Source organism: Blennius ocellaris (genome assembly GCF_963422515.1).
Source record: "Blennius ocellaris genome assembly, chromosome: 11".
Taxonomy (NCBI): Eukaryota; Metazoa; Chordata; class Actinopteri; order Blenniiformes; family Blenniidae; genus Blennius; species Blennius ocellaris.
Genome location: NC_137660.1, coordinates 16,864,797 through 16,936,396, shown reverse-complemented (window position 1 = coordinate 16,936,396; position 71,600 = coordinate 16,864,797). Strand labels below are relative to the sequence as shown.

Here is a 71,600-nt window from a genome sequence, read left to right as displayed (position 1 = left end):
TCACAGACACATGAGACACAAACAAATACAAACAATCTGGCAATCTTCCACAACGTAATTGCCCAGCTATGTGCTTCTGCATCATGCAAACAAACAGGATGGTTTGTGTGTGTGTGTGTGTGTGTGTGTGTGTGTGTGTGTGTGTGTGTGTGTGTGTGTGTGTGTGTGTGTGTGTGTGTGTGTGTGTGTGTGTGTGTGTGTGTGTGTGTGTGTGTGTGTGTGTGTGTGTGTGTGTGTGTGTGTGTGTGTGTGTGTGTGTGGTTTAATACAAAAGCTAGAAAAGGTTTCTGGTAGAGTAAACTATGCAGCCAAGGAGGAATTCCATCATGTTATTTACTTCCTGAATTCTACCAGCATTGCACTATGTTGCTTCATTTGAGGAGCCACAGAATAAACGAAAGGCAAGATTCAAGCACAAAGTGCAATGGAGGTTAGCTTTCAAGATCGCCTTTTTCTAGACAGTTTGACAACTCAGAGCAGCAACACAAAGATGCAAATAGCTTTTTGAAGCGCTTGAATTCTATGTTGTTCCCTCCGTGTGGCCTCTTACTGAACATGCTGGCTCATTTATTGCACAACTGCGGCTTGCTGGGACATTGCATGTCAAAAAAAGTTTTTTTCAAAGAGGCCTTTAGGCTGTAAGTTAAACCAGCCAAAGTAAATTGACATAATTAAACAGAGAAATGAGAGACAAAAGAGAAAGCATTGGAGAGGATCTGTGTCTATAGATGTGTGCATGTCATGCGCAGGCTGGGTCGAGCCCTTGTACTGAGCCACAGGATGACGACATGCTCTCTGAGCACTGGAGTTATTAATCATTAACTTTTTCATAAAGCTCGGCACTGTTACACACATAAAAATGCATAAATGTGCATTCAAGCCACCAGTGTACATAAACCTATTTAACAAAAAGTCACAAACTGTGGTTCATATTCTTAATTATCCCTTAACATCCCACAAACAATTGTTTTTTTGTTTTATATATATATATATATATATATATATATATATATACATTTTCAACAGACCTTGAACAGACCACTTAATGTTGCCTCATGAATCTATTTATGAGACCACTAAACCACCAGCCCGATGAGTTTCACTGTCACAGGCGCAACTTCTGCTTTAGATGAGCAGAATGCTGCATATTATGCATACCCAAATTATCATTTAGTATTTATCACTTAAGTGTCAGCTGTCAAGGTTGCAGGTGTTTTTGATTATGTGCCCTCAGTTTGTGCATATGCACATTTGTGAGTTCATGTTTGGCCAAAACACATCATTATGCACCACCTGTTTGGGCAAAGGGGGGGCAGCGAATGTGTGGCCTGTCACTCATCACGGAGGAGACGAGGAAAGATCGAAAATGAAGTGAAAATGCCTCAACAATCAATCATTTTGTGATAAACACTTGAAGAATCACTCGGTGTATGAATGCTTTCACAGAATAGCTTCCATTCACCCCATTACACGAGGACAATATGCTATCCCGCCTTTCTTCCCCTTTCCTCCTCAAGGACAAAATCATATTTATCCTTAAAGTGTGGTTTTGAAAAGCAGAGTGCCCACTCTGTATTGCCTCAATGCATTTATAACTCCATTTCCAATTCCTAAAGCAAAACATCACCATCAATCAACCGCACACACGTCTGTCCCCACTGTCTTACAAAGGTATCACGAGCAGCTTCTGCCTGTTGGTGTGGGATGAAATCTTTTTGTTCCATACAAGACAAAGATTTATAACAATACTCTGCCCGTCACCACCTACTCCTCCTCCCTGTCCACATACTTTATACACCATCACCATCTGTGTCAGTTTGAAACAAAGAGACCTGACTCTCCATTGATCTGCTGTGGTCAGGTCTTAAAATTGTGTCCAGCCTGATGGCCTCAGTGAGGGTGTCTGTGTGTGAACATGTTTGTGTTCGAGGGCTGTCATGTGTGTCAGTGCTGCGGCAACGCCAGTCATCCAGAGCATCATAGGGAAAGAGCAAGAGCTGTATCTCTGCTGCCCCACACAGGACACAGTTTGCAACTGCAGGTGGTCTCATGTCGTCCATCACGTCTAACACATGTAGGATGAATCTTACACGAGCAGATCTCCGGTGTCCTTCCCCGTCCCTAAGGAAGGCTGCTAACAGTGCGATGACTCCAGCTGTGTCTTCACTTACACGGACCACGCATGAACACTCAGAAGCACCCATCCGGGCAAACACACACACACACACACACTCGCACACACACAAGGATAAAGAGGCACGCATCCTCCAGACTCCCTGTAGTGAAGGTGGAGAATGAGTGGATCACTGACATTTTCTCTCCAGGCAGTCCCAGTCAGGTCGCTGCTGTGATGCATACATTGAGAGGGAGAAAAGGGTAAGTAAAAAAGATAGAGTGTAGTCGAAAAGGTGTACAGAATTGAATAATTATGCAAATGAAACACCGGTGTTTGGTTAACATCAATGAAAATATTTCATACTCTTGGATAAACAATCACAACAAACTATGGAGCACAACGCTGTAAAGTCATTGGTGCATTTTAAAAGGTGAGTTTCAGTACACATAAGAAGCCGACGCCTGAAGGAGTGCTGCAGTAAAAGGCACCCGACCGTCAAGTTTAAAATTCTGCTGGTAAGCTGACAGAAGAGATTGAGCTTTGCAGACTGGGGTAAATACATTCAGTGGCAAGAATTATTTGGGGATTCTGAATCAATTTTGGATCAATTCTGCAACTGCATGAGGTGTTTTCTTCTCCACTGCAGCGATAATGTGTTGTGAACAGACTACTGACTGAGCCTCTTGCTGGCCCCTTCTACGATGTGGTGCTGTTAAGACTGTGGGCGAGGTAGTGTTTAGAGTCAGTCAACATACTAAACTGTTCGAGGAGTGATATTCTCCGCTGAGCGCCTGATGTGTTTCTAGGCCGTTGGTCATTTCTTTCACAACAATCTTTTTAGGCTGTCACAGGGGGAGCAAGCAAATATTATCAAGTACATAAACAAGAGCTCAGCTCTTTGTGTAAGCCTCAATAAACTGACATCTATCATCGCACCCAGAAACTAAATGACGTTGAAATGTCTCAGTGAACAAGATCTATTATCCAAGGAAGCTTGAAACGTAATGTTTTCTTATATATATCTGCTAAAACAAAGCAGCTACATGTAACTCAGGCATTATTGACCACAGTGCTTAGAATAATGTGTGATGATTATTGGAAAGTCACTGCTTTTGGCATAAACAGTTATGAAGTCAGTGGCCCAGTTACAAAGACTGAAGTTTCTCTTTCTTACTTTTGTCAAACATTAGTGGAGCTGCTGTCTCCTTCCTGCCTCCTGTGTTGGTTGTTTCTGGCTTTTAGCTTCTTTCTCTGCAGTAGCCGAGATATGGATTTTGGTAGTTTATCTTGACTATATTGATGCCACTGGAAAAACTGAAATAGGTGTCCATGACTGCTGAGAACTGAATTCTCCTTGTGCATGCCTGTGTGCCTGCATGTTGGAAATACTGGACTTTATTCATAACCAAGTAACTCAGTATAGCAAATTAATGTCATTCACACACTGCGGACAACTCAACAAATGTGTCACTGCTACAGTGCAGTAACTCAGCACATTATTGAAAAATGAACACACAGTTACTTTCCAAAGTAGTTACTTCGTCCAGTATGTATGATACTTTCCGAAAAAGCAACTAATACCTGTAATTAATGCTACTTTTCAGGGACTTCCAAAACAACCATTGACTAATTTTTTTCACATTTGCTTATTATTCTGCAGTGGCATGTAAACAGTGCTTGTATAATTTAACCCATTTGGCAAAAATTGCCATGTGAGTTGGTACATTCTGGTAAAAATGCATGTCATAAGCTAACAAAGGCAGCTGCAAAATAACTGCATGAAAAGTGTTTCCCGATGTTTTGCCCAAAAGAGATAAGAAGAACAACAAACAGGAATACATTTTTTTCACCAGAGAACAGCAAAGACAACAGAATGCACTGAAATAAGGACAATAATATATTAATTTCACAGAAACGTTGTGAGCTTCGAGAAAGAAAAAAAGAGAAGTGTGTGTAGCCGGCCCTGATGCTAATTAGAAAGAAGAGAAATTAACATTCATGGTTATTTTTGTGATATGCAGTACACTTATTAGCACATCAAATGGTTACATAACATAATGTTAGGCAGGAAGCAGATAAGATAAAAAAACATTTCTTTGACTAACGTTTTTTTCTTTGACAAACAGACAAAATAATGAATTAAAATAACAAATGGCATTGCAATAATTATACAATTGCCTTCGGAATTAAGACAGCAGGATCCAGGGATGATTTTTTTTTTTTTACTAATCATTCAGGTCACAGCTCTGATCAGATCTGTCCAGTAGTGGTCCCCAGCAGTGTTGGGATTGATGTGTTAAAGAGTAACACATCACTCCAACACCATTACATTTGGCAGTAACACGCCAGTAACTAATGACTATTGTGAAACTAATGATGCGGTTACAATTACTGAAGATTCCATGAGGTCATTACTTTTAGTTTTCCAAAGATGAAAACATTTGTGCTCTGCCTATTCAAGCCAAAGCTTGTTTTTTTTCCAGTCGATGTATGCCCTACATTTTAGCTTATCTTTTTAAGAGCTGCCTGCATGTTGGTGGTTTATCTCAGCTATTTTGTTGCTGCTTCTTCTCAGTTCATAAATCCCAGTTCTTTAAATGCACAGCTATATATGGAGGGTTTTGCATCGCTGCTGTGAATTGTGTCCCCATTGCTTGAACGCGTGCAGTGGATTGCTTACAGCTAAAAATACCACACTTTATTAGTAACTGATTAATTCAAAAACAGACCAAAATAACATGCATACACAGCCATTTTACTCTAAATTAACTGATGTGACTTCAGCTGAACCCAATAAGTGAATCAGTGATGGGACTGGCCCACACAGTGCTGACTAATGTGGCACAGCAACATTACAATATTACCACTATTAAGATATGTTAATTGAAAAAAGGGCAATAAAAACTTCTGCAGAAGTGGAAATGAAAAAGTGACTCTGTCTCTGAGTGACTCCATCACTTTTTAAAGAATTAATTGCCAACCCTCATTATGTACTAATTTTGCAGTGACTTACTCAAACTGGTTTCCATTTTGTTCCATCTGTTCCCCAGTGACCTGCCAAAACATAGCCCACTGGAAATATGACAAGAGGAATTCCTACTGAGTATTGCTGAAGTCGCTTGTTTCACTGTGACAGCTCCAAATATTGATTTAAACCTTAAATGTCTACTGAAACAACCGCGCACATACGGACTCTCAGTACACAATATTATTGTTGTGTTAAATTCAAAGACAGCAATTTTTTTAATTAACCCAGCCGGCACCATATTTTCTATTTATTTTTTTCTATGACATTGTAAACAGTAGCAGACCTCACTTAGCTTATGTGAGTTATATCCATTATGTTGAGAGAATGTTTGATAGATTATTTTTGTTGATGTTACTTTACTTTCTTTAAGTGTGTAATATATACCAACAATGATCTGTGCGCAGATCACCTCTCATTTTAAAAAGATGCACTTAACTTTATCTTTTATTAGCTTCACATTTTAACCAGTTGAAGGATCGTGAGTAAAACACTTTGACACCCAATGAAGATCAGACCAGAGTGACGGACATGTAACGTGACGGGAAGGGTTTCAATAGCATATCACAAATGTATCCATGTCACCATTTTAGCGTATATGCACTAAAATATATACTTACTGAGCTGCATTTTATCACTTTTCAAAGCACCAAACATTTGCGCTGTAAACTCAGACAGACAGGATATTAAATGTGAAAAAAGTGGGATTATTTGCAAGTATTAGACACAAACTGTTAGTGTCTGATTTTTTTTAATTAAATCCAATGAGAACCCTAATTATTTCATACCTGGTGGCAAAAGGACAGAGAAGCATACACAAATTCAAGATCAAAAAAAGAAAAGACCAAAAATCCAATCAAGTGGTGTTCATTTGGGGAAAGAAAAAGACCATTGTTGTGATGGATGAATCTCAAAGCATGAAGACTTCAGCATCATGAACTTAAGTGATTGGATTTATTGCAAATAATATCATTATTGCAAAAATATGATCACTTCTCTGTTCACCTTGTATCATGCAGCCCTGGTTTAAGCATAACAATGCAGAGGGGTGAAAAGCCAATTTATATAACATAACACGGAATTAGAGGAAAACTTAATTAAATTATATGACACATATTCACTGCTTCAGCAGTCTCAAAGTGGTTTTACACCATTGATCACATTCACCCATTTACACACTCGCACACCAGCGGTGACAGTTGCCACATATTGTGAGCAACTTGAGGTACAGTGTTTTGCTCAAACACACATTGATAAACCAAGGTATGGAATTAAACTACCAACCTTTGAACAGGAAAGCGAATAAAGAGGAGAAATCATGATTTAGTGGGACCAGCAGTGTATGTGAAGATGAAGACATTTTGTGAAGAAACTTCACTGGGTGGTTTTCTAAAACACCAACCACATTCATCAAAACTGGATTTCTATTCTATATGCCATATATGGAACTTTGCAGACAAGTGTGATTTACATGATGTGCTATTATCTCTACTACTGTTACGTGTCCTAAAGCAGGGATGAAATAAGTACAAATATTTGATTTAATCACATAGGAGTGGGTTCTAGGGACCAATACTGCTGACAGCCACATAAAGCTCTCCTTCTATTAATATGAGCAGGCATAATCTCGATAGATTTAGAGCAAAACAAACAAACTGTGTTGATAGAATATCAATCTGTTTTTTTTCTTCTCCAGCAGCCGTCCTTTGGGTATTACAGCCGCGTTTGCTGTTTTGTTTTGTTTGTTCACTTTTGCTTTTTAGGCCAGTGTTTCATCATTCATCACGCTACTTAGCAGAGCAGAAAATCATCCCATCCACAGTTTGACAAAGAGTGTCACTCTCTTTCTCCTAAATGATGTAACTTTGTCAATATTTTCCAAACAATGGTGCGATCAATACTCATACAAGCCATGGTATATGATATTGTTCTAATATTGCTGAGAAGTGAATTATGCTCCCTCTGTGGACCTTCTCTTCCTCTAAAGCTCTAACAGGAATCTGGTAATGCAACTGCAACTGAGACACCGAAGACAAAACCTGACGGTAGCTTCAGCTCATGTTTGCAATCCTATTCCCAGAATCAAATGATTACTGGAGCAATCTTGGTAGATGTTCACATTTCGCACCAGTCAATAGCTGCTCTGTTAATTTACTCACCAAACATTCAGTTCATTTGACTTCTCTCAAGGCAATAATGAACCTTGGTGCAATTCTGCTTCAAAGTAAATGACAGCAAAATATCAAGCAAAGCTCCGAAAGGATTGAGTCCTCCAGATCTTTTACAAAGCCTGACATTTAAGAGTATAAATGTAAATGCATGGACCAGTTCACAGATGCTTTCTGTACAGGTCCACATTAAGTCTTAATGTGGCGATATCTGTACGAGTTTTAACTGCAGACACTGGCACAGTTTGAGGTTAAGAAATATTCACTTCACCTGAAGCTCTGGGTTAGTGATTTTGTGTTGTGGTGGGTTAGTTGTTGAGCACTAGTCGAGTCTTTGAGGATGAAGTGGAACCTCAATTGTTCATCAGTCATTGTCAGAACAATTCTGACTACTGTAACCCAGAGAGAAGCAAAAAATAGTATTCTATAAGAGCTCTCTATATGACTTCAATGATGTTTAATATGAGTTTTACACCACAAATCAATCCAGTTTCAATGCACAATGTTTATTTATATCAAACACACAGGCCCTGAGCAAAACACAGCCTGTGTCCCTACAGCATAATGACCTGATTCAGGCCCCGTTTACACGACGACGATTACGAGCGTATCCACAAAACTTTCTTCACTTTTGGAGGGTCCGTTTACACGACACCAGTGTGCGGATCCACTGTATCGGCAAAGGTTTTACCCCGCTCCCAAGGTAGAAAGATTCTTTCACGGTCACTTTTGCCTCCTGCAGACTGCCGTAGCCTGTTATTGGGCATGCGCATCTCTCCTCCTTGCTCCTCATCCACTTGTTTCTTCAGGTTTTTGTTCTCTCTGCACACGTCTGTGGTTTCATTACAAAATCAAGCAACACCGCCCTCCCGTGGCCCGGCATACTAACTACATTGTTGTCTGTGTGTCCACTGCTGCACCGTAAACACACTCCTTTTTTTTAATGGATGAGGTGTTGTTAAGTGAAATGTCGTGTAAACTGGGCCCTCTCATGTGCATCTGTGCATCCATTCGTGTACACAAATACCCTCAAGCACACTGAAAATAAAATATGCACATGCTTAGATAACAGATTACCTAATCCACTCACGGCAAATCCAAACAGGCAAAGCCAGGTTTATTTAGCACAAAGTCACAAACGCCAGGGCTGCCACCATAAAGTCAGTTAAGTGTGTGGTTTGCCTGTTGGTGTCGAATCCAGCAAGGAATTATATTATATGCTCCATTGTGCATTTCCTGATCAAGTCTCTCTAAAATTCCAGCAAAATCTGCTGAGCAACAGCAGATTTGAAGCGTGAAAATATGTCTCTCTGAACATATGATGACTTCTCACACATCACTTTGCGGGTGCCAAATGTTGACATAGTCGGTAACAAATGGCATCGTGACCAGATGTGTATGGCAGGTAGAGAAGAAGAAGAGTCCGAATGGCTGGCTGCGACTCTGACCTGGAAACCTCATTCCCTCTGAAGCTGATGATGGATGAGGTCTTGATTCAGTAGCACCAAATACCTACTGTCTTCTGTCTAAATCAGACAGTTGAATGTACTCACTGAAATATTTTACCATACAGAAAACAACGAACGTTTTACAAGTTTTGTTTTTTTCGTCTCTTCTCTTTGTTTTTCTCTAATCTACATGTGAAAAGGAAGTTTTAAATTTGATTATTGTAAATATCGGTTATCTAATAAAAATGCAAATATGTGTCAAAGGCTTGTTCTTCACAGTAACATTCAGATACTACAATACGTTTGTATTCATGGCAGGTAGGTTCATGTGTAGCCTGTGCTCTGATTTCCAGATTGATGCAATCAAAGTGACATGAGGGAAATGCCTGTGACAGCTTCAGATGAAATGTCAACGATTAACCAAAGTGATTAATCCATCAACTGCTGGACCGACAGTGGAATGAAGACGTTTCCATCTTTTTAAAATATGGTAGTTTTTTTTTTTGTGGGGCCAAAGAAGCAGAATATTTCAATTTGTCAAACAAATACCTTTTCCATTCATGTTTTTTTTTAATTTCATATTAACTTTTGTTAAATAAGGTTAATAAAATAAAACTTTATGCAAATCTGTAAGTGTAACAGTCAAGGGAAGTTAGATAAACTATGAAAGACTTAATGTGAATTGTGATTTTTATGTCTATGGATGCCCAACAGCAATAAACATTAATATATGATGCGTAAAACATCATGAAGACTGATATTCAACCAAAAAGCTACTCCTGGTATGACACAAAACATGCAGGATAACACCGTTTAGAGACAGACAGTTAACAATCCCATTGTGCTGAGAAACACAATGTGGTTCAAGTTCTGAGGGGGAGTGGAGGAACATACTCCGAAAAGTAAAGTTAAAAGAATCTGATGGTGGTGAACAAAAAAATATGTATAAGGATTCAGTTTCTGGGATCATAGGTACAAAATACCATTGCTTTCCAAACTGTTAGATAATTTCAACCTGTTTCTGTGTGATTGGCTGGCCAATATGCTAACAGGACTATCTATACCCCCACCATGAGTGTAGAGCTCAAAATCCACACAATCTAGTGCTTCTCTCAGCATTTATAGGCTCATAACTTGATTGACACAGAAGCCTTTTTGTTGTTTACATTACTGACAACAAATAACTAGAAAAACTAAACATTCGTCTCGGTGGGTGTCTCAGTTATTTTTTTTTATTTGGCTTAACTACAAGGAGTTGTCACTATAAGATACACTGATGTCGCCATCTGGGAGCGTATAAAGGAACTAAAGTACTTACCGATGCACAAATATGATACATGAAAAAGGGCACTGCAAAAGACTGCTCAGGGTTATAAAGATAAATTAGAATGGATGAATTATAAATTAAAGTCAAATGGATTATTATGTCCATGCTGGCCATATGCAGGCTGATGTACTGTAAAATGTTTAAGGGGCCGCAGTGAAGCTTTACGAACATGAGTTATGCCATCTTCACGTCAATGACCAAATGATGCATGAGTGGACATTATTTCCTTAGGTTTCATTGACATTACTGCCTGAGCTGGTATCACTTAATCTTTAGGTACAGCATGTCTGGTGAATTGGTGGATTCGTTACCACCTTCCAAGATCCCTTCTATGATATGCAGCTTGAGTTTGGTGGTGCTCCCCAGCGAATCGGCTGCATTGCAACCTGGAATCCTACTGGGAGTGACACAGTGAGGAAAACATGCACCATCAAATGCAATGTCAGGGCATGTCAGCAATGTGTCCTAAACTGAACATACGCCAGAACATGCAGGTCTGGGTTTCAAGCCAGTTAAGTCTGAATGGGAGCTGGTGGTGTGTGTGTGTGTGTGTGTGTGTGTGTGTGTGTGTGTGTGTGTGTGTGTGTGTGTGTGTGTGTGTGTGTGTGTGTGTGTGTGTGTGTGTGTGTGTGTGTGTGTGTGTGTGTGTGTGTACACAATGCGGACTCAGCAGATTCTTGCCTTCACAGACTATTGGCTTGTACAACAGCATTACTCTCCTCTTTAATATCTTCAGTTAATGTGAGTCTCTGGCTAATTGAAAATGAACTAGTCTATGTCTCCCTGCAGTGCCTTTATAAAGCTGTTAAAGACGCGCGCGCGCGCGCGCACACACACACACACACACACACACACACACACACACACACACACACACACACACACACACACACACACACCCTTTGGCTGCAGAGCACGCATCAGAAATCTCAAATTGTGTGAGAAGAGTACGTTGTTGTCTCAAATAAATCAATAAATTCTTTAGCGCAGAGGCACTCCACCAGGTGAAGCTATGCTACTATTATTCCTTGCCAAAAAAGGAGCACCTGATAAATCAGGAATATGTGGAGATAAAACCACACATAAAGCCAGCGCAGAGCCAGCGTCTCCAGTGGCAGTGATTTACAGCAGGCTGAACTAAACTGCTTACCGTCAGGAGCTGTAATGGATGCCAGCGTCTGCTCTTAATTTCTGCGGCTGGGGATGGATATTGCTGCTATTATTTTCTCCAAAGGTGATTTCACTGATTTTTCCCAAGGCACCCTACTGCGTTGTACTTGAACCATATGGGTGCAAAATGGTGCAATTACAAATACACAGGAAGCCACTGAAACTGATCACTGAGAGAGGCAATTTGGGTTTCAGTAAGCAGTGTAATATCTGAAAGCTCTATTGTTTTCGTGCTTTGAAACGTATGATGAGTCCCCAGAGTGACGGTGAGAAGATGAGCTTGAAAATTTAGACCAGAAAGAATAAAAATGTTAATAAAAGAAGTTGTAATTAGTGTTGGGATCAAACAGGGTGCATTCCTTTGAGAGAGTTGTGTCAGAAGGGAAGAACCCTCCCTGAGTGTTTCACTTCATTACACACGCTCAAAATATACTGTCTCTGCCCAAAGAAATGCAGACATGGCTCACAAAATGTCCATGGCCTGTGTCGGACCTACAGTCCAATGGTGGCCATGGAGCGAGGATAAGAAACTGTGCCACATTGAGAATGCATATTCACAAATGTGAGTTATTTACAACTTGCATGGGCTCCTGCAGAGCAGCTCATCAGATAAAAAGGCTTACATAAGCCACTTTCCACTTTATAGACATGCTGCAACAGGTTGCTCCTGCAGATAGCGCTCCTTCCTGCCACCTGCTGTCGATGGAGCCTATTGCAGCATCATGAATGTCACTTACCCCTCATCTAATTTAACTCTGTGCTGTTCCAGGTGGCTACAGATCCGTGCTTGTCAGAGGAAATCCAACATTCATCCATCTGCAAGAGAGGATAACGCATGCGAATGAGAAACACAAAAGGTCACCACTAATCCGTTCCCAACTTTCACGGGAGAGAAGGTGAGCGAGCAAAAGAGCAAGTTAAATCCCCACTCCCAACATTTCCAACACATCCAAATCCTGTGCAATACCGAATCGCACCGCCAGGTTTTGGAGGTGGAAAAGAGGTCCGTCTCTACCTGCGCTGTCGAGAGGATGATGCAACCACGCTTTCTATTTGAATGCAGGTCTTTTCTTTAACCAGTAGATGGCATCAGTATTTCAAGATCAACGCGTGGGTTTACATGCGAGTGGAATACAACGTTTTTTTTTTTTTTGCATTAGATCTTGCCATTGTTCTCTCATGTGAGACTACACCAATGCGAAAGCCACATTTACCTCTCTGTCATTTTCTCATTACTTAGAGGGGAAATGTGGTGTTGTTGATCTTTTCTTCAAATGGTTGATGTTTGTGAGAAGGATTCATGGGAATCACGAGAGTGCCATTCTGTGCATGTATGTGATTTTTGCAAACAACAGGGATCCATGGTTTCATTCTCTCTGTTGCACATGTCTCAGTGCAGAGACAGGTGAGTACAGGAATGGCATGTCATAAATGATGAGACAAAACAATAAAGATCTTAAGTTCAACAGACAACCAAAATCGTTCAATCTTAAATGGATGGTTGGCATGTTTGTAACTCATCCTGACTCTGGACCCTTGGAGCATTTTCGATGCATCTCATTGCTTTGAGTGTTTATGTATGTCCTTGTGTCTTTTTTTCCCTTCTATTGAGGTAAATGAAACACATTTGGCTGATATACTAACTATGCTATGTGAATACATTTGGTTTGCTTTACCTTGCCTTGAATAAATCAATGAATCAATGGAAAGAACAATCATATTGCACGAGCAAGACCAAGTTTCAAATAAAACGTTCTTTACAGAAAGGAAGATATAAAATTAAAAGCCCCACAACTATTTCTTCAAAAGCTTGTTTTGCCTTTGTCTACATTGAATGAATGAATGAATGAATGAACGAACGAATGAATGAATGAATGAATGAACGAACTAACGTGTTTTACCTTTATTGTATGTTATTCCTTTTGAATTGTAGTATGCATCTTGAGTCATGTGCGTTTTCAAAATTGCCTTGTGTACAAAATACGATTGTCTTGAGTCAGTCAGTCAGTCAGTCAGTGATCGAATGAATGAATGAATGAATGAATGAATGAATGAATGAATGAATGAATGAATGAATGAATGAATGAACGAACGAAGACGAATGAATGAATGAATGAACACTTTTTGAACTTGACTTGAATGCATATGTATGCCCTAGTGGTGCCTTGGTTGTTTTCTATGTAATGCAATATTTGCCTGTATAAGAAATAAACTTGGTCGGCCTTACGTTGTCTTGAATGAAGGAATGAATGAATGAATGAATGAATCGCATTGTATATATGTATTGGTTATTGTGGTCGACAAGCCCCTGATGCCCTCTCAGAGTGTCAGCAGCTCCTGCAGGGCCTCCTGGCGGCCCGTTAACCAGGTTTCGGGTCTCGCCTCTCCTCCCACACCCCACACTGCTGGCTGACCGCTCTTTTGCTATTTTTATCCCCGTGGTGCTGTTTCTGTTTCCCAGCCAGCCAGCAGAGAGTAGAGCAGAGGTGCGGGCGTCTCTCATCACACCCACTTCTCTCTCTCTCTCTCTCTCTCTCTCTCTCTCTCTCTCTCTCTCTCTCTCTCTCTCTCTCTCTCTCTCTCTCTCTCTCTCTCTCTCTCTCTCTCTCTCTCTCTCTCTCTCTCTCTCTCTCTCTCTCTCTCTCTCTCTCTCTCTCTCTCTCTCTTCCAAAAATAGCCGTGAGTCGTGATCAGCTCGTCCTTGAGAGAGAGAGAGAGAGAGAGGCAGAGAGAGGGAGAGGGAGAGAGGACTGTATTATTGCTTAGAATCAGAGGAGGGGTTATGGATTGATACAAATAGTCACCCCCGCCAAGCCAACCCCAGCGCAGGCTGAATTAATGTGTTGCTATTTTTGGGAGCCCCGTGTTTCCAGGGGAGACCTAATGACGCAATGACGTCAATGCGGGTCAATCGCAGACTGGAGGAATTGAGTGGCTTCCATTTGGGGCTTTTGCAGTATTTCCTACAGAAAGGATGGAAACGAGTACAAAATGGAAGTATATTTCCTCCAAAATGCATCGAAAATAGAGGTGAATCAAAATGCAGAAGTGAAAATGATCACAGTGGCAGCACGTCGCCCCAACCCTTCGAGCATCAGCGATAGTAAGGGAGGTGTGTATATATGGATGCTTTTTTTCCTCTCCTCCTCAACCACAGCGCATCTGTGGGTTGATACCGTCCAGTGACTAGCCTTGTGGAATAACATTTTTTTTTCTTCCCGAGAATGTTGCTGCTTGTTGTTTTGATTTGATTGTGCACAGCCCCGGCTGTTTGTTCTCCGTGTGATCCTTGTGTGTACGTATTGTGCAGTTTCTGTCCCTACGTAATGCTGTGTGCTGTCTTTATCTGTCATTAGTTTCATGTGATTAAACAATGTGTTCTTTGGGTTATTTATTTATTTATTTTTGTTCCCTTTTCTCTCCCAAGGGCTTTACACAGTCCCCGACCCATTGCAAGCGCTCGCATCGAGACGCACAGAGGTAACGACCACCTTCTCCCTCATCTCACGTTTTAGTCTTAAATCAACACATATGTTTCCCATTGAATTGCAGCATTGTTGCCTGGTTCTGTGTCTTCAGTCACATTTCGCTTCTCAATTGTTGATTTGGATTTTGCATGGCGTTGGGAGGAATATCGGCTGTTCAAGCTGAGGATTGTGCGCGTCATGGTCGCTCGCGGCTCGGCGACCTGCCGACGCGCGCGGCCAAACGCCAGTGATGAGTGCAGATTTAGTCTTTTCCAAAACTTTCAATTCGCCTGTGGATCATCTCTTCGTGGTGAAAGTTTAAGTGTGTGTGTGTGTGTGTGTGTGTGTGTGTGTGTGTGTGTGTGTGTGTGTGTGTGTGTGTGTGTGTGTGTGTGTGTGTGTGTGTGTGTGTGTGTGTGTGTGTCCCACCTATTCCAGGCACAATATATGGTCGTGGGGTGGGGGTGGGTGTGGGGGGGTTAGTAGTAGGCTTTTGGTGAGGTGACGTGGGGTTGGGTGAATTGACAGTGCCTCCCCTTACAACAAGAAAAAAACCCCAAGAGAGGGGTCTGTTGCACGCAGCACTGAGGTGGTGGTATTCCCGCTTAACCAGAAACATATACTGTATACCTACAGAGATCGAGAAAGGACACACACACACACACACACACACACACACACACACACACACACACACACACACACACACACACACACACACACTTGCTCCCATGCACAGTGTCGTGAGGTGGGGTGGTGGTGGGAGGGGGTGGGGGGGCTTAGGGCGTTTACCGGCAGGGCTGGCATGAGGCTTTCAGTACTATGGACAGCTCACGTGAAGCTTATCCACTGTGATCTATACTTTCTCCTGTGTCGCACTCACCGTTACAACATTGGCACATGATAAAACTGCCCAAATGACTCTTCCTCTTACTGCTTTAAACGATTTTATAGTGACAGATATATTTTCAGTCATGGGGAAATGATCATGGTTTCTCTCTCTCTCTCTCTCTCTCTCTCTCTATGTCCTCCAAGCAGACATCAAGTTTCTGCTAAATGTGCACTCATGTGAAATGATGTCAGCTATCCACTGCTCGGATAATAGATGGGGTTTTTTTTTTGTTTTTGTTTTTTTTGGGGGGGTGCATATAATATGATTGAAGTAATATTGTTTTGGATGAATAAAATGTTACACCACTTCTTCTTCAAGCCAGTGTCCCTGACAGCAAGTGTGTATCCACTATTTAACCTCCCGTCATCTTCGATCCAGATTCTTCTCTAGCTTTGTTCCTTTCAATGATTTTGATTCATACTTTGATAAATATTTACAAGATTTGAACTCAAACATCTTCACTATATATCGTATATTTGCCTGTCCTTCTCTAATCCACAAGCCTTAAAAGACAATTGTCTTCAGCCTGAAGTCATGGAGCACTTGGTTGTGCTCTGGGACCTTTCAGTCTTATCCACAGGTGCAGCAGTCATATTTAAACAACCTTCAAATTCAGAGAATATCAAATCTTGTCATTCCCATTCTAGCTTGCCAATCAAATGAATTCTTCTATTCTTAGTGTTTATTTGATTGTCTTGATGATGTGGTTATGGCAGTGTGGTTTTTGCTTGTCTGTAAAATGTTTTCCTGTACAATCTAAAATTCGATGGATAGACAGCTGCTTTTGTGGCCAGTAACTTCTATGCATTTTCATACATTAATTTGCACACTCTTTCCTGAAGCTCAAATGAATTTGACTGAAAATATGAAATCAATAGACAAACAAATTGTATTCACAAAGAAAATGTATTTCTGTTCAGTCATTTGGTCATTTGATAAAATCCAACTTCAAACAAACAACAGCGTTTATGTCTAAGTGTGGAGTACAATCACGAGGACGCGCAGATGATGTCAGTTTGTATAAAATGATGCTAATCAGGTAATCACTGACTCAAAAGAAGAGACGTATGTGCTGTTACAGTGAGAAGTGAAGGAATAATTTACCAAATGCCTCTGCATTTTATTTATGTCTTTGTTGGTTTTTCTTTCAATATTTCAAACCTTTAAAAAACATCTATAAGAAGCAACATATAATAGCTCTGGATAATAACGAGTAGGCATTTAGAGAGCAAGGTCACGAAACAGGAATTAATTTCGTTGAACCACCTTGAGCCATATGCGTATTTAATTCATACGCACCAAATGTTCATGTTTACAGGCTAAAATGACTGTGACGTTGTCAGAGAAGCTATGTTGAACTTTATCTTTGTTCTTCTTTAAAGTCTGACTGTACTGTAAAGATTCAAGTTTTTTTAAACCATCTAATTTGGCAGAAAGTATAACGAAATAAAAAAAAAAAAAAAACAACAAAATGTAATTCAACAGGTGTCACGACCCTCATGTGTAAGTTATTTGTTGTCTAATTTTATGTAACTGTGTTTTTCAGATGTTAGACCAGCTGTGTGACCGCATGGCCTGAACGACTTTGTTTCCTTCAGGTCTTTTTGCGGTCTGGGCTTGCTGTCAAATGACAATCCAGGAAGCCCTTACCCCAAAAAGCATCTGCAGGGGATCCTCCCATCGAGAGATACCTGCACACAAACCCCTCCTCACTCCTGGGCTTAATGTAACTTATCGGAGCCTTTTCTCAGTCTTTGCATCACTGAAGTAGAAGTGTGTGGAACTGTAAAGTAGTATGTTGGTCACTGATGGGTCACAAAGGAACATTGTGTAGTTTTCGCTGTCCGTTGGAATGTAAGGGAGTTATAGAGCGACGTTTATATTATGTAAAGTTAATTATAAGGGAAAATATTTAATAATTCCCATTATGACAGCTTTTTTTCACCCATTCATCATTATCCTGAATCATTTCTGATTTTCTTGCCAACATTGTCCCTAATTTCAATTTTTATTTGAGATGCCCATCACGAGCTTCCATGAATAAAGACTGCTTCTGTATCCTAAAGGACTTTCTCCAACCATCACTTCAATTCTGTCAAAAGCAACACAGATATTTACCAGCAGGTGGCAGCATTTTTCAAGATTCTTGTCTGCAAGGAAATTTAATTTAATTGATTTGATTCAACTCAGAGCACCATGGATCTACCCTGTGATGTTTTTTTTTTTTTTTAATGTTGTGTCATTTGTGTCACAAACCAGGTGACCCTACCACACCATGGCTGCAATTATGGAGTAACCCGGCCATATTTTCCATCTCACTGGTTCCAGGGATTGGAACTGTGCGTAAACGAAGGACGTAACAGTTTGTAGAATTGATGAACCTGAATATCAGCCTTGATACAACAAGTACAATATATTCACAAGATGAAAAAAGAAAAAAACGATACAACTTTGTTAAGTTTGTTTAGTGTTCCCACGGCTAAATGTAAATAAACTTAATAAACATTTTCAATACATAGTTTGTTCGCTGTTAGGTTTTGTTTTTGGTCTTGAGCTGTAAATGAACGCTGCTCTGAAAAGTTAAAATCTGATGGTCACTTCTGCACTAAGATAAATCTTACCGGTCCGAGCTTGTGAATTAGAAGTTTTTGTTTCTCGTTGTATTTCAGCAGCCAAAGCTTTACCTCTGACGAAACTCAAATAATGGCTTACGATAAAAAATTATCCAACTCATTAGATCATTTTGACAAAAATGTGTCATTTCCTCTTCATTTTACACAACCACTGGTCTGATCCTTTGTATTGTGCAAAACAGAACTTTCCATGCAGCAATGGTGTGTTTTTGCACACAGTTTAATACACTAATGATTAAATTAATCACAACCCTCACCTCAGATCATTGCAACATAGCTTGTTTTGAAATAAAGTAATCTTTCTATTTTCAGGAATTCCAAAAAAACAGTTTGTACTGTTGATTGATTTTAGGTTTTTAGAAATCACAGAATCAACACCTTAATAAACTATCAATCTTTGTATCCAAATAATATACGATGATCGCAGTGGTGTTTTTCTAACCTGGTCCTGTACTCTTTATAATCATTAACCAATTTAGCCATTTATTCATCTTACTGACTGCTGCCTTTGGTTCTTCCTGTCTAATCACCCAGAAACCTCAGAAATAAAGCTCAGTTAAAATTTCACAATGCTCCAAACTGCACTGTGACTGAAAATATTAAGTCTCTAACATTACAGAAATGACAGTACCTGTTCAGTGCGAGGCTTCAAACACATATGTCCTGTCATGTTCAAACAGGATGTTCTCAGACAGACGTGACTGAGGTGAGAGGACGAAGTTCCAAGAAAGACAAAGAAAGAAAGATTGGAAGAGTCACAGAAAAGCATAGAAGCAAACGCCCTTTGGCCACATCCCACACTGATGACCGCTTCATCGTGGATGATGTCTTGCAGAACCCTCTTGATAAATGCCACTCAACTCCCTGCACTTACGAGAAGTGAGAAGCACCATTAGAAACTACTTACATCAGCATGGTCTGCGTGCGAGATTACCTGTGAGGGTACCTGACCACCCCACTGGACACATGTGTCATCGACCTGCTAATGAGGGTTGAGTCACACTCAAGCAAAATACAAATGAAGGCCACCAACGCTCATGGAGGGATCAAGGAACATGTTCTCCACCAGCCACTGTTGTCACCACAAGAGCTTTTGGAGGTGGTGTTGTTACAGTCTGAGCAGGTGTGTTTAGTCAATACACCGTGTGAATGGTGCTGTGACTGTGTGAGTTAAACACTCCTACTTTCATTATATATTAAAAATGCATTTACTGTGTTTAGGGGACAGACTGACTAATCCCTCAGCATCAGTCGCTTCTAAACTGTTATCTGATGCAAGAATCAATGGATTATATATCCTACTTCACCCAACAACAATGCACAGATAAGAATGAACATCAGCCGGTCTACCTCAGGAATCATGACTAACAACTGTGGCTCCACACAAAAATACTTTGTCTAATGTGCCACATTTTTAACCTCTAACCTATTCATCTCTACCTGACATTGTCCAGCATCTTAGCCCACAACTTGCAGCCTTGACATTCACCCACAACCTTTTTAAAGATGTTTTTTTTTACTTCCAAATGCTCCAAAGACAGCAGGAATCAAACCTCTTCTAAATGTGAGTGTGACTATATACTCAGAAGTCAAATTCAACAACCACATTAAAACAATGACAAAATCAACTTGCGTCTGAAAAAAAAAAACATTGCAAGAATTAAAGGATTTCTCGCCAAACAAGATTCAGAGAAAATTATTCATGCATTAATTTCTCGTTGGTTGGATTATTGCAACAATGTGCTTGTAAGTGTCATTAAAAAAACGTGTTAGATAGCTGCAGCTCATCCAGAGTTCTCACCAACACAAAGAGAGTCAAGCACATTTAACCTGAGCTTAACTCTCTGCACTGGCTGCCTGTGTGTCAAAAGGATTGACTTCAATAACTTACCTCTGGTCAATAAAGCTCTCAGTGGTCTCAGACCAAAATACATTTCAGATTTACTTGTAGAATATTAAACTGAAAGAGGTTTACTCAGTTTTCCCAGAGTCAGGAGCAAACAAGGTGAAGCAGCTTTTCGTTCCTCCGTACCACAAACACTGGCAGAACCCAAAGTCAGACTCGCACACAAAGGTAGAGTTCAAAAGGTTTATTTATAAGAACAAGTTCCAAACAAACTGAGCAAAGGAATCCAAAGGGTAATCCAAACCACAGGTCACAGAGAATAAAAACTGGTCAGTATACAAGGAAATGAGAGGAAAATACAGGAAGATTGGTGGACACCGAGACACAAAGGCAGAAAAACGATGTGGCAAAAGGAACATGAGGGAAGTGAACTTATACACACTGAGGCAGAAGAGACACAGGTGAACCACATTAAGCAGTAATCAGGTAATCACACACTGCGGGAAGGCAGACAGAAACAGGGAAACAAGTGACCTGAAAAAGAGACGAGACGTGACGTTTGAGGTTCAAAATCAAACAAGAAATGCACAAACTGAAAGAGAAAGAGGAAGAAACACAAAGTTTAACAGTCACTGGAATGAGTCCTTACGCTGCGCTCCACTCCTGTGGAACAAACTGCCTGAACACCTGAGGACTGTTGCGATCCTCACTTCTTTAAAATCAGGCCTTAAAATACAATTATTTGCTCAGGGCTTCCATTAACTAAAATATTTTGCATTTTATTTATTTTGTTTAATCTTGAATATGTTGATACGGTAGTGGAACCCCCCCAAAAAACTTGGGTAGTGTCAGTAAAGTCCAACCACTCCCAATTGTGCCGTGATTTCTGAACAATTCAGTTTTACAGCTTTTCCCACGTGTCGGTCTATTAAGGTATAACGCAAAGCAAATGCATCAGTAAGTCACTCAGTACAATAAAGTAAACAAAACATTGCCAAATACACTATAATCTTTTTTTTTTCAAATCTATATTTCCATTGAACAGATTGTTGGTTGGCAGCAAAAAAAGTCACCTTTCATCTTTAAAGTACAAAAAAAGTATGTGTCTTATTTATTGTCAGTTTCTGTTATTTTCAACTAGAACTTTTACCATTGCAGGACACGGAAGACCCAAAGTGTGTTTCGAGTCTATTATTTAAAATCTACAGGAATATGAGGCCTCCTGACAATATGCTGACGGGAAAAAAGCCTCAGCAACCAGTGAACCTGACCGCTTGGGATATTGCATAACATGTCACAAGTGATTATCTGCATGAATTCAGTCAGGTGTTAAATCCTCTGCCTCCCTTAATCCTCGACAAAATGTGTGATATTTATATTGTTTAAAATGTAAAACAACCTCTGCTGCTGAATGTTTCGGTTACTCTGAGGCTTTTTCTTGCTGTGACCGGACCTGTGCATGAGCCTCAAGTCATCTTTGAGCAGATGCTGATTCAGGCCTTTTGAGACAGGTTTTATTGCGTTAACGTCACTCGGAGGGGGGGGGGGGGGGGGGGGACTGAGACCTGAACGGCAGCACAGGGGGGAATCAATGAATTAGAATTCCCGTCATTCCTGACTCACAGGCGGCAGATCCTGCTGAGTGGAATTCCTGGTTTCCATCTGCAGCTGGACAAGTAATCCGACACCATGCAATTCCCATTAACATGGTCCTGCAAGTGTGACACTTTGGCAACCTTCTGTCCTGGTTACCACTCGGCATGACTTACTGGTAAAGTAAATGCATACCTTCTCCTAAGCCTTACAGGCTGAATGAAAACATGACATGATGCAATGTGTGTGCGTGTGTGTGTGTGTGTGTGTGTGTGTGTGTGTGTGTGTGTGTGTGTGTGTGTGTGTGTGTGTGTGTGTGTGTGTGTGTGTGTGTGTGCGTGCGTGCGTGCGTGCGTGCGTGTGTGTGTGTGGTTTGATAAAAGATAGGCACACACTTCTTCTAAGGATGTGACTCATATGCTCCCATAAGTCATGTGACACAAACTCTTCATGAATTGTTAATGAGGCCTTGCAGCATCCTTCTGTCATACTCCAAGAGGTGAGTTCTGGTCCCACAGGGATGCAGCTTGATTGATCCTTTATGATTACAGAAAACACCTGAAACCTCAACATAAACCAAACTGGTGTGACGCATTTCAAGTTTTCACAGAGACACAAAAATGTGTCTCGTGCTTTTTGGCACTAATTGGCCCACGCAGAGAGTCAAAGGTCAAATAAACAGCTTTAAATTCTCCGTCTGGCAAAGAGGAAGTACCTTTGACTCATCCTTTTTATGAATTGTTGTTTTGCAGTTGAGCGAAAACATCTTGAATAACCCTAATTAGCAACACCACCGATACCACAGATCTATCTCAAACATTAAAGATAAAACCATCACAGCTATTTTCATCTCCAAATGAGCAAATGAGATACATTTGATTCCACGGTCGATATTAAAACCCAATGCATTAGTTGCTGGTCACTTGCTGATCACTTTTTCTAAAGGTTTCCTGTATACTGAGGCATCACATACTTGCAGGCAAATCCCAGAATTTAAAAACCAGCATCCATTATTCATCCCAGATGTGCAAGAAACGTATTTTGCAATGAAATCAACTCTGTTGTTGACACGAGAGCCGCCAAATTGTCCAAGAGTCTCTCTTCAAAAAAAAAAAAAAAAAAAAAAAAAAAAAAAGAGTTAAAGCAATATTTGGAAGCTATTAGCTTCCAATAACCACAAATCAATGATATCATTTACGTGATCCGTTTTAGTCTTAACGTCATGAATAATAGACAATTCCCGTTGGAATAATAAGTGGGACACACATTTATTTGACTTCCCAGAAATATGCCCATTGAATGTTTTCCAACTTTTTTTTAATCACATGTGTTTATCCTGCTCAGTGTGGGGCAATGGCCATGTGTTAACTGCTTTATGAGCTCTCATGTGCATAAAGAAATAACAGTTACTGGGGTTTACTGTAAGTTACCTTGAGAGAAAACTGAAAATTACCACCATGGCCTTGTGTTTCTACATGGAACACGCAGATACTCTTGGCCTCACTGAACTTTTTCCTGCGGAGAAACAGAAACGTGCGCCGTGTAGCCACTCCCCCTCCTTAAACATGGAGCAACAACAAACATCTGGTTCCAAAAATAGCAGCATTTAGGAGAAAAAAAGGTTTCAATAACAGATATTCCAAGAAGCCCAGAAAGAGAGTTGAAAGATCTCATTTAACTGAAGATTTGAGGATGTAAACTTTTAACAACCGAGCGTTTGACTGTTTGAAATCTGTTATTTTGGTTGTTTATTCATTAATGCATTTTGGATCCACCTCCATTTGTCCACTCACACTGTGACCTTGTGTCCTAGGTAAATATGAGCCTGGTTCATTTTGGTAAGTAGCAGCATTAGGCAATGGTGTTTACAAAGATATGTGGAGAATACATCTACCCAGTACATTGAAGTGAAAAAAAAAAAACACTGTTGCACATTTATTAAAGCTTTTGGCATTTAATTTAATCCTCATCAAGACTTACTTAAATTGATGTTTCAAATGATTTCTTTGCATATTTATTATAGTTAAGTCGATCTACTATCTTTTTTGGTTTTGAAAATACTTGAAGCCTCTTCTTGTATTTTAACACTCAGCATAAAAGACTGATACTTCTAGACGCACCTCTGCGCGCTCATTTATGGTTCCCTCAGCATTTACATATTTTGGTATAAGAAGTTCAAGTTTCTACTGCCTTAAACATGTTTTTTTGGTCTTACCTTATTGTTTATACATTGTCACACAATGAAGGGGAAAAAAAACAATAAACAAACACAAAAAAACAATAGAAAACAAGTATGTCACATATGTCCATTCTGTGTATTATAGATGGAGTTTTTACTAAATGCTGATTCCGTTGAAAACACCCCAAAAAATGTATTGTATTGATTAGAAGCATACGTTTAAATGCTTTACATCTAAATCTTCTGAGTCACTTTGAATCGTACCAATCCGTCTGAAAAGAGCAAAATAGTTAGTTTCATTAATTTAGGCATGTTTAACTCTTTTCAGCTATTTCAAAAGAAGATGAAAATCATACAGTCCTGGATCTGAATTTGCGGAAAACACAACCGCCCCGTAACGAAACTGTTGTCTGGTAGTTACCAAAAGTGTATTTATACGTATATTCAACCTGCACTCTGATTCCTGCAGCACCACCGGGGGACTCGGGGGGGGGGGGGGGTATGAGACAGGGAGAGGTAAGCGAGGGGGTGGTAGGGGAGGAAAGGGGATAGGGGAGAGGTGAGTAAGAGATGAGTCAACAGTCCTCCACTATAAGATGTCCTGATGGAGCCCAACAGTGGCAGATTCTCAGACACCAACCGAGGTAAGGTCAATTCCTCTCTCCATCTCTGTGCACGTCTTAGGAGTCAACTCTTAAGGAGTCAACTCTTCCATCTTTGTTTCACTGTGTGTTGTGTATGTACATGTATTTGTGTGTGTGTGTGTAAACTTATTCACAACTTAGCTATTGATATTTGAGAAGTTGAGTTTTTATATTTTAACTAAATGAATCTTTTTCTTCTCCATGCAAAGCACTGAGAGTTAGACTTTGCACCTTGCCCAGTCGTAGGTGTCTCCATCACAACTATTTACCGCCATATTCAAACAGATTGTGTAATTTCCCAGAAGCGGAAGCGTGTGTGACATGATGAGATTGCGGAATTTTTGTGAGATTACACAAAACTAAATTGAGCCTTTGTACTAATTCTAATAATCTATGTGGAAATTCCTTCCCTCTTTCAGGAATACAAGTGCTGCACTGGAAACCAAAGGAAATACTGCAACCATGGAAGGCTCCCTGGTCCTCCTGTTTTCTCTGCTTCACATTTTGAGCATGGGCACAGCAGCACCTGTGCCGGTGGAAGTTGTGACGATGATATCGAAAGTGAAGTGGATGGCAGAGCAGCTGGTGGTCCGACTGAACAAAGACTTCAAGGTAGTCCCAGTGCTGCAGCTCACGGTGAAGCAGCTTACCAGTCGACGCACTTTTGATTAAAACATGTCTTTGCTGCAGGATCCTCCCGGCCTGACACTCAGTCCACCTGAGAACGACCTGGACGGCCTTTCCTCCGTCGTCGCGGTCCTGGAGGGCTACAACAGCCTGATCTCCGACGCCCTCGACGGGGTCTCTCAGATCAAGTACGACATCTCCTCACTGGCGGGCTACCTCAGCCAGTGGGGGCAGAGGCACTGCAGCGAGCAACGTCCAAAGCCGGCGCTGCCCAGGGCGCTGCAGGACCTCCAGAGGCAGAAAGAGTTCATCGACACCGTGAGCCTGGAGGCTCTCATGAGAGTGAAGGCGTTCCTCAACCTGCTGCTGAAGAACCTGGATACGCTTAAAACCTGTTAAACAGTGTCCAAAAGGACCAAGCTTTGTAAGTTACTGCCCCGACTGTCATATTTGGAAAGTGACTTTACATTCCCTGTCGGGGTCCATTGCAATGTATTGTATTTTCCAAAATGCATATATTTATACACGCCATGTATTTATTTATATACGGGAACATGTCTTTTGTAAGGACTGTCTTTTTTATCAGGGTATACAAGGCATAGATGAGCTTTTGTTTGGAACCAGTGTTGTCGAAAAGCTGAGTAATATGTGGACATTTCCATTGATTTCTCAATTGACGCTGAATCAGCTGTGTAATGCTTGCTGCTGCCAAAAGAAATGTCAATGAACTGTCCCGTCATCCCTGGAAATTCCTAAAACCAGATTGAATCTAGCCAAGAAAAACTGCCATTCATATAAAAACCAAAGAGATAAAGGGTAACTTTTATTTCAGTGCAATATCAACAGCTCTTCCATGACAGCTATTTATATCTGTATGTGATATATTGTATATTTTCAAACTGTCTGCCATATTTTTTTTTTTTACAACTGTCAATAAAACCTATTTGTTGAAATGTGTTTTCACATTGCTTTCAAATGAGAAAAAACAAAAAGGGTTGAAGAAAATAAACACAATGGCATAAAAGAGGCAGCCCGACCAGGTGGATATATTGGGCAATAAGTTCCTTTTGTGCCTGCAGGGTACGTGAACAGGACGCGTTTACCAAAAATATCCAGCTTATGATCAACTCCGGTAAAATGTTGCACAACAAAAACACTGTCATTATTGAATTAAAAGGATGCGTGAATAATGGGCCAAATACTACAACAATGAGGACCAACAATTTAACCCTTCACAGGGTGTGTCTAAAATGTGTTAACCAAAAATTGTAGCCACGATATGTTGAAAAATACGTAAAAATTCCGTTGATTTTAAAAATCCATTACATTTATACATTCAAATATTTTGCTAAGTAGAGAAAAACCCAGTTACAACATTTTCTAGATGGGCTTAAATTTTGCCTATTCAAGATTGATAAATACTTTCTCTCAATACAATGTGCTATTTACAATAAAAATACACTAGATACTACCTTTTAGACTTATTGGATGTAGGTCTGAAATACATAATTGAAGCAGTTTCCTGTGTATGCAGTGCAAATGTTCAAGCAGATTTTTACATTAATGCAATCAATCAGCTGAAATCACTGAGAAAAGGAGATACTTTGCTAAAGCAAAGAGGCCAAACACTAAAGCATTTATGCTATTTTAGAGAATACTACACAAGTACCGCCTCTCAATGATCAACGCAACAAACATGTCTTCTATTCATGTATTGCCTTATTTAGCTGTAGAAGGAAACAAAGACGCACAATTTTATATATATATAAACTGGCCAATAAAGGGCTAAGTGTCATTATTTTCATTTTGAAAAGACAACTAAATAAAACATGTGTACAAGAGAACTCTATTCTTACATAGTTAAAACATTTATTTAGATTAGAGAAATAGAGAAACATTGTGGATGAAGTTCAACACACAGGCACCATCCATTGTACAGTCTGGCTGGAAACTGATTCGTAATAAAAATGTTCATTGTCACACCTTGTCATGTCAAATTTGCAGGACCACTGTTCCCTCGGGAACTTAAGATCAAAGCACATCAAAAATACAACAGGAGCATTAGTTATCAAACCATTTGCTTCTTTTGACAGGGGAGTTCTTGTTGCTGCCCATCAGTTTGCTCTTGTATTTCTCCACCAGGCTTTCAAAGTGGTCTCCTTCCTTCCTCTTTGATTGCTTCTTAGGCATCTTGACCATCTGAAAAATGGAGAAAAAAAGCTTTTTTTGGAATATTTGCAAAATCAGAAGCGCAAAATCGAGCTTCGACGTATCCCGCTTCCACTGATCATCCTTCCGATGTTCCTACAGATTCATTGGAGTCCACCGAGGCAGAATTCAGGTGATTACACATGATTTGGAAAGGTGCAAGCATGAAGTCAAGAGGAATGGTCTGGGGAAGAATACTGAAAATCTTCTGGTCCTTTGATGGACCCAATGAGCAGAGTGGCCTCCATTACTCGTAACTGTAAGAAGTTTGGAACATCAGGACTCAGGGAGGTGATTTAAATGACATCTCAGACAAACCTGATTTCTGGACTGTGTTGGTTTTTCCATCGGTCTTGTATGACGTTGGTTCCTGCTGGAACCCGGTTTTGCCTTCTTGGGTGGTGGGGCCTTTTGCTTGCCCTTGTCGCGCATTCTGCAAAGTACAAAGGGTTAAAAAAAAAAAAAAAATCTGTATTTTGGTGCCGATCCATACTAAAGAGTCATTGCCAGATCTCCCACGTGTTTTGATTATTTGAGTCCCTGACTGGTTGTTTGTGCCTCGTACTCAGAAAAGGTTGCAACTATATTCACAAGTGTCACATCTATGTTCAGTTACTTTCAACGAGGACAACCTGTGAGCAGTTGAAAAAAACAAAAACGGTGTTGTCACAGATGCACTTTACAGACAACCAATCACATTAGATGAAATGGGAGTCGTCACCTCTGTAACACAGGAGACGGAAGGAAAACATATTCTCACTGTGTCTATTTGTCTGGAACTCTTTGTTATATCCTATTAAAAAAAAAAAAAAATACTTGAGAAAAGCAAAAGTTTATTTGAGAACATGATCGGCCAAACGCTACTGCTGCTGGTGTCGTCAAAGACCAACTTGAGATTCTATAACCTTCAGCTTCACACTCCTATCAAGTCTAGGTAGTTAATATATAGTTTCCTTTTCTTTTCACTGCACAACTATTTAATTCACAGTTGCTGGATGCCAGTCAACAAAGCATGCTCAGAGGTTTTTTTCTGAATTAAAAATATAATGTGTAGATGTAACAAAATGAAAAAAAAAGGCAATATGAAACACTACCTGATCTTTGGTCCCCGATGAGAAGGCAAAGGCAAGACCTTTCTTCGTTTTTTCCCATTTTCTAGATCTATGTGCTCAACCTCGGGGTTGGTGTGGAAGCCTGAGTAATGGCTGCCTTTCTTCTGCTGCCCTGAACTACCAGGCGGTCCTGGAAAAATGGGAAGTCGAGAGATTATTAACAACAACAGTAAAGTAACGTTCCATCACATAACGACATGCATACAGCAGTGAAACAATATGCACTGCTGTGACAAAAATTAAACACCTTTTACATGACAGTGAATTAAATCTGTGTAAGAGTAAGAATCTGCATGTATAAATGCATTAAACAAATATTTTAATAGTATTTAAAAGGAGAACAACAACTCACTTGAATCAATCTCTATTTACAGTCTGATAAATCAGAATATCTATCTTTAAATACAGAAGAAACATTTGCATCATTCTTTAACCTTTATGCTTTCCAGCCTGCTGTCTGGAAGATTGTGGTTTATTTCCGCCCTTTATTGATCCTTTCCCATCTCCAGATTTCTGAGGCTTTTGTCCTTTAAGATGTTGATTACGGACGAACTCCTGATAAAAACAGTAACGAAACAAACAAACAAACAAACAACACGTTAATTCAATTGTAGGTGAATTTCAGAGGTAGTTTTTTTTTTTTTCCTCTGATGAGAAACAGATTTATTGTTGCCAGCTGTCACAGAATTTAGAATAGACACCTTGTTTTTATTATGCCGCATCTCTTTTAATTTGAGTTTCCTTAAATCCTCCAGCGAGAACTCAATAATAGGTCTCTGAAAAAAAACGAGACAAAGCACACAAACATGAAACAACAACAAAGACACCAAATGCGTACAAAACCAAGTGACAATGAAATGCATTTGCTGGATGTCAAATCTAAATAAAAAGGGTCATAAAGGCAAGATATTTTGATAATCCAGCCTCAATGACCTTCACATTAATCTGCTCGCGTACCTTATTGGGCCCAAAGATGTCAGGGTTGTTATTGAGGTGGCGAAGCGTGCTGAGAGCATGCTCGTGGTCCCCGAACTGAACGAAGCCGTAACCTAATGACTGTCCCATCACCTGGCCTTTCTCTGGCTTCCTGTCGTACATGATCCGACACTAAAAAGACACACATTCAAACGCAAAAAGGAACATGGTGAATACAAATTCCTCCACCGGACGCATGGGCAGAAACTGTCCATCTTCTTTATCGCTTTGCCCAACTTAGGATCATGGGGTGCTGGAGCCGATCCCACCTGAATATGAAGCACAAGCAGTGTTCACCCCAAACAAGCTGATGTCATAAATGCTGATAATCACCTCTGGTATGCGAACTCCCTTGACTCCTTTCAAAGCTTGAAAGCAGAGCGTTCTGAGTTTTTTATTGTCCGCAGACTTGGGCAGATTGTGGATGCACAGGCGGGTCTTTGACACAAACACATTTATGTCCCGAAGTTTGGCCCTCTTTACTTCTTCAAACTATAGAATAAAATTTAAAAAAAAGAAAGAACAACAACATAATGAGGTATAACTAATGAACGAGTATGCGTTCCAAGATTAAACGCTAATAGTGAAAAAAAAAAAATGAACTCACTCTGGTCCTTTTGATCATGTCGGCCTCAGAAACACCCTCTGCAGCCTTGGTTCCAGCACGGACCACTGTGTATTGAGGTCAGTGCAGAATAAATTATACAAACAGATTCACGGGCAATTCAAAGTCTTAAGATGTGTTTCTTTCATTTCTGTCCATGCAGGACAGTTATGTAGTGCTCGGTTATATAATGGAGATACTGCAGCAATAATTTGCATTATGTGATGCAAAACAAATTTAAAAAACAACATATGTTACACTGCACTTGTGGGAAATAAAGACAGTCTTAAAGAGACATGCCTTTCATTCATTTCTGAATAGATTGCAGGTACTGTGAATCATGCTCACATTGAAGTGCCATAAACGCAAGAGAAAAGGCCACTTCGGAGCAGATGTGTCAGATCCTGAGTTTAAAAAGCTACTTTTTGCATTATTCCAATGCCTTTCTGCTCCCGACACCTGTACAGCAGGACCTTGGCTCTTTGCTTTGCTCTTCACCTTCAGATAAAATCAGCGCAAGCTGCAACCTTGAGCATTCTTCGTTTCTCGGATACGCTATCTTTATATTTCTGAGGACTCAAATAGATTCAGTAAGGATAATAGAAGAGAGCAAAGCTTTGACTCACATCCTTCTCTGGCCAGGTACAGGTTTCTGCTGCCCGTTTCTACTTTGGTCTTATTGACCTTCAGCTTCACGGCATCGTCTCTGCTCACTGCTGCCACGACCAGCAGCTTCCTGCCGTCCACACGGATGCCGCCATTCTGTGTGAAATAGACCAGGGTCACAACAAGACATCAACTCGTCGCACAAAACAAGGAGACCATTTGGGCTTAATTCCACTACCTCGGTGTCATCTTGTGCTGCAGCGACGCAGCTGTCTGCAGCCTCTTTAGTCTTAAACTGAGCAAACGCACAACCTGGAATAACAGAAGACAAATGCGACCGAATCAAACGCGATGATCACATTGAAACCGGTCTTGAATGGGGTCGGAGTCTGTGACAAGAAAGGGATAAATCTTGCAGGTCTGGCATTATTTTGCTGAATCGTCAACATAATCTACTCACTTCTTGGTAGTGTGTCAATAGACAATGACTGTGTGCACGTTATAATGACATTTTGTTGAGGTGATTGAAGCGGGTTGATATGTACCGTCTCCACTGATCAGACTCTGGAAGGTCGACTGGTCCACTGAGTTGTGTTCAAATCAATAGGTTGTCTGAGATTACCTTGTACAATATGAAACATCTAGACCCACGAGGTCCTCAACAAGGTTTACCAAGCGGGAACAAACTTCCTCAACACCTGAAGTCTGCTGACACACACACTTCTTTTAAATCAGGACCTAAAACATTAATATTTGCACAGGCGCTTGAATGAACAAAGAGACCATACTTGTTTTATGACCTTTATATTAAAAACCTTATTTATTCTCCTTTTAATGCCGTTTTAAATCCATTTTACTCACATTTGGAACAGTGAAGGGCACACCAGGCTTACCTTTTGAGTGTTCCGTGTCTGGATGGAGAACAACCTTAATGTAGTTCAGCTCTCCGAACCGCAGGAGGACCTCCTCAAGTCTCTCCTCCTCCGTGTCAAAGGAGAGATTCCTGCATCGGTCAGAATTAAGAAATTGTGATTAATCGAAAGTAATGAGAGCAGCTGTAAGGGGGCGACATCGGCAAAAAGGTTGTATGACAGCAGGTTTAGATTTAAAAGGAGAAAAGGTTCACCAACCTGATGAAAACCGTTCTTCCCTGTTTCACATCTGAAGGAAGTTGCTTGTTTGCAGTTTTCTTTTGAGCTGAAAATGAAGGCAGGAGACATGACACACCTGGAGGAGCGTGGGAGACCTCGAGCTTAAAGAAACATGAAAAGCATTTATACCCGATTCATCGTCATCATCGTCCTCTTCCTCACTGTCATCTTCGTCATCATTCAAATCAAAGTCACTCTCACTATCGTCGTCATCATCAGCTTCCTCGTTTCCCTCCACACTCTCATCCTCTTCCTCCTCATTCTCATCCTCTTCCTCCTCATTCTCATCATCGTCCTCCTCGCTATCTTCTTGCATGCTATCGTCTTCATCAGCTGATGATTCTTCCTTCTGCTTGGCAGCTGCTTTGAGACCCACTCTGGAAAGATTTCACACAGAATTAACGTTTTATTCGACTGTTTGTTCGTTGGTTACAAGGGTAGATGAAGGTAAGGTTCACACTTTTTCTTCTCAGGTGCCTCTGGTGTCTTTTTTCTCCCGTCTTGTTCTTCTTCCTCATCGCCGTCTTCATCCTCAGAGCCACTTTCTGACTTTGCATTGGCCTCCTCTGTTTTCTTTTTGTCTATTACATGAAGGGCTATTAGCTTCCAAGATGTGAAACATTAAACCGTCATACTTGTTTATATGTACAAAGGAAATGGTACCTGAACTTGAAGATTGCTGTGTCGCAACATAGTTGTCCTTTGGTAAAGCCCAGTCGACTGCAACCTGACGACCTGTACGTAAAAACATGACATAAGCAAAGTGATACACAATCTCACGTCACGACCTGAACAAAGAAATCTGATGTTTCGCTCACTAACCTTTTATCTCCTTCAGGTTCATCGCATTGAGTGCTTTTGCAGCACCAGACACATTTTTAAACAAGACAAAACCAAATCCACGCATCTTTCCATCTGTGAAAAAAACCCCCATTCATGTTGAATTAAGTGAACTTCGGCAAAACATGAATTATCTGTAATCCAAATGTCAGAGGTTTCACCTGGCTTCACAGGAATGTAGGCATCGACAACAGTTCCAAATGTTCCAAACGTTTCTTTTAACTCATCTTCTGTGCACTATAACACAACGTACCACAAGTATAAGTGCATTTTTAATATGCGCTTCCATCAGACCTCAGAGTTAACAATGACGGAACACAATTTACCTTAAAACTGAGGTTCCTGATGATTAATCTTGCTTTCACTGCTTTTTTCCTGATGACCTTGGGTTTCTGCTCAGCATCCTCCTTCTGAGCTTCACCTGACTCTTCTCCTGCAGAAGGAAGATGAAATGAAGTCTTCAAGTGGACATACTGTGAGATCTCTCCTCATTATGGACTTGGGATGATGCTTTTTCACACACACCTGATTTCTTCTTCCTGTCTCTTATTTTCTTCTTCGCCACAGACAGCGACAGCTTCTGGCCATCATAATGTTTTACTTCTTTCAAAGCTCGCTGTGCATCTTCCAACATGGAGAAGGTGACAAATCCGTATCCCCGACATTTTTCAGCGCCTGGAGCCAAAATAGCAACGTATTTAATCTGAATGCACTTCTGTTCATTGCAAATTGTTTACACGTATTGGGACATTACGCACTCATGAAGTTTGGGGGTCGATTTTGACAACATTACCTTTATTTTTAACGACGAAGCACTGCTTCACGGGACCGATCTCAGAGAATATTTCTTCCAGACGTTCATTTGAGGCTGAAGCTGGAAGAGAACCGACGAAGATGGTCTGCGATGCCATGACGCCAACGCTCTCTTCTCTTACACCTCGGTGAGAGGACCGCAAACTCAACACGAGTTTGTCAAGTAAACCGCACTTTCAATTAAAGTCAAACTACAAATAGCTGCCAGATGACCGCATGTCCCGAATGCTACAAGCTCCTAAATGTAGTCGCATGTTTACATGTGGGAGCCGCCATCTTCAAAATGTGGCGGAAGCAGTGGTTTTCCTAGTAAAGTCTGTCTGCTGGCGCCCCCTATCGTCCCGGAGGGGGTCTGCAACACACCCGTATTGAAATCCTGCAGATTAAATTCAAGAATCACGGGGAAACCAGTATGACGCATGGTGTCAGCAGGGGTGGTCACTGTTTACTCTCTCAACTACTTATAAGTTGTGTCAATAATTGTGCAAAGTGACCAACTTTAATTGTAAAAAAAAAAAACAATTTATCTAATTTGACCAAGAGCTGGAATGTTCCTTGATTTCCCACAGATAATATGTATCAGTCTTTTTGACTGTTTCAATGTTATTGCCTGTGATAACTGAAGAGGCAAAAACAGTTTGGTTCTCTTTAGATTCTGCTGAATATCTGCACTGAAGAACCAATCTTTCTCTTACTGAAAAACAAAAAAGCTAAAGTTGTATAAATCACAGCGTTGAGTCTCCTATTGACCAAACTAAAGTTCTTCATATTTATAATAAGGTTTAACACATTTGCGGTTTTGAAAACAATTAAAGATTATCTTTGTGTTGTAGTACTCAAGAGCGGTTTTCTCTGATTATTCCAGGTTTCGGCCCACAAACAAAATCGGCCCTCGTCATTAAGTGCTTGTTTCTAAAATAGATACAGCAGGAGAAAAGAATTAATGTTCAAACTAAATCCTTGTCGTAATAATATGAGGGACTGTGTTGCATGGTTTCCACCAGCAGGTGGTGCTTTAGGTATGTAAATCAAATTTCAAAACAAAAAAGAAATTCTTGGAGCAATCTGAGCAAAAGACGTTGACATTAAAACGGAATTAAATACTTTATAGTATGAACTGAGATGGATGCATAAACCAATAAAGAAAAATAGACACATTTCAAATAAGTCATGTTCATGTTTATTAGAAAATCTATACAAGACAAAAAAAAAAACAAGTTATGATACAACTGCATGTTAGAAATGTTCAAGTTATGAAACGCAAAGCTTAATGTTATCGTGCATAATGAGCAGCATCACTTCATTTCCAACAATCACCATTAATGGATATTTGTCAAGTGGTGAAAGTTTACTGAGTTAGGTGATTAAGCTCACTGGTTTCCTGCAGCTTTGGTATTTAGTAGTAGAAGCTTCAAGGTTAAAGAAGTCAACATGGCAATAAAGGTTCAATAAAGTACACTTTCAAAAACATTTATTTGAGGCAACTTGGTGTCTTTACGTACTCGAAACCATGTTATGGCATTAATGGAATGTTAAAGTACATCCACAAATTAATCTCTTTCTGGGTAGTTTTATTAAAAAATTGTCTTTTTAAGTTTCCCATGTTCAACTTCATGACAATAAATAGAAAATACATTATTAATCCTTTAGTGAAATTATTTTAGAGTAACAATATTGTATTGCAAACATGAATGTATAAATTACCTAACTAGTACCAACACAAGTAATTATTCCTTCCCTTTGATGAGAATGTAAATGTCATCAAGGTAAACGTGATATGCAGGTTTTATCGAGGTAGTAATAATGCATTAGACATAATACATTTTGCATTCCGTAAATATCTCAGCATTTCATTCATCTAAACCTGAGATAAAACATTATAATTATGGTGAAAAAAGGTTTCCGCTGTGATCTAATTCATCGGGTTGCGACTGTGTACCCACTGTGCTTAAAAACACACGTGCCTGCCTTAATGTTTAACGGCCAAAAATTGCACAGTTCGTTTTTGGTTTATTTTACATCTTAGCCTTGAGTTGGCCAATATAGACCGAGTGCAGGAACATGTTCAGGGTCGTCAGATACTCTTGCGGGTGTCTCTTCAGGTGACCCGCGTGTGTGGACTCCTCCCACCGCTTTCCCGTCACGTCAATCCCGCGTTTCCGCCAGTAAGCGATCAGTTCCGTCAGAACCTCGGAGTCACTCATCACATCGTTGTCGCAGAAGAAGAACAGTGCAGGAGCTTTGACTGGAGTGTTCCAAAAGGCGTCGATTCCTATGTTGAAGTAGTCCACCGTCTGGCGTCGAAAAGTATTGAAGTAACACATGCTGACTTTTTTCATCAACGCCTCCCAGCCAGGAAACACAGTTTTACCGAGACCTGAGGGGAGAGCGGGAAAGAATCAGTCACGATGAAAAGCACATTTTACGTCGATCACAGCCCCCCTCAATTTCGTTTTAAAGAAAGTGACCCTTGTAAAGTTTCTCCTAAGGAAGAGCGTTTTTGGCTTTAATGTGTGGACGGTTGATTATACGTTGAGTGATGACGTAGCGGTACCATCGCCACGCAGCTGGACGTCAGTGTCAGCGCTCGTTCCAAAATACGGCTCGTTTTTGGAGCAACTTTAGAAAAAGTGAACAGAGCAACTCATTTTCTATCCTCTGCCGTTCATAGGAGACTGTGCGCTGAATTCACGAGTCTGTGATCAACACTGAAACGCTGCTGGATTCAGCTGAAACGCATCCGACCATAAACCTGGCAACAAGAATGAATTTACGAAGGCGACAGTTGGCAGATTAAGCGAAGCGACATGCGCCCTCTGCAGGTTCAAGTGCAGAAAATCATCCAGTGTCCTCAGCCTGTGCGCAAAAAACAAACTAAAATATTAAAAATTAGACTACAAATTACTAATCTCATGGATTTAAATGTAAAATATAGAGATTTTGGAGGGGTAGGACTAGAAAAGTGGTGTACTTCAATCTGTTTTGACTGGAGGTTGTAGGATTTTTTGTGAACGCCGACATACCCGTGGCCATCCGCTCCACGGAGCCCAACACCAGGCTATCAAACACTTGACCCCGGATCCTCTTGGTGAACTCTTCGTACTTCTGCTCGTCCTGGGAGATCAGCACCAGCATCTGAGAGAATGTGTAGCCTCCGATCGAGAAGGCGTGCACGAGTAGCGGGCGGGAGGCGAAGCGTTCAGTGTGGAGCAACTCCAGCAAGCTCCGTCCGCGATCCAGACCCCAGCGAGGCCACAGGAACTCCTTCACCTTGGAAAGAAGAAAGTTCAATCTTCTTAGTCATCAGCCTTCCACAATGCACGGCGTTTGTTTGCTTCCAGGCAGACGTAGCAGAGCTGAAGTTTGAATGTTGTGTCAACAAGGGAGCTATTTAGATATGTATTCAAATAGAAGACCTTGAGTCATAAGCTAAGTCTGTCGTTGTAAGGGATGGTGACGTTTAATTTCATAGTCTCTAAACAAATGAAAGGAACGGGTTTTGATGACTATCTGTCTCACTTTGTTTACTCTCGTTTTGCTGGTTTCTTGGCCTTTGAAAGAGATTCGCTCTCCTGCCTGTTCAAACAGTTTGATAATCAGTATTTACTCACATCGCACACACACCGACACCAGAGGGACAAAGCTTTGCATAACACAACAAACAAAAGCAACAACTGCAATAAATACCAAAACATTTTTGATACATTTCAAAGAAAGTTCTCACACGGCCGTTTCGGTGGAATTATTTGATGGGAGATCGCTTCCCGGCTGCACAATTTGAAGGTCGCCAGAGAAGATCATTCAGTTCAATTCAACTTTATGTATACAGCGCCAAATACAACATAGTCATCTCTAGGTGCCTTTAACAGAGAAAAGAGAAAAACCCAAAGAATCTCCATGAGCAGGCAGATTCATTTGCGATTGTGGAAAGGAAAAACTCCCTCCAACCAGACTCAGAGGTGTTCTGTTGACCAGATGTGATCCACATGTTCGGTTTGACATAGTCTTTAGGTCTTTGGCCCAACGAAGCACTCGTTTGTCTTTTTCTAAGCACAACGCTGTACATTTTACATACAGCTGGAACAAAAATAAAAGGTGGGCTTGTAGTCCTGGGTCGTTCCACTCCACAAATAACTGCACTGGCAACTGCTGTTTAACCTTTGCTCCGGTCATTCTGACATTGGCTTTGTATGCAGGTTACATGGTCGGTTGCATTTTTCTTTTACAAGATGACCATTTCATACACAATTGAGAGCAACAGGGAGCATGTGGACTTCTTCCAACAACTTGTAGAAGCATTTAGATGTAAAATATCTTTTGTCTGTTAAAAACTTTGCACACCCGAGACTACATTAGTGTAATCTTCTGCTAAAGGAAAAGCAGAGCTCTCTCTCTCTCTACACATTATATATATGACCGTATCCTTTCAAGATAGGTCAGGCCATAACATGAATGCAAAATAACATACTTTTAGATATTGACAATCTCTTGTACTCAAAGGGTAATCAATAAACTTCACTGTGAACTTAAAAGAAAAATGATAAACAATTCCTGTCACAGGCTCATTTTCCTTTCTAGCCCCTGTCCAGTTCTTTAAAAACAGAAAATCCTAATAGTGTATGTGGCAAAAGAACTGGAAATTAGAGCTCAATTACAGGTAACAGTGCCATTGTGAAATAAATACTCAAGCATTTATCTACAGCTGATAGTGTGGTTTGTCATTTAGTATATTTTCCCAAGGCAAACAGGAATAAGGTCTTTGCTCAGGGACCCACAGTGGTGACCTCTCAGCACTGGGATTTGAACCAGCAAGGTCACGAGCTTGTTTCCATAACCTTCAGGCCACCATTAAAAACTAGCCAAAGCATCATATACTTTTTGATGGTATGCATCTGCTGAAGGCGGCATTTCATTCACAGTGTCTCAAAGAAATAGCCGTTTGCTGGAGAGTGTTTTCAGAGAGCTCAAGGGAAGCAGGGTAAAGACCGTGTGTTCAGCAGCCAGCGGAGCGTGCAGGGATAACATAATAGTGATCAGAAAACGGGCATAGATCAGCGCGAGGAGAGGTACAAGCAACAAACACACAAGACAGGTATGTCTGCTGGTGTGGGCTTTAAATGAGGCAATTAAGGTAAAAGGTCACAAAAGGTAATGCAAGGTCAGAAAAGGTAATACAAGGACCGACTCATACAGAAGGAGATAAGATAAAACAGGGCAGGAATAGATCATATAATGAGAAAAACATGAAAGATAAGGACGACAAGAACAACGTGAGAAGGGAACAAAGAATTAAAAAAACTCAATACCTATAACATAAAACCAAAGTACCAACATCTATATTGAAAGCTTGTTTCTCAGACAATCATGAAAGTATTTAAAAAAGAAAACTACACAAATGTAAACATGAAGTGAAACAAAATTGATTTGATCAAATTGAAGGCTGATGGAGTAACTTAATCACTCTATCCTTTTTCCAATATGACTCTATTCACCTGAAGACAGGGGGACTGGACCAGCTGACTATGGGCAGGCGGACCATTCAGTCCCTCACATGGCAAACACAGGGAGGCAGTTGGACACACTCACATTCACACGTATGGAAATTCTCTTCTCAAAAGGTGTGACTGAAGTGCAGGAGGTAACTAGAGAAAACCCACACACACACAAAGAAAGACAAGCCCAACTGTAAGGTGAGACCACTGAGCATTAAATCACCTCTCAACCCATTGAGTTAGATGTAAATTAACACTTTAGAGGGCTGAGGACTTCTTTATTTGTTCATGTTTCCTAAACTTTAATAAATGGAGAATGTGATAATCATGCTAACACTGGGTGTTATAATTTTTACATTACGTTGAGTATTGCTTTGTTGAAGCATCTTTTCCTTGGTGAGATCACCTGAAAAACGGAGATTAAGGGAGGAAAAGGATTATCATGAAACCTGAGTGATACTTTAATTTCTTTAAACATATATAACAAGGACACAGAGTTAAATTTAGGGTACGTTTTGGGAAATTCGTAAAATAACTTATTTTTCGTCATAGTTCAAATACTATTCACTTTAAATGAACAAGGAATAAGTTGAAGCCGATGGCTTTTTTATAATACCCATCCCATATATTTTCTGAAATAAACTAGAATATGGGCAACTTACAAAAACCCAACACATCAAAAGAAAAGAATGACAGTGTGATAGTGACATTTCTTTCCATTATCAGTCTGAACTGGAACTCTGAACGATTCTGTATTTTACAACTTATCACAACAATGGTGGATAATAGCCACACTATGTTTATACCGAAAACCCAGAGAGAAACTATAAAGTTTTTGGTGCAACAAATGATCCAATATGGCTGATTTACTCATGTATAATATAGTGCGTGAATTTCATGAATGCATGTCTTCACGTCATCATGTTGTTAAGTAAGTAAAAGCACATTGGTGACGAAAACAAACGAGTAAATCCTCCCAAAAACACTGGTCGGTTGCAGTAAAGTGTCGTACAGGTGTGTGTTTGTCTCTCACCTCACTCTCCACCACCAGGACGTCAAAGCCGGAGCGAAAGTAAATGTCGCAATACTTCGCGTGAGCTCCGGGATGTGAAAATAACCAGGGCAACATGAGCAGGAGGGGCCTCGGCTCCTCGGGGGCTTGAAGTAAACCTCCCGCAACAGGAGAGCCCAATTCATTCACGTAGAAAGTCACATTTTTTCCCAGGCGGTGAACTGCAACGGCCGACCTCATGGCTGTCCGGGCGAACATCGGAGGAGACGCCGTGAAGGAGGACGAGAGGAGGAGAGGGGAAGCTCACTCAAGAGATGCACCGCCGCCCTTTAACTGAGGACAACGCCGTAGATTCCGCTCAAAATGAAAGAGCTGCGCGCGCATACCAGCGGCGCTGTGACGATAATGGATTCTTCTTCTTCTTCTTGTGTTTTATGGCAGTTTTGTTTGGTGAAGCGAGCCGCTCCGAAATTGTCATGGACGCTCGAACTGTGAATTTTACGATAACGTCTCGGAGCATAGCCAAGCTTTCGGTTTTTAAAATAAAAGGCATTTGGAAACGATGTGGTTACCGCGTTGTTTTTCGAATATGGACTGATTATAAATTCGTGTGTCATCACCAGCCTGCGTAGATATTTGGGAGACACGTGAACCAACACGGATTTGGAATCTGTTTCCTGGGAGTTATTGAGCTTAAATAAAGGTTGTTGTTGTTTTTTTATATGATTATTATTAAAAACGACCATTAAAAGTTCACAGAAAGAGCTGTACCATCATCAGCTTATTTACTTCAGTGATCAAATACAGATTTGGAGCCAGTAGGTCACATGACCTGGTAGAGATTGAGCAAAAGTGTTTTTCATGGGAATGTGAATATTGTAAGAGAGAGAAAGAAAAAGAGAGAGACCATTAAACGCCATTAAATGCCAATGAAACAATGTGTGTCTCAGCAATCATAAGTAACAATTCAACAACTGATTGTTGTTAATTTTTGAATTGTAATTTCTTCAGAGAAGCAGACGCGATACAACACTGAAACCCAAAATGAGATGTGTGTGATGCTGCTATGCAAGATCGTTACCTCGGTGCTGTCAAACTAGTCTCTAAGGGACTATTCCGAAGCACGTCTCTGCAGGCCTCCAGACATGGACGCCCATGTTCTTTTGCCATGTTCATTTGGAAAGTTGGAAAGACTGTACAACTCAGACCAGGACACACACTCTTAAACGATAACATGGTGCACATAATACATTTATGTATTTGACGTATTTTCCAATAACATCCGGGGACGTATCTGCAGGGTGAGATGACCACCTTGGGAAGTGGTTTCCAAAGCAATGGAATGAAGTGTCATAATGACAGAAATGACAGTTTTTTTTTTAAATGTATTTATTCTTTTATTTATATGTGTTATTTGTATATTGTAAATACTGCACATAAAATTATTTAAAAAAAAAATCTGTAAATATTGTGGTGTAGAGTGGTGTAAAGGTATTGGTCGGTAACTACGGGGCAGATATGAGTGATCTTAAATCTGCTCCTTTTCATTCAAAAGTAAGTGTGATTCTTTGTGGAAAACGTTCCCCCTCACATTGAATGGAATATAAAATTGATAAACTAACCAACAAAGAAAAGGTGTGACAATGGTCATGTCATGTTTGATGGGACTCAACATACAGTATAAACATTTTATCTGTCACCCTGACCAGGGGCATTACTTGCTTTTATTCTCCTCTTTGCTTACGCAGCTTTGTTTCTGTGTCTTGTCCTGAGCGTCTCCCCCCCCCCCCCCCCCCCACCCCCTATCCCTGCTGGAAGCCCAGCCCCTGCTGACATTGTCTTGTTGGGGGATGATTTGTGTAAACTGAAATCTGTTGCTCAATGATTTCAGATAGCATATGAGTGAGGCGGCAATAATTTGGCCATGTCCTGGACTGAGCTCATTTGTTTGCCCTGCCATTGTTCCTCATTTAGGCCCTTTAGTTACGGCTGGGTTGATGTTTTCCTGTGTCCTCACCGGTCACTGGTTTTTATCACACCCTGGTGTGACTGACCGACTGTCTGAATGATCGAGCCCTCACTGTCTCTCAGCCTGTACTTCTGATAGTTTTAATGAGCAAAGATGGATTTCAACTGACTTGTAAGTTTCCGTGTGATTTCAAAACAACATTTTGGGTACAGTCTGCATACACATTGCTCTATTGTTATTGTCAACATACAATTAGTTGTCTATGAGTGGTACAATTATACATGCCAATTAGGACCACTCATGTTTATGGGTTTATGTTTCCATGTTTTAAGATATACAGTATGTTTGGTGGACTCAATAAAGTTGCACTTATATTTGTATTTGTCAATTGTTTTTTTGAAAGAGTATTAGTCATCACTTGGTGAAAAGTTTACAACACAGCTTTTTGGATTCTTATGTGAGCTTCACAGAACACACACACACTCACACACACACACACACACACACACACACACACACACACACACACACACACACACACACACACACACACACACACACACACACAATTTTCGGCACGTGCTTTAAACTCACTGTCTCCAAAATGCATCCGAAGGTATGTGGATCAGTGGCTATTTCGGTACTCTCCATGGAAATTGAATTAGGCCATGAGGTTACTGGATTTCTCCCATTGGGTGAAAACAGCACATGTGAAAATGTCCAACACATTACAAACAGAAAGAAGTTAAGAAATTCAATAACATGAGACTATTAAAGTCTTCCTATCCCTACAAAATAAGGTGACATACAGTATGAGGTTTGATGAATTGTTGTATATGCGTAGACCCACAAATAACCACTTCCATGCATTATAGATGGATACAGTAAATATTCAGCTTCACCTCGAGCTGCTGCTGTTTCCAGCTGAGCACTTTACGCAGTGGTTACTTTAACTCTTGGTTGTAAATCACAATCAGTGGCATGTATTGATCTGTGGCATGGCAACGCTTATTTAAGAGTACTGCATGCCTGTTGGTTGAAAAGTGCTATTATGCAAAATTCCCCTATTTGGTATCTTAATGTTATGTTTGCTTCTCTTCTCTTCTCTTCTCTTCTCTTCTCTTCTCTTCTCTTCTCTTCTCTTCTCTTCTCTTCTCTTCTCTTCTCTTCTCTTCTCTTCTCTTCTCTCCTCTTCTCTTCTCTTCTCTACTCTTCTCTCCGTCATCACGTTGCCTCAGATTTCGGAGGATCTCAGACAACACTGTCAGATCAGTGCAGCAGCATGAAGCAAAGCGGGGGTAGTTTAGAGGAGGTGGGGTTTGTCCCATGTGTCGACTGCCTGATGGAGAGGAGAGGGGCACAGCACAGCGCAGTTAGTATGAAAGGACACAGAGTGCAGTGCAGACACAGACCGCAGACATGCAGCAACACAGAGCGGCATGTATGTTTAAAGAGGCTGCAGCAGAGTGGACTATTAATGAGGTAAGAAGGAAAAAAGGAGAATGGCTGCAACACTCGAAGCAGTTGTTTGCATAATGTTTCCTCCTCTGTGGTTTCATTGTATTGTTTGTTCGACATACTGTATGTGTGCCTTGCCTTCATAGACATAGCAGTGTTGCGATTTAATGACAATGTTAAAATAGTCTTTATTATCGTTGTTTTCATGCACACAATTGGGAATTTAGTATTCCCTTTACTTAAAATATGCACGTTTTTAACTGATGCATTGCACATATACTATAGTACACAACCATTTGTAGACCAAACTAATTGTGTCCTTTTTGTGATTTGTCTAATTTCCCTAGGCTTGCTAAGAATGGCATCCTTGGATAGTTAAAATTATGGACTGATCAAAATGTGAGTGACTTACAACTCCGGGTGACTTGTGGTGGAGTTTGCAGACCCTCACCATGGTCTCTCTGTGGAATATTTATTCTCTTATTCCTCTCTCCTTGCTTCTGTCACTTCTTGTCAAAGCAATAACTGGAGAAAATATTGAAAGCACACAAGATCCAGGCACTGACCCAGCAGTGTGGTTTCTTGGACAACGTTCGCACAGACCTCAAAGGCCTGATTTAGCCCCCAGGGGTAATCCCTCTACCGGACCAGGGAGTGACAGCCTGGCTCAGCCTTTGAGTTGGATCTTGTCATCGTCAGAGGAACATGATCGACAAGGTGTGATCGGTGAATATGGTGATCTACAGGAGAGCACTGAGACATCTGCTCTCGACAATGAGAGAGCCCGTGCAGATACCACATCTGAGTGGAGTAAACAAACGACAAGGTCTTCAACTATAGATGCACCAGCTGACTCCCGTCATAAACAAACAAAGTATCAGTCAGCGGAGATCACCACCACAACCTCTCTTTTGTATCCTCCACGGACGGGAGAGAGCCGACTGACATTTCCAACTATTCAAAATAAGATGACTGATAACCAGTTTCCTTTTCGTCTGTCTGGCTCACTAAAACCAAACAAGGATTCATTGCAGCCTGCTGGACATGGTCCAAGCGCAGAGCACCCTACTGCTGCACAAGACACTGAAAGCTTGAGGTTGACCACAGGCATTTCTTTTACCACAAAGGGAAAAACAGCTGGGATAACCAATGCTGCAGATAATATTTTGTATAAAGGAACTGTCAGCACGCAGCCTGAAAAAGGTAAGAATCCTGTCTTGAGTTAAATTTATTGCATTTAGAGGAATCTTCATTTAACCAGAGTTAGCATAAATGTCTTGTCACTGATGGGTGATCATAATTTGCAGAGTAAATTATTGTTGGAGGTATAGGTTCCAGAGACTATAAATCTGTTTTGCCGCAGTGTTTGTAATATGTATTCTACTGGCAGATGAAGCTGTGAGTTTAGCCTACTTAGACATCCATGTCCTTCTTTTCTCAATTCTTTCATCATAGAGTCTCCAGTCCAGTCCACTAAACTCTTACTAAAATAAAAAGGAATATATGCTTATTCACATTGCAGTGCGTGTCCACTGCCTGAATTCGGAGCCACCTGACTAGTGCACACAAACTGTATTTACTGCACACACATTGGCACTCACTTGTCAAAGTAAGTGATTTGTTGTGACCACAAGCTGTGGGGAAGGAGGACTTTGACAGAACTGGTTAAGAAATTGTCCTCCTCCCACTTATGTATTCAATACCACAGCACATCTCACCAAAACCTTATCGTTCTTGTGGATCTACTCGACACATTGTGAGTATTTATATGTTTAATATGTTATGGGTCAAATTAGGGATGCCCAAAATATAAACGTGTTTGTTGCCTCATTACTGACACAATTGTTACACTGCCACCTACAACCTGTCGGTTCCCTGATTCAAATGGCTCCACATAGCTCATGCTAACTATTATTTCATCTACGGAGTGAGCCATTATTATATTATTGATGGTTTACATCGTCAATGTTATCCATAGATACCTTTACAAACTAATATATAGCACAACACCTACTGACTGTGCTTAATAATAGCCTCAAAAAATGAGAGCAGCATCCAGGTCAATACTAGCTAATCAACCCGCATTTCTCTCTCACTTTCACATGGACACATACACACAACTTGCTCATGCTGTCGCTCTCTCTGTGACCTACTTAGAGATTCCATTTACAAGCCCAGTCTGCTTTATTATGGATTAACTTCACACAGAGTAGATTCCTTCCTGTTCTCTTTGTGGAAAACATCTATAGTGAGATCATCTAGTTTTGCTTGATTTAATGGTCAGAGTTGGTGTGAAATGATCAGTCGCGGGCAGTTCTGCCATCGTTTAACTCAATGTAGATTAACTTAGATAAAATAAGAAGTTAAGTATACAGCTATTGAGAAACATAAGCCCTTTGTTTGAGTATTGCAGCACACATGGTGAAGATATTTTGATCACATACAGATCAAGTGATCCACATGTTTAATTTTGTGGACATTTTGTAGAAGGCATACTCTAGTACTCAACTGGAGCAATGTGAAGAACAGCAGTGACCCACCGGCAGAGAGAATCAGCAAACATTTAGTTTGAGGCTTTCTTCCCTAACCTCTAGGCAACTCCTGCACCCCTCACATAATCACAAAACACTGCAATAATAATAACAAAGCTCATGATATCTTGTTGTGGCTCTCATCAGCTTGCTTTTTTCGCTCAGTTTGCAAGGCTTAGTCCCAATTTAAAGTTCTACCATCTCTCTCGTAACACATAAAATGTTCATTGCTCATGATGTTCTTGTTTTGCAGATGACCATATGAATGACGAGCTGCATATTCCAGAACCCAGTAGCGCTGTCTTGCTTGATGGTAGCATGGACACATCTGTCACATCATGCAAAACAATGAATCAGTCCTGGACTCCCACCGACCCAGAGGATCTGGCTTCCAGTGAATCCCTGTTCCCCTTTGTGGCTCTCGGCCCTGTAGTTCTGGTCCCTCTGTATTCAGACTGGAACTCCGCCCTGGCAACGTGGGGGTTTGCCTGGGAAGCACACATCTATGGCTTAGGTTCTATCTTTGCAGCATTTTGCCTAATCTCAATGGTCTGCCTGTTAGGCTTGCCCCTGCGTTGTCCACCAGGAAGTCCCTACTTTACACTGTTGCACTTGTTCATACTTACATTTGCTGGTATCCAAGCTTTCAGTTTGCTCTATGATGCTTACAGTCACCAGGATCGCCTTCCACCTCTAGTCTCTATGTTGCTTTATGAATTGCCATTCCCCTGTTTGATCTCGGCTTTTTCCCTGGCCTTCTTTCTTCTTTCTTTGCGATCACGCATGTATCTCTCACTCCCCCTAGCTCTTTCTGCTACATGTACAGCCTTGCCTAAGCCTGGCCTTTTACTATTCATGTCAATATTACATTTTATAATTTCTCTGGGGTGTGTTGGCATTTTGCAGATTTTCCATAGACTCCCAGTTGTTGTCCTGCTTTTCCCTCAATGTCTGTTTGTTTGTCTCACTGTCCTTCTTTCACTCTCCTACCTCATCTTCTACTGTTTAACGCAAGTCAACACAAAGCATATTTACAGGCTGAATGACAATGGTGAGAGTGGGGATTCTCCTGAAGCAATACAGCCCACAATTTGTCCTTTTGCCAAAGTGGAGGACTGGGAGAGAGCAGCAGGGGCTGCAGTAGGAACTTCATTTTGCTTGTTAGGATGTGGAGGCTTTCAGCTTTATGGCATTCTGCATGCATTTGGTTTGGGTGGGGTGGACGGCTTTGGGTTCCAACCTTGGCCTTGGTGGGGCTATCAAGTAGGGTGCAGAATCTGTGAGATTGGGGTGAGTCTAGGTTTGTCTCTCATTGCCACACACCCTCTATTCTGTCAGAATAATTCCTCTATCAAAACCATAACGCAGTCCCGTCCAGGGACTTGGTCCCGTCTATCCTGCAGTTCCCCTCTGCGAGGACCTACCTTGCCCCAAATGGGTGGTTCAGATTCTCCCATCCTCCCCACTCACGATTCCTTTCCCCAAGGTAAGCCGGAAAAGCTGGTGGTCTGTGATGTTGTCACCAACGGGCAGTCAGAGGCTCTTCAACTTTGCTCAATGGTCGAGTGCCCTGGAAACAAACTAGACAATAGTTCAACGCTCATCCAAACCAAAACAGTACTACCTCTGCCAACACCCTCATGCTTATCACTCCAAACGAAGAATGCAGGAAAATCCCAACTATCATCTCTGGAAAGTTGGGGTCTGGAAAGTGACTCAACTGTGGACTTAAGGCCTCCATCTCCGATTGACTTGTCCCGCAGTATAGACCAAGCCCTGTTCAGTGAATCCCTGTTTTCTCACAGCATCTTTGGTTTGCCGAGGCTGACCTATGCTTCTTCAAGCCTTTCCCTCAACTCTCCTAGCCAAAGTACATCAAAGCAAGAGCCTCGCTTGGTGGCAGACACTCTTTACCGAACCTCCTCTTGTGGAGATGTAGATCAACAGAACACCCTGTCAGGTTCCAGACCTTCGCAGCCACATAAACATATGACATCTCCCAGTAATCCAACAATTTCACCAGAGCAGTTGAACTGGAAAGGGAGTGCTACTGGATCAACCCAGGGCTTGTGCAACCGCCCTAAAGAAACATCAAAGTTACGATCAAATTCCTGGGCTAACAGAGGGCAAAACTTTGCTCAGAGCAGCCTTCCAAGAGCAATCCCCCACTTGTCCTACCACAGGCGGTACCGAACCCTCAGCCTAGCCTCCCAGGACAGTCAGGGGTCTGGCCGATTAGCAGGGACCAAACAACTGAGTGAAAGCAAACAGCTGGAGTGGGATCTGGCCGTGCAAGCTGAGTTTGTTAACGTGTGCAGACAAATCGATGCCTTGAGCGTTTGTAGTGACACCATTGAATTGTAAAACATAGAACATTTTAAATGTGATTGCTATGCAGCTGTATTTGTATAGAAATACCCTGACACTTTTTAAGTTATTAGAAAAGCTAAATGAACTAAAATAGTCACCTAAACTGATGTACAGAAAATGATTTCATTCATATTATATGTAGACTGAAGCAGTTTGTGTAAATTCTGTACAGTTGATATTATTGAAATGGTTTATAATTTAGAAACCAGTGGTCTTGTTTGGAAACAAGTGTTAATTTTTTTTTAAATGAAATGTTTTGTTTGTTTGCTCTTGACAGTTACTGATACTTTATCTGTTTATATACACAGCTTAAAGCTATTAAACTGCAGTGAGCCTAAGTTGATTTAATGGATGATATTTATCAGTGATGTTCCATGTTTGTGAGTGAGAATATGACCATGGATGAATCTGGATGCAGAAAATGTTTATTCGTATATACAATGCGTGTGTTTTCAGAAGTGAGACACGCTTTGATATTCCTGACAGGTAATTCAGTGGTTTTGTTAAATCTGGATTGACTGAAATGACAGCAATATGGTCGTGGAACAGTACACAGACCCCATGTTAACTATTCTGTGGGATCAGGTTTTTCTCCTTCTCTTTTTCCAAGTACTCCAGCTTTCTCCCACACACCAAAGACATGCTTTTTAGGTCGACCAGTGTCTCCATATTGCACATAAGTGTGAATTGACATGTGAATGTTTGTATTTGTTATTTTGCTCTGTGACTGACTGGCAACCTGGTATGTTCTCAAAATAAATTACTCTTTTCTGTCAATTCATTTGAAGTTTTCTGTGAAACATAAAGTTCTTATTTTAAAGGTGAAAATGTGTAGAATTTTAAAATGGGCAAATAATATGGATATAAGACTAATGGCTGATACATAAATGGCAAAAAAGCCATAAAGGTAAGTTAAGAAACCTGTTAGCTGTAGTTAAAAATGGCGACAAAAAATACATTTTACTTACAAGTGTATTTGTTTATTTATATGATGTTGGGTCACACTGGGTTCATTTAAGTAAGCTAAGGGTGTGGCAGGACAAAGGATGAGTCAGAGCTGAAGGTATGAACACGTCTTTATTCAGCAACTGCCAAAACTCCACTGAACAATATAGCAAAAGCCCCAAGCGCAGGAGCCTAAAAACCACGCCCCTTTTCCCATCATCCTGCTGGGTGAGAGGCCTGAATCCTAACGGCCACCACAAGTGGATCATTTCTTTGTGTTTGTACATTTGTGAGTTTGTCTTCTCTTACAAGCATTGTCTGCAATTAGCAACCCATCAATAAATGGCATATGGTGACCTGATTCAGCTTGGTACAGTGACACTCTGCCAACTGCTTCCAACTCCCTGCGATACCGACTTGGATTAATCTGATAAAGTGGATGAAAGTATCTATGGATGAGTTATGGTTACGTGGTTAATTAATCTATCTGTAATGTAACATGTTGCCTACTCAGTAGCAGCATAAAGATACAATATGTTACAATATAGGAATTTGGAAGGAAGGACTTTCCTATTTCGTCTTTCAGGATTGTGTTCCTGTGGAGGTGCACACCTGGAAATTTAAGTAAAATGTATGTTCATACACTATTGTATTTATATATGGATTTATGGCACAAACCGATTATTTCAGTGGCATCTTAGAAAGCTTATGTGCATTTATAGCCAAAGTTAGGATATCTTCAACCCCCCATGCTTTTTAAGGACTTTCCAAAATATTTATCTTCCTCCCTCTGGAGCTTTGACAAAAATATGAAAACACAAAAAAACAGTTCTTGTCAAAAGTATCTTTATTCACACAATACTATTTACAGGTAATATTTTAATCCTCCGAGTATACAATGATCAAATGTATCACCCAATGGAAAAGTCGATCAGTTACTGATTTTGTGTCACATTAAAGAAATCTGTCAGTAAAAGATGTTCAGTGTCTCACGGAAAACCAATAAATCACAATTAAAACTAACAAGCATTTGTCCTTAGATAAATCAACAATAAAATCTGAACTGAATCATTGGTTAGTTATTACCTTATAATGAAGTGTTCAAAATTCTGTGACTCACTATTTACTTTTTGGAATACTGAGCCATTATAAAAACAAGCAACCACCTCTAATAAATCTTATGTACAATCTCCTCAGTAATGGTGCATTTTTACATGACTTTGTCATGGTAGGTCTTATGAAACCACTCCAGAGGGCAATTCGGTTTCCTCGTTTGAATGAAAGATTTATTTAGAGACAAATCTTTGGGTATTCTATTGAGTTTCAATGTTTTTTTTTTTTTTTTTAATCCATTGTTTCAAACTTAAAATAAGACCAAAACAATTTTACACATGAATTTTTAAAGAGTCTGTTTGATTTTGAATATAATTTAGGGTTGAGTTAAGGTTCTTGCTCAGCTTTGATCCCTTCTGCAAATATGCAACACAGAAATCACTGACCGGTGGTAAATCTACCTCAATATGTTGTGAGTGTTAAGTTTTACTATTAACTTTACTGTACGAAGTCCAAACATTCACATGTCAGCGAACCCCCCCCCCCCCCAAAAAAAAAAACAAACAAAACAAAAACAAAAACAAAAACAATTAACTTATTCCATCTAAAGATCATGATAAAGAAAATCTTTACATTTCTGTAAATTTTATATACACACATATACGAAGGCTTAATAAATATTGTGACTACTGCCATTGCAATATGTTTACAATCTTGGCAAGCAATATTTTTCTACATGGCTTCCGACTCTGTGAGGCTAAGAGGAAACCTCTGATAAAGATAAAGAGCATGGAAGTAAAGATCCCCATGTCCTCAAAGTTTGATACATATTCCACCAGGGTACAATGTAGTAGACAGATCTCCATTTACAGAAAGAATAATAAGCCTGTCTTAACTTAGTTGCTGGTTTGCATTTGCTTTTCAACAAGGATAAAATGAGTCAGTGACATCATTAATTAGCCCAAATATCCACTGATGTGACCATCCTCTAAAATTCTGTTATTTCATCAGGATCTTGTCAACCCTTGGATGTAAAGAGGGATGTTTTTCTATCTTCATAGTGGTCAAATACAAACAACGGGATAAATGAGAAAGAAATTTGAGTGCAGATGTTGTGATGCCTCAACAGCCTTTGTGTGTTTTTTGGCTTGATCACGTGCGTCCAGTGCATCTACTCAGAGCCGCAGGGGCGGGGACATTAGGTCCTGCTCTTGGGTTTCCTCTTCCTCCTGCCTCAGTAAAGCCGCTTCTCGTAACTATATATGGAGATTTTTCAAAAAAAAAAAGAAAAAGGAACAAGATAAGTGGTCTTGTCAGATTGCAAAATACCGTTGAGTGAAAGAAAGGAGAGGACGAAGATAGAAAGTGGACATACTTACATGGCACAAAAGAATATCTAACATGATAGCATGAGTAAGAAAAAAAGAAAAGAGAAGACAATTTTGGCGCACCTAACAACGGCTTGAATTAGGTGTAGGGATATCATTAACAATGCTTTGAGTGAAGCTAGAAAACACCATGTATTGGTTTCACAGTGTTTATAAAGCAAATCTCAAATATTCACAAAGTAAATGCAGGAAAACAGTGGGTGTCTGGCGTTAACAAACCATTCCCTGCAAAATGAGTCGGAAAGAAGAAACAAAAAGGAAACACACCAAACAAGTGGTGATTCAAGATGACTTACGAGTGGAGGCCGTGGACTCCTCCCTCCATCTGGGCAGACATGGTTCTCTTCTCAAACTTCAACTCTCCAGAGTACATCATCGACCTGAAACCAATGCACACACTTCAGAGTTGACATCATCTTTTACAAAGGAAAAGCTAAGATTAAAAAAAAAAGCAGAACTCAGATCATTTCACTCTTACCGTAAAATGGACAAACTCTTAGCTCCTATATCTTGACAGCCATGTTGGATACCAGCAATCAGATAAGGGACAAACTTATGGATGGAGCCTTTATCTTGTACCGATCCTGAGACTCCTTGAGCCACCTTCACCTTATCTCCCTCACTGAAAGTTACAAAGAGCCATGGATAGATGTCTCACAGTGGCATGAATAGGACCTCATATTTTTCATATAACACATTTGCCCTTGGAACCCATTGCCCCAACCTGAAGTAGCGTTTCTGGCTGTTATTTTTCTCCATTGCATCCAATGAGCCCATTCCTCTATATTTTTTCAAACGCACGCCATCTGAGAAAAAATACTCTCCTGGAGCCTCAGTGGTCGCCGCGAGCAGTGAGCCCATCATCACTGAAAAATATATGAATGATCAGAAGATGCTAATCTATAGGATCAGGCCAGTGCCAGAAAAACTACAAAATTGCACATTAAATAAAGCAACCGCAACAAGAAATGAGAGATTCGAGCAGCATCCATACAATAAAAAAGAAGAAAGAAAATATTGAGTTCATTTACCCGTCGATGCTCCAAGAGCAAGAGCCTTCACCACATGCCCAACAGTTTGAATGCCTCCATCCGCTATCACAGGCACTCCAAACCGTCTGGCATACTCTGCAACCTTGTAAACTGATGTACCTTGAGGCCGTCCACAAGCCATCACTTAGGAAAAAAAGAACAATACAATGACAGTGAAATATTGCTACAGTAACTTCAAATTGTGCCATTATTATGTTTCCTGCTTTGTAATGTAAAATACTTTATTAAATATATACATTATTATTATTATCATTATCATTATCATTATTATACCTTCCTGAGTGATGCAAATAGATCCACAGCCCATTCCCACTCTCAGAGCATCCACACCAGCGTCAATGAGGTTTTTAGCCTGAGCGGCTGTGACCACTAGAGGGCGCCGGAGACACAGAAAAGGAGGCGTGGGGGTCAAATGGGCGTTTATAATGAAAGGAGATTTTGTAATAAGTTGTGAGGAAAAAGAAGTTGAACTCACCATTTCCCCCAACTACCTGAAGTTCTGGATATTTCTGTTTGATGTAGTTGATCATGTTGATTTGGTATACTGAGTTTCCTTGGGAAGAGTCCTGTCATCGGAAAATAATGAAATTAAAAATTGATTCAGGACAGAGGAAACACTCAATGAGTGTTTACAACTAAGAACAAATAATGCAGACTATTTGTATACACCAGGAATTTACAACTACATTCATGGTATAGAGGAAATTGTGTGAGCATTTTTAAATTATTATTATTTGTCAGAAACAAACTCAATTTTCCCAAAGCATGACTGTACTGCAAGCAGAACTTACCAGGACCACGACATCTACCCCAGCCTGCATGAGGAGATCAAGTCTATATTTGTCATCTTCTCTTGTACCGAGTGCAGCTCCACACAGCAACTGTTTACGAGAATCCTTGGAAGCCAATGGATAATCTCGGTTCTTCTTTAAATCAGTCCGAGCAATAATAGCAACCAGCTCATCACTGTCATTCACGATGGGCAGCTTACCTGGGAAAATCAGATTGTTTAAATGAGCTAAAGAGGAAAGACACTATGAAAGGCTGAATGTCTTTTTTAAGGATTTACCTTTTTTACTACGTTGCAATATATCATTAGCCTCTTTTAGTGTGACTCCCGCTGGAGCTACAACAAGATCTTCCCTTTTTGTCATCGCCTGGATCAGAGAGGAAATAATTATCTGTGCATCAGAAAACACACCGGAATATATGACATTCACACAAGCCAGAGCATTTGTGCACACACCTCCTCCAGGGGTCTGTCATGGTCCTTTTCAGAGAGAAAATCTATATCTCTGGAGGTAACAATGCCGACCAGCTTGCTCCCCATCTTGCCCGTCTCCGTCACCGGGATCCCAGAGAAACCGTGGCGTATCTTGGCCTCGAACACATCCCCGACTGTGTGATGGGGACTCATGACCACCGGATCTGTGATAAACCCTTGTTCAAATTTCTGACCAAAAGAAAAACATGAGTAATTAATGATCTTGATGGCATTTCCTCCGACTTTTTATAGTGAAGCCAATCACTGGAAGACACACCTACTCTCACAAACTTACACAAAAGAAACCTTCGAAATGAAAGCAACGCCTACTTACTATATAGTTACTATATACAGTATATCTGTTGTAAGTTCATGCTCATTGAGATTTGTCCATCTTACCTTTACTTTGCGCACCTCGTTGGCCTGAAACTCCGCTGTGCAGTTGTGATGAATTATTCCAATTCCACCCATCAGCTGAAACCAGCCAATCAAAGACAGAAGAATCAGGTCAGTATACGGATATAAGACAACACAAACACATGCAGTTTTTGCGCAACAACATGACAAATGCACAGTTCTATGTGATCCACGGAACATGGACTGCAGTCTGTACTCACTGCCATAGCAATGGCCATAAACGACTCTGTGACTGTATCCATCGGAGAGGAAATAAGAGGAGTCTTCAAGGTGATCTTTCTTGTCAGTGCAGAGGTTAGATCCTGACAAATGCAAAAACATAAAACGTATACATAATCTTGGTCCATATCAACCAATAGTGATTCACACTTTTGGGAACAAATAATTTTTGAATATAAATTAGAATAATGCCGAGTGAAATTACTCCAAAAGGTTGATGCTCTGACCTGCTGCTACCCAACAAACATTTCTACACTGTTGTCGTTGCTGCAGCATATTTGTTAACCAAATGTCAATGTTTGTTTTTCGTTTGCGATGCAATGATGTCTAAATGCCTGTTTTACACATTAGAAAAATTACTTGCTGAAGTCGCCTGCTGAGTTAAATGACGCGGGTGTGTGTGTGTGTGTGTGTGTGTGTGTGTTTTGAACACCTGCTAGCTAGTGATAACCCATGTGACTAAAGCATGAAATTAATTTAATGTCCCTGCAGAGCTTGAAGAGATGAAAACAAAGCAAGACAAATAAACAACCTTGTCCTCATCAACACTTCACTATGGAACACAGCTGGTAGTAATCACAGCAAAATCTTAATGTCATGATAAATAATGAATGTAAATCTGACAATTTTTACATACAAAAACATGTTTGTTGCCCAGAAGAGAGGTTCTTGTTAGTCAAAGACATTGTTCCATTTTAGCACCAACTGAACAGCAGCTTTTGTTGTTTGTTCACTATTGATGAAAAAATGTTATATATATATATATATATATATATATATATATATATATATATATATATATATATACAGTATATATGTTTATTCTCAAATGTCTAACGTGTCTATTATGTCACACAGTATGATGATACTCACCACCTCATCAGAAGTGAAATCTATGAAACCGGGGAGAATGAGGAAGTCACTGAAAGAACAGATAAGCGAAATGTACATTATATGAAAACAGGAACTGAATTATTGATCAGTATTAGTGAGACAATGGCCACAATATAACACATTCACAACTGCCATCAGTAGTCATGTATGTGAAAAGTCTCCAGTCTTACAAAGTGACCGTTTTTAATGACTGCAGCAGAAATGATAATCTGTCTCAGAAATATGCTCCACTTATCCCCTGTATGCAGATAAATCCCCCCCACACACGTTGCTTTTAATGTCTGTCACCACTCAGAGCCATCCTTGAAAGTAGTATTACTCATAATAATCCGCTATATAAAACCTCGGCAGATGTGTCACTGATATTAATAAACATTCAAAGGAAAACATTGCATTGGCCTGTGTGTGTGTGCGTGTGCGTGTGCGTGTGTGTGTGTGTGTTTCTTCATATGTGCGCTTTCCATCACATCCACAGTAAAATCAATAAAATAGCAGTATTAAGCGTGATTTCAAGTAAAATCTTACTTGTAGGTCAGTCCATCTCCAATGGCAAAGAGTTGTTGAGCTGTGAGTCCATCCTCAGGAACGTAACCTGTGCCTCCACTGATCAAGTAATCAGCCATGCTGAACAAAAAGAAAGATACACATAAACATGATGGAGATGAGCGCAAGTGCAGAAATGTGAAAATGAAGAGCATTCCAGACATGCAACGTCTCGGTCACACTGCGTGTCACTTTTGTTGTTGAATGTGAAATGTCGAGTAAACTTTTCATATGCTTTTTGTTCATGACAATCTTTTTATGTGCGCTTGAGGCTGTTGCAAGTCATGTTTATTGACTTTGTTACGAGGACGTAATTTTTCAGAGACAAATAACTGAACACTGTATTCATCTGTTCCTCACTCTCTAGGCGTTCCCTGCAGACGTGCTTGAGCCAGATCCTATTACAAAAGGTAGAGAGGAGACAGGAAATGCTAACAAAAGGGATTCGTCCTTGTCAATGCAAGCTACTTCTGTACGTCCATGACGGCAGTACAGTAGGTAAGAGGATTTGGTTGGCTGCCCATGCAGGAAGCTTGTAAATAGGCTTGTAGGAAGCACACAGCCAATGCTACTAGAAAGTGAAAACAACTCCACAGCTTGCAACCTTCACGTAACCCCAACAGGGAAGTTCATGACCTCGGAGTTGGAGGAGAATGGGTGCAGACCAATGCAATGTGTGAGACTGACCTCTCCGGTTCATATCCAGCTTGGATACGTGTGGCGCTGTATCGCTGAGCGGCAGTCTCGTGCCCGTGTCCATGTGTCGTTGGGTGGCCGAAGGCCCCAAAAGGGAGAGGCTGCTCTGCTTCTCTGTTGGAGGTACGCGGACGGGCTGGCTCCATGTCTCCGACAATCCTCCGGTAGTCAATCTGGTAACTGTCTCTCTCGCCTTCTCCAAAACGGTCATAACCATGACCCTCCATCTCTAAGAAATCCAGGGCTTCCACCTCCACAGGGCCCCACCACCTTCCACACAAAAACTCTTCAAGCACTCTTGACTAATTTCATGCACACACACTGAATCACACACCACGTATACAGTGGCCTTGTGAGATCCCACAAGACACACACCGACACGCAATTTGCAGTTCAGTTATAAGCACTCATAAACACTCAGTGCTCAGTGTGCTTCTACACACTAGCACCTTTCAGACACACCTGTCATGCGAGGTAGCTGTCTTGCCATCTGTTTTGTTGCCTGAGAAACAGTCTGAGAAAATGGTGCAAAACACAATATCATAAATGAAGGTCTGCAGTGAGGCTGCAGGTCAGGATCACCTGCAGGAAAAATTTAAAAATGTGTCTCTTTTGATGAAAAAACAAAACAAAAAAATATATAGAAAAGAAGAAGCAGCAGCAGCAAACAATCCTCAAAATAGACTGGTTTGCACACAGGAGAATAATTATTCCAGTCTGTTTGCTTATGATCCTTGGAGAACATAAATGTTGCCAGGCATGAGGGAAGAGTTTCTCAGCTAACCTGTTGATGAAGGGAACTATCTGCTTCAACCAAGTTCAGATTTCCCTTCGAGTTCCCTTAGCCGAGGCTTGTGCAGCCGCTGGAAAGGAGAGTCAAGTCCTGCTCAGGAGGCCAAGATGTGTCTCCCTGGAGGCCCAGAACGCAGTTCTGCCTGGTTATCCCTGCGGCTGCTGGAGCTTCTCTCCACTCTGCTCTCACCGGTGCCCGCTGAGCTTAACTCTGTTCCTGACAGGAGCAGACGTCACTCTCCCACAAAGAGGATTGGGAGCATTAATGCAGGACCGGGTGGGGTGAGATGGGCGTGTCGGGTGGAGCAAAGCAGCACGGCCGAGGAAGAGAAGGATGGGTCAAGATGACACTCGAACACTTTTCCTCCAGAGGATTACCACGGTGTGAAGGTGTGTGTGTTTTTGCAAAGCTCAAGGAGGTAGAGCTGTGAATGAGGCAAAGGTTAAACCCCAGACGGTTGTTATGCTGCATGCTTCGAAGTGTGTGTGTGTGTGTGTGTGTGTGTGTGTGTGTGTGTGTGTGTGTGTGTATAGCAACAGGAACAACTTTTAAGACATGTAAATAATTCCTAATCAAATTTAAGAGCAGCTGCACACAACTCATTTTTAAACATACGTTGCTTGTGGTATAAAATATCAAAGTGAAATTGCTTTTCAATCAGTGTATTATGTTAGCTCATATACAGCATGTGAGAAGTAACTAAAAGGCAAATGATTTAGACTGAGACAGGAGAATAACTTTGTTGCCTGGGATGCCCCTCAATGCCATCATCTGCAGGTGACTGACTGACTGACTGCTTGTGACAGTTACTGAGGGATTGAACCAGAAAAGCCTCTTATATAGTCTGTCTGTCTGTCTGTCTCTCTCTCTCTCTCTCTCTTTCGCTCTCTCTTTCGAATACAAAACTTTTGATGACTATTAAACATGTTAATCTCCAAGACTGCAAAAGAAGAGTTCTTGAAGTGTTAAATTTGTTTTTCTGACAAAATGTTTATTATGAATCAAATGCATTACACTGAATTGTGAACTAGTCACAAAACAATTGCGATTCTGGTATTTCATTGAAGATCAACGTGTAACAGGAGAATCAGAGCTTGTGTGTGTACATGCAATGCATCTATGGCTGCTTTAGGCTTATCCACCTGAAGAGAAAAAAGATTTTAAAAAAGCACATTTAAATATTTGAACTACTTAAAAAAAAAAAACTTAATAATAATAATGATGTATTTTTTTTCTTTATCAATATCATACCAGGTTTTTCCACCAGACTGGGGTGATGTTTTGCGAGGGCATCGTAGAAAGCTGCTTTGACTCTCCCCCCTGCTGGACTTAATATCCTCGAATAAAGCAGCCTCATTTTTTCCTGACTTATCTTTTCAGCTTCAATCGCAGAGCGGACTTCACGATGAACCATGTCTCCAAGTTCCTCTACTATTGCCATCACTTCAGAAACTTCTTGAACCAACACGAGAAAGTTGTCCTTGACAAACTTTGCTGTTAGGAAACAAAAAAAAATTTAATATATCAAATATGAATGTAATCTCAGTCGTGATACTGCTCCAATATATTGATGCAGAATAAGTGAGTAGCAACCTTTCTCCTCAGCTGTCAAGGTCTTTGTGGGAAAACCACCCACGTTTTCCTGGGGAGAGAAAAATTTACATATTTCACTCTATCTCAAGTAACAAGTACATCCATTACATATGATCCGTTACAATATGGTCCTGCCAAGGAACCAATACGACTTATTGGATGACCTTGCAAAGTTTAAAAAATTTGAAGCAGACATTCACCAAAACTTTTCAGTGGAAGTAACTCATATGTCTAAACAAATGATTGCAGCAAGATGTTTTTATTTATATATATATATATATATATATATATATATATATATATATATATATTTTTTTTTTTTTTTTTTTTTTTTTTTATATTTGTCTATGTCAAAGAAGGTTTACAGATTGCCTGTTTGAAAAAGTGCATTTACTTTACTTCTTTGCCATGTGACAAAGAAAAAAAAAAGTTTTTTTATTTTACTGGCTTGGTCCAGTTCAGATCCACTGTTGCTGTATATAGCTCCTGAACCAAAATGTCTGATTCCCCAGTTTATGAGACACATACAATCATTTCAGCAAATTTCAATTCAGTTAATTTTAATTTCTAAGATATAATGATTATCTTTGTGATAATGTACATCCAATTAAAATAGGTGACACACAAGACAAACAGTTTTCTTATTGCAACTTCATTTTCATTCTGTATAATGTTCAGAAATGTTGATAAGACACACCTGTGCTGTTAATTGAGGATGATCGCCAACATCATGCGAGTTTGACACTGAAAAAAAAGAAGAAAAAAAAAACAGCTGTGTACATTCCTGAAACAATAATAACAGAAGTCAACATGTGTGACCCTCTATTAGGGCAGTGGTTCTCAATTATTTTCTGTCATGCCCCCCCTAGAGGACAAAACATTTTTCAGCCCCCCCCCCGAATTGTACTAACATTGAGAACCTGATAATATTTATTTATTTATCTGTATAAATCACTATGATTTTCTGGCACCAGCATTCTGCATACAATCGCCTGATTATCAAAATAAATCAATAAAATGAGCTGGAGGCCCTTTTTTTATCGTTCAAGCATGAATAAAGACACTAATACTGAAAGTTGCGCCTGACTCACGCCCCCCCTGACACCCCACCGCGCCCCCCCAGGGGGGCTTGCCCCACCATTTGAGAAGCACTGTATTAGGGGGACAGTTTACCTGGTGTTGCAGGTTTAAAATTGAATGCCACACTTGTGTTGTGCCGTTCATCACTGGTTGGTGATTCCTTACAAATGGATGACAATGACACACGAGAAACATAAGACATTGCAAAACAAATATCCCAATAATTAAAAATAACTGACTGGTTGTTGTACTGTAGGTTCTGAAATGGCTATTTTATTTGTACCAGTGTTTTTAGGATGCTGCAGACTGCATCAGGAAGTTCCCTCTTGTACTCCAAGAGAAGTTTCTCTGTTAATTCGAGGCAGTCTGAAACATAGAGAGTAAAGTGTGCACTGATGCACCACTAAGAATAAAGCGTCTATTTTCAATAGTAACAATGAACATGACGCTAACAAGCACATACCTCGGAAGGTTGGCCTCTCATCTGGATTCTTATCCCAGCATCTCTTCATCAGTTCAATCACCTCGTCCAACTCCTGTGCGTTGTTTATCTGATCACAACAGGGTCTGTTGCCCTGTGGGATCTTCAATGCCACAAGACTGTAGTCTTTACCTGAAGTTCATGTGATAAAAAAAGATCCATGCAAACTTTGTGAAGAGGACAGGTTAAACAATAAAACAACAACACAGGAGCATAAAAAGCATGGCAGTAGATGTATGCACACCTGGATAAGGCTCTTTACCGCTAAAGATAGACCAGAGAAGGATCCCATAGCTGATAAAGGTACAGAAAACGTTTCAGATTATCGTACATAGAGAGTTAAACATTAAACCATATTCCATCCTTCTAATATTTACCTGTATCTGTCAAAAGCCCGCACAGGTTTATATGATGTCTCAAAAGCCTCTGGAGGCATGTACTTATAGGAGCCTCCGATCATTTCTGTTGTTTTTCCATTGACATTCAAAACACTGGTGGAAACCCTGGATAGGCCAAAGTCTGCAAGCTTCCAAACAGAAGTAGGAAGAAAAATGAAAGCAGCAATTAAATATGATTAGTCATAAAATTCCAAAAAATGGATTGCACATACCTTAGCATTCAGATCCTCAGTCAGCAGCACATTGCTTGGCTTGAGGTCGTGGTGCATGATTTCCCTTGAATGGAGAAAGTTCATCCCTAAAGCCACTTGATGGGCCAAGCGGATGGCCAGCGGCCTGGGTGGAGAGCTCTGCAGCTTCATCTGCAGTGTCTGAAGAGATCCTCTCTCCATCAGCTCCATGACTATTCCCTGCTGCATTAGGCCTCCTCCAGTTGGTGGAATTCCCTGATACATTCCATAAACCCTCAACACGTACGCACAGGAGGCTTTGTCCATGTGATTGGCCTCCTCACGCACACTGGAATGAGATAGCTGACTGCTTGGACAACTGGAAGGAAGAATTTAGACAGAGCTGCAATAAAATTGGATGTGAGCAAATTTGGACTATGAAGAACAACTGTTAGTAGTCAATCAAATTTACCAAGCAGCATTATGAATTAGTTTAATGGCCACTCCAAATCCCCAGGCCTTGTGTCTGGCCTTGAAGACATCTCCAAATCCCCCAGAAGCAATGAACTCCCATTTCTCCAGGTTTGCATTTCCAATGGGTTCATTCTTCTGGCTTTGCAGTGCCATCTCCTGGTGAACGTTAGTAAACGACATGCAGCCTCAAAAGCCACAAAGACATGTTAAATACCACGTGATTCCTGAAAAAAAAAAAATCTGGTAAGAGAAACACAAATAAGGTTGTTTCGTGAAAGGTCTGTTTCTTAAATAACACCAACGTGCAGTCAGTGCTTGGGCACAAGCTGTGTTGTTAAACAGTGGCAGAGCAGCACAAAACACTTCAATTAAACTATCACACAGACATTTCCCACTTGTATCACCTCCAGTTCCAGCTGCTACTTACCATATATACTCCCGAAGTGAAGGGTGGCCTGAAGAAGTCCTGCAAGACGAGCAAAACAAAATCATACAAGTTCCACTTCCTTGTCTTGAAGGGAGGGGCTCAACTCACCGTTGACAAGCTCAGCCTGGTAAAGTACACACACACACACACACACACACACACACACACACACACACACACACACACACACACACACACACACACACACACACACACACACACACACACACACACACACACACACACACACACACACACACCAGCACACATTCAGACTTAACTGGCTTGAAACCCAGACCTGCATGCTCTGGCTTATGTTCAGTTTAGGACACATTGCTGACATGCCCTAACTTTGCATTTGATGGTGCATGTTTTGGTCACTGTGTTACTCCCAGTAGGATTCCAGGTTGCAATGCAGCTGATTCGCTGGGGAGCACCACCAAACTCAAGCTACATATCATAGAAGGGATCTTGGAAGGCTTACGTGTGTGGTAACAAATCCACCAATTCACCAGACATACTGTACCTAAAGACTAAGTGACACCAGCTCAGGCAGTAATGTCAATGAAACCTCAGGAAATAATGTCGAAGTCTTGAAGTAATATATTGTTCACACCCTCATAAGATATTTAATTTATTTGAATTTAATCTCACCTTTTTCTCATTTCTGATTATTTTGGTGGGAAGTTGTGTGAACTGCCTTATGACAATACCTGTTTTTCTGAATACATTTTATTTAAATGCAACTTGTAAAGTTTTTGCTGAAACGGAGCATGTATGCCTCACTTCCTGTTTCCAGCAGGTGGCGCAATGCCCAATCGATGTAACCGTCTGCGATCAAATCTGGACTCTTATGCTACACGTAAAGTTTGAGCCCAAACGGACAATGTTGAGGCTATTTACAGTCCACCATGTTTGATGGTGAATATTAAAGTTTGTGGTGAGTGCACATCCACACCCTCAAGTGGAGCTGTGACTGAGATTCATGTGATGAGGACTGGCCTGCGATGCAACATGTGAAATTTGAGGCAAAATGAAGCCCGTTCAGGTTATTTTCACTCCACTTCCTGTTTCCAGCAGCTGGCGCCATGGCTGATGGCCGTAAATGTTGTATGACTGTGATGAGGACCAGACTCTGATGCACTGTGTCATGTTTGAGGCCGATCTGATCATGTTCAGGCTATTTACATCTCACTTCCTGTTTCATGCCGAGCGTGACCCCTGCCACCACCTCAAATGGCGTTACAACGGAGAGTTATAACATGGTTGGGTTGACGACTGGACTCTGGGGCAACATGTCAACTTTGTGGCCAATCTCAAGCTGCTTATATTGCACTTTGTGTTTGATGGCATGATTAGCTATAGTCATGTCCCCAAATGGCATACGAGTAAAAGTAGTCATACGGTTGTCATGAAGGCCGGTCTGTGATGCAATTCGCCAAGTTTGAGGCCGATTAAGCGATGTTGAGGTCTTTTACACATCACTTTCTGTTTTTGCATTTTTGGCCACGCCCTGAGATATTTGGATGCGCTTTGCTCACCAATCTCTATTCTATAGCAGCGCCAATTTTTAGGTCCCCCTTGGACTAGTTATCTCTACAAAATTCAATTTGATCTAAATTCTGCAAAAATCCAATATATTTTAAAATTGGGGCCTCGCCTCCAGAGTTCAGCCTTCCTCTGGAGCTCCAGTCTCACATCCTCCTTTTTTCAATGAGTTGACTCATCTTAATTACAATTTTTGCTTTGATGACAGAAAAATAAGCCACCAGTTACATTCCTCATTTCTTTATTCAGACAGAACTCATAAATAATTACTATTATTATATTAGAATTGATAATAAATCAAGATTTCATTGTTAAATATTGTGTCAAATTCATTGATTGTTAAATATCAACCTAGCATCCACATTTGAACAAGAAAAAAAAATGCTGTATTATAGACATGATTAATTATGAATACACTGGATATAATCATATTTTCACCTTAGTGAAAGGTAAACAAATGAGAGCACTTTACATATTCATTACATTTCGCTCGTCCTGCACTTGTGTGCACGTCCAAGACAAAAGCCACAATTTGAACATATTCAAATGACTAACTTTTCCCCTTGCTCTGAAAACCTACATACAAAAGCATTGTTCTGTGTCTCTTAAGAGAAGTGTTTGTGATTATAGCACCGTAGATGTACAATCACTCACCACTTTTTGAGTATTCTCTCATATCCCATGCTGCTTTGCTGTTACAGCCGGCATCGATAGGCGCGGTCTGCTCCAGCTCTCTGCATTTCCATTCCTCTTTCCCCTCCCTCTTCCCCACCCACCTTCATTTACGCTCATCTCAGCGTGGACCTCTCTCTCTCTCTCTCTCTCTCTCTCACCAGTGAATTCTCTCTCTCCCTCTTCATAGCTGCCTTTTCCTCAGTCTACCATTCTCAGTCTGTCCAATGTATCCTCCTCTATTTTTTCTTGCTATTGTCTCAAGCTGATGATCTATGAGGCAGGGGGATAATGTAAAGGGGAGCTCTCTGCGCTGGATGTCTTAGTGGAGAGCTGAGGTGAACGTCCGTCTTTCCATCACAGTGGAAGAGTGCTCTAGGACGGGAGCATCACTGATGCAGACAGACTCCATCCTTTGGAGCTGCGACAGGACAGCCTTGGGAGAGCGCTGTTAGACTGAAGACCCACGTGGAAGTCTGGATGTGCTTTGTGTTGTGAGGATTGCAGACTGGTAAAAAAAAAAAAAGAAAGCAGGCAGAAGGCAGAAGGCAGCAACAGAGGGAGGGGAACATTTAGCAAGAGGCACCGGAGTGACAGGGGTTTGGGGGAGGTGGGTGTGGGGTCCGCAGGGAGTGGTTTAAAAGTGAAAGGAGGAGTGGGGACGGGGAGGGGTGGGTGGGCTGGGGAGGGGGGCGGGCGGGGGGGGAGTCTACTCTGGTCTCAGATCAAAGACCTGGAAGAAGGAGGATTGCTTTCCACACAGTCTGAAGAATCACATTGAGACTGGGTAGTCACTGACTCTCCAGAGACTGTGGAATTACAATCAAAGCGAAGAGGCAGTCAGCCGCACAGACTGAGAGACAGAGTGGGCTGGTCTTAAGGACACGGAGTGGGACGACCACTTAGACCTCTTCAGGTCTTCCCCTGATTTGAAGTGAGCTCGAGTGAACACTCAAGAGAAGAAAACCGAAGAAGACAACGAAGAGGAAATCCCCAACCCTCCCCAACACACTTTGGAATTTGACAACGTTCCTGTTTCACAACATTCCTGTCTTTAGAAGGATGGCTGTCCAACTCATGCCTGAATCAGCTGTGTGTTTGCTGATGGTGAGTCTCAAAGGTTTGACTGTGGGAGCTGTCCACTGTTGGCCTTTGTTTCTTTTCTTCTCTTTGCTGTGTCGTTCGCTCCGCACACTTGGCAAACGTCCAGGCAGCCTCGAAAGCAGAAGGTGAGCTGTCAGCTCATTAAAAGTAACCTTATTTGTTTGCTCCTCCTCTTCACTAACATGGGAGAGCCGGCAATATTTGCATAACTTTCTGGTAAGAATCAGGAAGCTCACTTTCTTTCCAAAAGAGAAAGAAAAAGTGTTCTTAACAATGAAATTAAGAAAACTCTTGCATTTGTCCTCCACGTGTTCAACTACTGCAGTGGTGCTGCGTGAGAGACATGCCGTTCAGACTATTGCAGACATGAGACTGCAAGGATGATTATACTGCGTGTACATGTTGAAGATGGATATCATTTAATTCGTGAGTGTTTTATGACATGTGCATGAGGGGAAATGACCTTTGCTCCTTTTCTGCAGTGCAGGTGCATCTTCTTTGTATGATGTAGGGGCAGCATGCAAGTATTACAAGACTGAATCAAATCAATTACCTGTTCCTCCATAAAGAGGGGGCAGTTTGCCTGCAGCACATGGCCCAGGATATTGTTAGCGTCTCTCATTGACTTTGACAAAAAACAGACCGGCTTTGCTTTCGATGGCTCAGCCCTGACCAGAGAGAGCAATGAAATGGAAACACACCGCACGCTGAGATGACTCTCATGTCCAGCTGCACATTGAAACAATGGCCATTTGGCATTGCTGCATGTGTAGAATGTAGATGAGAAATGGGCGCAATCCATGATGACCTTCAATGAACTGGGCATAAAGCAAGGTTCGCAGCTTGGCCGTATATGAGAGCATGTTCTGCTCATTTTCATTCTATAGTGTTGGCATTCTGCAGTCCCAGGGGGAGTCATGCATCGCCGCACTACCTGCTATCTCCACCTGTCATGGCTGTCTGTTACTATGGCGATAGGCCATGCAGTCCACTTGAGAGAGAGGCAGTGGTAAAAGGAGCAGGGTGGGAGAAAAGTGAAATGGATGATGGACAGGACATGGTGAAAAAGGAAGTGCGATGAATGTGGGGCCAGGAATAAAAAATAATATGGAAGGGGAGATTTTATCTCTCGAGACTGCAATCAACACTCTTTTAGTACAAAGAACACTGAAGTATTTTATTTTGAGGACAGACTTTTGCCCTGCCTGACATTTAGTTATTGGTTCACCCAATGTGCATCATTTCCTATCTTTGGTAACCTTCTCTGAAAATGTGTCTTAAAACCATTTCACATTTAGGCTGTACACAATACCATTAGCATAGAGGGCGGTAATGTGCAAGGACCTTGCTTTCAAAAGTGACAGCCCAGTTTCACAGTTCGCATTCTCTTTTTTGAAATTCTAACCCACACGAAAGATGTGAAATCAGAAGAGGAAGCTTCAGCTCACCATGAACATTTTCTATTCTGAAGGCATCATACACATGTAGTGGTAAACACGCTCACCTCTTCGAGAAAATGTCTTTGGTTCGATTCCAGGTGGAATTTCAGGGCCTATTATGCAGAGTTTGCATGTTTTCCCTGTTCATGGATAGGTTTTCTCCGAGTACTCCTCCAACAGTTCAAAACATGCATATGAGGTTAATTGGTGACTCTAAATCCAGAAGTGTGAATGTGAGTGTCTGACATTGTCTGTCTCTCTGTGTTTGCAGTGTGATTGACTGGTGACTTTTCCAGGGTGAATCCTGCATTTGCCCATAGTAAACAAGGATTCCCATTTTTGAAATATGGATTTTTTTTGGGGTAAAAACTGTCAATCTTGCAAACTTCTGGATCAATAAAGTAAAGCACCTCTGAGGTGTGGTTTCACTCTGATTGTACAATCCCATCAACACTGGGTTGAGCATATTGATCTCTTGTGTTCTGCATTGTCACTGTTTGTCACCAATGTAAATGTTATATGTCCTCACTTTTCAGCAGAATAGACATTAAACCGCTAGTGTTGGAGCATACAAGGCCGTCTTTATGTATAACAATTGTTTTGAGAGCATGCAATCACCTCAGTTTATACTTTCACATGTTTCTGTATAAGATCACTCCTTAAATTGATTAAATCAAAAGAAAAACACATTTTGAACTTTCTTCAATTTATTTCCTTAAATTTTTATTACCTAGCCAAACTGGCACTGCAGAACTAATTTCAGAGCTCAATGATTTGATCCCAAAATCTATGGCATTTGCATTCACACTGACACATTAGCTTGAACCCCGCTAAATTATTCATGGGAGTTTACCAGTGTGTGTGTGTGTGTGTGTGTGTGTGTGTGTGTGTGTGTGTGTGTGTGTGTGTGTGTGTGTGTGTGTGTGTGTGTGTGTGTGTGTGTGTGTGTGTGTGTGTGTGTGTGTGTGTGTGTGTGCGTGTGTGTGTGTGAAAGAGAGAGAGAGAGAGAGAGATCCAGGATTAATATTGATCATGCTTCCTGCCTCTGTGTGTATTAATATTTCAGGTGAATAAGCGATTATCTCCCGCAGTAATTAAAGGGGCTGCTTTGAATCATTTGCAATGACAGCACAACAAGTCGTCCACATCAAGAAATGACAAATGATAGATAGATAGATAGATAGATAGATAGATAGATAGATAGATCGAAAGCCTGTCCTCTCTTCTTTCTCTCTCTCTCTCTCTCTCTCTCTCTCTCTCGCTCTCTCTCTCTCTCTGTCTATCTTGCTCTCCCTCTCTCCCTGTGTCTAATGGACACTTGGCTTCATTTTTAGAGAAGAATAAAGAGATCAATACTCAGTCTGAGACATACAGAGACATGCTGCCATCCTATACAGGGACAGACCACAAACTAGATGCTATCACTTTACCTCAATGGCATTCCTGCTGAGATCTCTCACATAGAGATTTGATCACTTTATCGTTCAGCGAAATGAGAATGAGTGAGTGCCTCTTGCACCTAGTTACAGATGTGTGCAGTTCTTTTTTTGTGTCATTTAAACTAATGTGTACACTTGATTGTAATTGGGTTCTTCTGTACTGTACTTTTAATGAGAATTTGAGCAGCACCGGCCTGAAGCAACGCGCTCATTACAGAACTGATTGGCTTTGGTCTTCACTGCCCTAAGAGAAGGGAAAGTACAGATTAAATAACAAACAAAGCCAATCTTTGTAAAAGCTGCTTTAATTCTTTGCCTTTTAATGAGTCTCAGAGGTAAACAACAGCAGTTATTACAAACTAAATCCCACATCTCACAGCCTCAAGGTTTAGAATTTATTGTTTTGAAGCAGCTAATCTACGAATTCAGTACATGCTGATAACATGTCACATGGAATAATAATTAGAGAAGGGAATGGGACTGGTTCTGCTCTATCTCATATTTTTATGATTTACAAATCTCTTGTCAGACTGGTTGTGAATTTTAATGTGTGCAGCTGATCAATATGCATTTTGTCAGTTCCATTGGGCTCTGCAGACAGAGCTGAGCGAAAGCAGGGTGAATTGGTATCTTGACACACACTGAAGCTAAGTGGATTATCTTCATAATGCTGGAGGGATCTGTTCTGCATGCAGCAAGAGTACAGCTCACAGCTTCTTTATTCTTCAGAGTCACAGCAGCCTACATTAGATTACTTCTATCTATTTTCTGCACAGAGCAGATCTGGCATGGCCGATGATATCATAGTAACACGATTGTAAAGCACCTTGTTTCTGGGTTACACTTTGACCTGTGTGACGTCATGCTGACAGGCTCAGGGGGAGGTGCTGTTGACATTCAGGTAAGGAGGCAGCCAGAAAACACGACAATAACCGAAAGAGAGGCAACTCTGAAAACAAAGACCTCCTGTTGCCCTTCATGTCAGCAGCCATGTCTCTTTATTAGTGCCCCTCATTCAATTAACTCATCACAGAGGATAGAAACCGGATGACTCTGTGTTATCAAGCCTGAGGACTCATTCAGCACTAATGTAATCACTGCTCTATGATGTGATGTATTTATGTTGTGTGCATGCATATGGCTGTTAAAGTTTGCTGCCTTGCACACCATGAGATTCTCCCCCACAAACAAGTTGAAGCACTAAAACATGTGTGAATAGCTTTTGTAAAAGATTTTTGCAGAAAAACACAATTGGGCTGTTGTTTCTATTTTTATCTAATGCACAAAGAGATAGCAGAGCGGCTCGTGTACGTAGTGAGGGCTGTGCACCATGGGGGAGGGTCGGCAGAATGACCTCATACTAAGATAATTGATTACTGCCCTGCAACAATGGAGGAGGAGTAGACAGACAATAATGTGTGTGGATGTAACTGTATGTTTGTACTTTTAGCACACAAGATTATTGTTGCCAGTCGGTATGTTATTTTTTAAACATTTACCACCGACAAACTGAACCAATATTTTATTTTTCTAACCCACAATATACGCAGAAAGAAACATAGTGTTTAATCACTCTGCTATCCAGGTTCAACTGATTCATAAGTTTCCTACATATCTTAAAGGTGATCTCTATGAGTGTGAAGCACTGGGACACATTTGGTCACATATATCTCTTTGTTTTGGCTTAACTCACTGTCGGTCACTTTAGTGGCCTTGTCCTTCGACTAGTCTCCCTTTCTTCTGCCTCTCCAGTTCCTTTAAACTTAATGGTCCTTTTTCTTCACATTGATGTAAAAACAAATCATTTTACACTTAATCATTTCTCCAAAGCTGCAGTCCTCCTGCAGAACAGTCACGCTTGACTGATGTTAGGAGTCAATTCTGCTGATGCCAGTGAACTAAAGCTCTGGAGTTGCTGCAGTAGAGAAGGGAGCACTTTTATTTTACATCTGAGAAAAAGCTCGGTAAACATATTACCATTTCAGTTATTTCTGCGGGTTTTCCTTTCAATAAAAAAATTGTCTCTGATCTGGTGAAGAGAGGTAAACCTTTATATCCAACACTTCATATGAATTTTAAATTGTATGTCTTGTGCTTTAAACTGTTTTTTTTTCTAAAGCACAATGACCAAAACAAGAGTATACAGACATATGGAGAATGTGAGACAGGCTGTGTAAATTTGTTTATGTATAACTGTCATATGAAACAACAAATAACCTCATATAGTATGTCAGTCACAACAGAAACAAAATAGAATTATGCTTATCAGCTAGTCCCAAATGTGAAACTGACACAGTAAGCTGTCATTATGATTAATTAATTGTCATTTTACACAAAGAAATTGTGATATGCTGCTTCTAGTAAAGGCAAGCATATAAAAAAAACGTTCAAAAAGTACACACATCACTAGATGTGTTTCTACTAACCTCAGGGTTCATATTCCTCGACATCATTCTTTCATCCAATCCTCATTTTAATAAAAATGTGTCTTGAGCTAAATCCACTCACCTAATTTTAGCAGCTAATGAGAACCATCTGTACAAGACTGATCTGCCAAACTGTGCGGAGATGAACAGTCTGAACTACACATTAGATGTGCAATGCAACTAAACATGTGAACTAATGGTACAGTTTCCTGTAAATACAGTTATATACTGTAACATTTTGAGGAAAACCATTGATGAATTCAAGTCTACATTGGTTTAGTCTGAATGTTTGCAGCACAGGTCAAGAATTGATTTTAGCTTTAACACTGCTGCCCAGCTTCAAAAGTTATCCATAATCACAGTATTGATCGACCTGTCTACATCAAGAAATCCTCCTCCAAGGCGGATTTGGCTGTAATCTTTGTGGGATTAATTCCTGACACATGTTTCATGAACCTTTTTATTTCTCTGTATTTGTTTGTTTTTTAAGGAATAGCTTTGCTTTACAGTCTTTGTGCAATGATAATAATAACAATACAAATAAATAAATAAAAAACCAAGATGGTGCATCATATTGAACCCCACACCATGAATAAATGCATAAGGCGTGGTGTGTATTTGTGTGGGTGTACATGTGTGAGATGGAGAGAGAATAAAGTACGTCATTAAATCTTGGGGGGTGTTTACACTGCAGCCTCTTTAAGGACTATTGATGAGCTGCAGAGGTGAAGGGGCCCACAGTCTAATTGACTTCGCCAGAGTTGCCACTGGCTTAGCGTCGCTGCCGGAAGGTCTCAGGTGTGACTGAG

The 71,600-nt window shown here is 40.7% G+C and overlaps 6 protein-coding genes across 9 annotated transcripts; 2 read left to right on the top strand and 4 right to left on the bottom strand.

Moving 5' to 3' along the window:
• Nucleotides 1-24,970: 24,970 nt before the first annotated feature.
• On the top strand, nt 24,971-25,534 carry lepa (leptin a; the record flags this gene model as incomplete). Its single annotated transcript, XM_080504447.1, has 2 exons — nt 24,971-25,120; nt 25,199-25,534. The coding sequence occupies 2 exons, from the start codon at nt 24,971-24,973 to the stop codon at nt 25,532-25,534; spliced, it is 486 nt and encodes a 161-aa protein (XP_080360573.1).
• A 485-nt stretch (nt 25,535-26,019) lies between these two features.
• On the bottom strand, nt 26,020-33,698 carry rbm28 (RNA binding motif protein 28). Its single transcript, XM_080504349.1, has 20 exons — nt 33,425-33,698; nt 33,157-33,306; nt 32,958-33,064; nt 32,793-32,868; nt 32,614-32,706; nt 32,455-32,526; nt 32,252-32,372; nt 31,921-32,168; nt 31,771-31,837; nt 31,534-31,643; nt 30,879-30,952; nt 30,661-30,796; nt 30,038-30,102; nt 29,764-29,922; nt 29,413-29,562; nt 29,157-29,231; nt 28,890-29,010; nt 28,438-28,585; nt 27,662-27,776; nt 26,020-27,334 (listed from the first exon to the last, which is right to left on the bottom strand). Exons 1-20 carry the CDS (start codon nt 33,540-33,542, stop codon nt 27,197-27,199), a joined length of 2,343 nt encoding a protein of 780 aa, XP_080360475.1. The 5' UTR covers nt 33,543-33,698; the 3' UTR covers nt 26,020-27,196.
• Nucleotides 33,699-34,685: 987 nt separating this feature from the next.
• Nucleotides 34,686-40,188, bottom strand: LOC308136381 (uncharacterized protein; the record flags this gene model as incomplete). Its single annotated transcript, XM_080504718.1, has 3 exons — nt 34,686-35,821; nt 36,468-36,714; nt 39,970-40,188. The coding sequence occupies 3 exons, from the start codon at nt 40,186-40,188 to the stop codon at nt 35,460-35,462; spliced, it is 828 nt and encodes a 275-aa protein (XP_080360844.1). The 3' UTR covers nt 34,686-35,459.
• A 3,148-nt stretch (nt 40,189-43,336) lies between these two features.
• prrt4a (proline rich transmembrane protein 4a) lies at nt 43,337-48,270 on the top strand (the record flags this gene model as incomplete). Its single annotated transcript, XM_080504717.1, has 3 exons — nt 43,337-43,358; nt 44,027-44,185; nt 46,160-48,270. 3 exons carry the CDS (start codon nt 43,337-43,339, stop codon nt 48,268-48,270), a joined length of 2,292 nt encoding a protein of 763 aa, XP_080360843.1.
• Nucleotides 48,271-51,426: 3,156 nt separating this feature from the next.
• On the bottom strand, nt 51,427-56,132 carry impdh1a (IMP (inosine 5'-monophosphate) dehydrogenase 1a; the record flags this gene model as incomplete). Of its 4 annotated transcripts, XM_080505582.1 has the most annotated exons (15): nt 56,034-56,132; nt 55,488-55,536; nt 54,596-54,697; nt 54,378-54,452; nt 53,961-54,167; nt 53,784-53,871; nt 53,506-53,705; nt 53,190-53,280; nt 52,988-53,083; nt 52,694-52,837; nt 52,387-52,528; nt 52,141-52,284; nt 51,959-52,042; nt 51,654-51,670; nt 51,427-51,530 (listed from the first exon to the last, which is right to left on the bottom strand). In XM_080505582.1, exons 1-15 carry the CDS (start codon nt 56,129-56,131, stop codon nt 51,427-51,429), a joined length of 1,641 nt encoding a protein of 546 aa, XP_080361708.1. In that variant the 5' UTR covers nt 56,132. The 4 variants fall into 4 exon arrangements, with proteins under 4 accessions (XP_080361708.1, XP_080361709.1, XP_080361710.1 ...); XM_080505583.1 differs by lacking the exon at nt 51,654-51,670 and having other exon boundaries at nt 51,509-51,530; XM_080505584.1 differs by lacking the exon at nt 51,654-51,670 and having other exon boundaries at nt 51,509-51,530; nt 54,393-54,452.
• Nucleotides 56,133-58,621: 2,489 nt separating this feature from the next.
• Nucleotides 58,622-62,225, bottom strand: LOC308136094 (ankyrin repeat and protein kinase domain-containing protein 1-like). Its single transcript, XM_080504308.1, has 12 exons — nt 62,164-62,225; nt 61,735-61,960; nt 61,305-61,641; nt 61,072-61,220; nt 60,939-60,988; nt 60,677-60,826; nt 60,497-60,579; nt 60,307-60,373; nt 59,831-59,877; nt 59,134-59,182; nt 58,792-59,034; nt 58,622-58,682 (listed from the first exon to the last, which is right to left on the bottom strand). Exons 2-12 carry the CDS (start codon nt 61,914-61,916, stop codon nt 58,675-58,677), a joined length of 1,365 nt encoding a protein of 454 aa, XP_080360434.1. The 5' UTR covers nt 61,917-61,960; nt 62,164-62,225; the 3' UTR covers nt 58,622-58,674.
• Between the last annotated feature and the right edge of the window lie 9,375 nt (nt 62,226-71,600).

Excerpts from the sequence above, each read along its gene's own strand:
- rbm28 (XM_080504349.1), bottom strand. The coding sequence starts at position 33,542 with ATGGCATCGCAGACCATCTTCGTCGGTTCTCTTCCAGCTTCAGCCTCA. Across the intron at positions 32,707-32,792 it reads CTACATTCCTGTGAAGCCAG|ATGGAAAGATGCGTGGATTT; the intron begins GTGAAACCTCTG and ends TTTTTTTCACAG. Across the intron at positions 32,373-32,454 it reads ACAGCAATCTTCAAGTTCAG|ACAAAAAGAAAACAGAGGAG; the intron begins GTACCATTTCCT and ends TTCATGTAATAG.
- LOC308136094 (XM_080504308.1), bottom strand. The coding sequence starts at position 61,916 with ATGTCGTTTACTAACGTTCACCAGGAGATGGCACTGCAAAGCCAGAAG. Across the intron at positions 60,580-60,676 it reads TGAGAGGCCAACCTTCCGAG|ACTGCCTCGAATTAACAGAG; the intron begins GTATGTGCTTGT and ends TCTATGTTTCAG. Across the intron at positions 60,374-60,496 it reads GCAGCATCCTAAAAACACTG|GAATCACCAACCAGTGATGA; the intron begins GTACAAATAAAA and ends TCCATTTGTAAG.